The sequence below is a fragment of the Cryptomeria japonica genome, chromosome 3 (assembly GCF_030272615.1).
Source record: "Cryptomeria japonica chromosome 3, Sugi_1.0, whole genome shotgun sequence".
NCBI classification, from domain to species: Eukaryota; Viridiplantae; Streptophyta; class Pinopsida; order Cupressales; family Cupressaceae; genus Cryptomeria; species Cryptomeria japonica.
This window is the reverse complement of record NC_081407.1, coordinates 747,384,362-747,456,450: the sequence shown is the minus strand read 5'-3', so window position 1 is coordinate 747,456,450 and position 72,089 is coordinate 747,384,362. Positions and strand designations below refer to the sequence as shown.

The 72,089-nt window shown below is 35.3% G+C and overlaps 1 protein-coding gene across 1 annotated transcript; it reads right to left on the bottom strand.

Moving 5' to 3' along the window:
* Positions 1 to 31,406: 31,406 nt before the first annotated feature.
* Positions 31,407 to 32,208, bottom strand: LOC131042281 (uncharacterized). The gene has a single exon (XM_057975619.2). It carries the CDS (start codon positions 32,065 to 32,067, stop codon positions 31,675 to 31,677), a length of 393 nt encoding a protein of 130 aa, XP_057831602.1. The 5' UTR covers positions 32,068 to 32,208; the 3' UTR covers positions 31,407 to 31,674.
* Positions 32,209 to 72,089: the final 39,881 nt, after the last annotated feature.

The following is a 72,089-nucleotide window of genomic DNA, read 5'->3' as shown; positions in this document are numbered from 1 at the left end:
GTTCTGAAAGTCAATACAAGTTGGGACTTCTGGTGGATCTTCTAAAACCCTACGTTTAGATCACAAAGTTAAAGAGAGAGAGAATAAATCATAGAATAGGCAAGACCATTGGATTGGTTAGAAAAAGAGAAGAACAGAAGGATTAGGAATGATCAATGTGTCTCCCTATCCTTCATGTCTCCCATACGATAATGCATCTAAAATCATGACTAAAGAGGAGTTAAAAGATCTACTAATAGACACTATGAGATTTCAAGAGGAAATTAATAGACAAATCCTTGTAATATCAATGCAACCTGACTACATGGGGGATGGGATCTCGATCGATAGAAATTATTTGAGTGAGAAACAAAAGGTAGAAGAACAGAGTGTAGATGCTCAAGAAGATGTTGAGGAACAAGTGGAAGACAATATGGAAGAAGATGAATGGAAAATAGAATTGGAGGGTTTGGGTCTTGAGGACATTGAATAAGGAGAGGTGTGGGAAGATAGATGCCTAAGATAAACAAAATCTAGGATCAACAAACCTAATATAGGTGTCAAAGGGAAACATGGTCCTATGACAAACAAACACAAGCTACAGTTAGTAGGCAAAATAGTAGGACAAAGGAAACTCAGAGCTGGGAAGGACATCTTCCATCCCAAGGCATAATGAAGGTCATTATATAGAATTTTGAACACATCAATTACCCTGACAAATGGCACATGTTCAAGTGCCAAGTTAACCAATCAAAGGCAAACATCTTCCTCTTACAAGAAACCAAATGGAGTTGGGAGGAGGGGCTTAGAAGGACAGACAGATGGAAACAATGGAAATGTATGGTGAAAGAAGTTGAAGGGGCCTCAGGTGGATTGGGTATGCTCTGGAATCCATTAACCATGGAAGGAGAACTATTGGCAGATGACAACAACTGGCAACTAGTAAAACTTAGATGTCTTCCTAAAATATCCCTTTCTTTATAATAAATGTTTATGGCCCTACTTAAACAAGTGAGAAGAGAATGCTCTCAAGGAGACTCTCCTCAATTTTGGGAAGTTCCCCTTGCTCCAGGGGTCTAGTGGTTGATGATTTTAATGCTACTCTTAACAATGATGAAAATACTAGTGGGTTGGGCAAGACAACCATAGTCCAACATGACTTTCAGGAATTTGTGGACTTGAACTTCCTATTGGACATTCACACCAAAAATGACAACAGGACTTGGTCAAATAGAAGGAAAGGACTCACAAGTATTGTAGAAAGGTTAGACAGATTCTTTGTCTGGGGGGATTGGGGAGAAGAGATTAACTTTTAGGAAAAAATTATTCTACCTTGGTTTGGATCTTATCATTTCCCAGGCCAACTTTCACTTGGAAATGATTCCCCACCAATGGGCAGCCCATGTTCAAGTTTGAAAATATGTGGCTAAGAGACACAAGGTTACCGAGGATGTCACAACGCTATTCAAAATAAACAAAAAAAATGGGATACATCAAAATTAAACTAAAAGAATGGAAAAAAGTCCATTTTAAGAACATCTTTCAGGAAAAAAGCTAGAGTGGAACATGATTTGGAGATGCTCAATTCTCGTGTCATAGAAAATGGGATGGATGAGATGGTCTTCATAATAGAGAAAGAATTAAAAGAGGCATTGATAGAACTACAAAAAATGGAAGAGTACTAATGGAGGCAAAAGTCAAGAGAGATTTGGCTATAGGAGGAGGACAAAAACACAAAGTTTTTCCACCAAACAACAATCATGAACAGGAGTAGAAGAAGAATATCGGTAATCAAGAAGAGTAATAGGGACAAGACAAGCACTACTGAAGAGGTGAATGCAAAAGTGGTTAGGTTCTTCAAGGAGCTCCTTAATTCTAAATAGAAAACATACGGGGAAGAGAAGGACAAAGTATTGAGAGCCATTCCAAAACTCCTAAGAGAGGAACAAAATGTAGGATTATATCAAAGGATAACAAAGGAAGAAGTGAAAATTGCCACATTCTAGATGAACCCAGATAAAATTCCAGGGCCTAATGGATTCCCGACCAATTTCTTTCAAACATTTTGGGACATTGTGGAGGATGACTTATGTGTTGTAGTAGAGGAATCTAGGAGAAAGTGGATGATGTTAGGTCCACTCAATCATACTTTCCTAGCCCTGATTCCAAAAAGGAAGGACCCCCAAGACATGGGAGATTTTAGGCCGATTACTCTTTGTAACATTTCCTATAAGGTAGTATCTTAAGTCATTGCCAACCATCTCAAGAAGGTACTAAATGTGACCATATTAGAGGAACAAAGTGGTTTTGCCCCTAAAAGATCTATAGCTGAAGTTGTCGTAATTGCGCATGAGATAATTCATACAACAAGGAAGACCAGGGAGGCAGGAATGATACTAAATTGGATTTGCTCAAGGCTTATGATATGGTGGACAGAAGCTCTCTATTGGATGTTCCGAAAAAGTCTACTTTGCCTCCAAAAGAGGCCTCGAGCAGGGGGATCCTCTATCCCCCTTCCTCTTCATAATCAGGGTCGAAGTTCTAGGTAGAGGCATCAACAAACTCAGGGAAGATGGGATATGGAAAGGAATGCATGCAGCAAATGGAAAGGAAAATACCACACACCTCCAATTTGCAGATGACACCATCCTCTTCAGAGTGGCTAGTTGATCAGAAGCAAGAGTAATCAGAAATTTTCTGGAGAACTACTGTAAGGCATTAGGTCACAACATAAACTAGAGAAAGTTAGAGGTATTTTTTCTAAATACTTAGCCAACTCTACAAATTGATTTGGCAAGAATTATTCACCGAAAAGTTGTTAATTTTCTTGGCAAGTTTCTAGGCATGCCACTTTTTGCAGGTATTAATAAAGTATGCTATGGGAAAATTTGATCAATAGTTGTAAAAACAAACTTAACCTATGGAAAGGTAGGTGGTTGACAACAACTAGGAGATTACTTATGGTAAGGGCAAGATTAGCTACAATCCTAGTATACTCAATGACATGTTGGAAGATTCCTAGTGCAGTCCTAGATTCTCTAAACCAAATCTTAAGGAAGTTTTTCTAGAGTGGAACAGGAGATCAGAACAAATTTCCATTGATGGCATGGAACAAAGTCTGCACACCCAAGGAAGTAGGGGGGGAATTTGAAGCACCTGGACATAATGAATTAGGCCATGGGATCTAGACTTGTGTGGGATATACTCACAAAACCACATAAAAAATTGGTCAGATTACTTAGAAGGAAATACTTGGATTCAGATAGTTCTTATAGAATCTTGACAGTGGCAGACCTACCTAGGGGTTCTGCCTTCTGCAAATTCTTCTTGGATTGCAGAGAGATAATCACTAATCATGTCACATGGGAAGTCAAAAATGGAAACTGAGCTACCTATTTGTCTGACTCTTGAGGGGGATTCCCCACTTTAGACTCAGATCCAAATCTAGCACAAATCAAAGTAGAAACTAAGCAACAGTGGGGTGTCAGGCTATCAAGCTATGGTGAGGCATTGGTTTGTAGGTGCAACAAGAAATGACAATGGAAAGACCTTAGTGAGATCAATGCACCCCAAGAGCAGAAAGACAAGATAAAAGATTTGCTTAAACAAAGATATATCAATCCATGTGATGAGGATAATATAATTAGATGGTGTGCATCCTCCATAGGAGTATATTACAAAGTAAAGATGGGATATAACATTAAGGAAGCAATTTTGGCTAAGGAGGATTGGCCATGCAAGTTACTTTGGGGATCTTCATGCCTCCCTAAAGCCAGTGTATTTTCCTGGTTACCAATTCAGAGATGCATTCTCACACAAGATCGGTTGGTCCAGTTTGGTATCCAGGGACCGGGGTGATGTGTACTATGCAAAGATGATGAGGAAACAATAGATCATCTTCTTCTCACCTACCCATATGCAGTTAGGTGTTGGGACTCTGCCCAAGGCAAATTAAACTTTCAATGCCCAATACATGACTCTCTTGTAGGTTTTGAATGTGGCCGCAAGGGGGTGGAAGATCTATGTTCAACAAAATTTGGTAGCTCACTCCCTCTACAGTTGTATGGGAGTTGTACCAAGAAAGAAACCGCAAGATCTTTCAAGACAAGGAAATGCAATCAGATGATTAATCAAAAAAATCTCCCACTCGATAGTTGAATTCACCAATGAGTATGTTAGGGAAAAATCTCAAGGCCGCACAGTTTACACACATTGGGACAAATTGATGTAGAGGATGTTCAAGGGTCTTAAAGTCCCCTCAAACTATGGGTGTTAGTCATTTTACCCTAAGAAAATTAATAGAGCGGAGGTAATTTGGCAAGCTCCTCAGGAAGGTTGGGTTAAAATCAATTTCGATGGTGTGGCAAGGGGTAACCCTGGATCTATAGGGGTTGGTTGTGTGGAAAGGGATGCTTAAGGCAATATTTTGTCTATGAAGTCTGTTCTGCTAGGTAGATGCACAAATAATGAAGCTAAGTTCAGGGTAGCTGCACTGGGTTGGAATTAGGCCTGGAAAAGGGTTGGAAGCAAATACACTTAGAGGGTGATTCACTCATCATGATCAATGCGATAATAAATGGTCATGCACAGAATTGGAAATTGGTCCACTTGTTGCAACCAATCATAAAAATGTTGGAACAAGTGTCATCTTACAAAGTTAGCCACATATACCACAAAGGCAACCAACTAGCAGATGAGCTGGAAAAAGTTGTTGCCTTCCAAGTCATCCAAGATTGGGGCCCACATTGAGCTTGAACTTTGGAATGTCCTTACAAAAGTATAATTTGGCTGATTTTGTATGGGTTTCACACGAATGTGGACTAGAAAGGATAATCATTTCCTGATATGTGATTTGTAAGAATACTTCTCAGCATAGGTAGATTTAACTACTCACATAATGAATCAGATGCCACCACCCATAGCAAGAAATATGCAATTATTATTTTTAAGTACCTAGACCTTGAGAGTATCCAAAAACTTTTGGTGGTTTATAAAATATTGTTGTGAGAAGTATCAAAAATCGCAAAGTCGAATAGTTTGAATTTCTAAAGCAGGATGGAAACTCCACTTCCTTTTGTGAAGAGTGGCTCGAATGTGATGACAGAGATTGGGAAGAAAAGGCGAAGAGTGCGGTTCACCAGGTATGTGGTCCAGAATGCCTTGTCATTGTCGACTACAAGGCCATGCACAGTAGAGGCATGAGTGATGATGAGAACTGAGGTCTATGTCTTATTTTGTTTTGTGTCTGAAACAATACTTTGGTTAATAGTATGGTTTTTATAAATATCAAACTGAATGTAACAGTTTAGGGCTAGTATGTTTAATAACCATGTTAACTAGAAGTAGTCACTATGATATCCTCGAGCATTTTGTTCTTTGTCGGGGTATCTAAAGATATGTAGTAGACGAGTAGCTAGACTATTTTGATAGCTAAGGCCTGTGTGTTGGCCAAACAATTTTGTATTTACAGTAGTACTGATCGGTTTTTTTGCAACCATTCATGGCTGATGAAGGATGCATGAAACTCTTTTAAATTAATACAGGTTGTTGCCCCTCTGCAGTGATTTAATTAGCCAAAAAAAAATGTCAATTTAAAAAAATAAAAATTAAAACAGACATAAATTTCATTAATATTTCTATATTTGATCAGTTTACATTATTTTGAAATTCAATTTAGAAATGTCACTTTTATGTGGTTGAAGTTAAACAATTTTAGTTGTGTTAGCCACTTCCTTTATAAAAGTGTGACACAACATTTTTCTTTTACTCTAGGATACACTAAGAAGAGCTATACATTTGAGGACATGTGCCCTTATCCTTATGATAGATCTCTACCTATTATACCTTTCTAACAAAACTTTGGCATACCTAACTTATACAAGTATAAAGGGAAAGGTTATCAATGTGAGCATGAAAGAGAATTTTATTTATCTTGCATGGAGGTTTCTTATAATGACACTTAAGGAGTGTTCCACATAATACAATTTTGTAGTTTCACAATACCATGAGTTCCTCGTCAAGTATCATTACCTGAATTCCTAACTATATCTGTAGTGGTGAGAATGGTAGTGGAAATTCTATATTATCTTCTATATGGACATAATATTTAACCATATAAAGTATTTCACACCTTTAAAAAAAGAAGGATTCCTAAACAAAAGATAAATAATAATCACTCTAGGTTTGCCTAAGAATATTTAATTAAAACTAGTTTTTAAGTGCTAAATTTTTATAGCATTTATTTGTTAAGCTCCCAACCTAATAATAGATACTAAATACTATAAACTTTTCTTCATAAGTTAAAGACCCTTGCGAGTTCACTGAGAATTGCAATTCCTTCATGGTATATTTTATTGTAGATCCATATTTTGTAAGTCACATTGATGCATTTCCTTTGAATATAGATCATTGTTTTAGTATGGGAAAAACTTTTAGTTAATATGTGTTCATATTTTTAACCTTGGATGATCTTTGAGTATTTGAAATTTATATCAATTATTTTATTATAGTTTGTCATTCACAAAGCTTTATTTTGTGGAAAATACCAAATCAACTGATCATGTTTCATTGTGTATTCCATGAAATCCTAAATGTTGTTAAATCTCCTTTCTAGTTGCTATGTGCACTAGCCTTCTCTATCAATGATTGGATAAATCCTATGAGAGGCAATCAAAAAAAGAGAATTTTGTTGCAACATTGATTATATACCCATAGACCATCAATTCAAAGGATCGTTTCTTTTCAAGTAACTGACAAATTTGATGGATTATGATATCAATGTGTGTGTGTGTGTGTGTGTGTGTGTGTGTGTGTGTGTGTGTGTGTGTGTGTGTGTGTGTGTGTGTGAAAAGCTCCCACAACTCATTGAGATTGTCAAGGCCTATAAAATCCAAAGTTGTGCTATTGTCCATGGGAATCCTATTTATCAATTGTGGACCCTAGCCTTTAAGATATTATCTAAGGAAGGTACATTTTGTTGCAAGGTGTGCACCCTTGGTCTCCTTGTGTTGTGCAACATGGTGCTCAAGTTTGTGACATGGCTTAATCACCTAGATTGTAATTTAATTAAATCTTGTGATTGTATTGGGCATTAATAGGTCAATATTTTGGTACAATGACAATTGTGTTTCAGAGCCTAGGTCATGGGTTCAAACCCTTCACTTGCGATGGGGGGATTGTTGCTAGGTGTGTGTTCTTAGTGTCATTTTGTTGTGCAACATAGTGCCTGGGTTTATGACATGGCTTAACCACCTAACATGGATTCATTAAATCTCATAGTTGCATCAAGCATTAATAAATCAATATTTTGGTGCAATGACAACAATGTTTCTAACACATTCATTTCAAGTTGGAGTGTGATACATTGACTACTCAATCTAATGCTAAATTATTTCATAATGTAGTTTGTATTCTCTCATGGAATCACCTTGGATGTTGTCAATTTTGTGAATCATTATTACTTGATGGAGCTAATTAGTTAAAAGATGGGCCCCAAGTATTTGATTAGGCACTTCACAATGTAGGTTTGTTTAGTTTTATAAACAATTTGAAAGACATGTGGTCAACTAATGCACTAGGTGATACAATATTCTACACAACTCCATAATTTTTTTTGTGATCAATTATCAAGACCATGAGCTTGACATGAAATAGTTTCCTCATATAGATGTGTTAATTGTCAAGCATTTGTTTACAATTAGTCACTACATTCAACATGTGATTTAACCCATGGGAATTTGTAAGCATTCACATGAGCTAAATGATCACACAATTATAGTCAAGATACATGTAAGTGTCCAACTTCTCTCCAACTAAAGTCTTCAATAATAGGAATTCAAGAGTTGAGTAGAGAGAGTGTATATTGATCATCTATGTGTAGTTTTGCATTGATTCAATATGCCTATATGTTCTTAGTATTTAAGGATTTTCATTTCTAATGTTCTTTAAATTACTCTATAATTTGATATAAATAAGAGTTTTAAACTCATTTCTTGGTTAGATTCTACCAGCCATGCCCATGCTCATGTGAGCCCTATAAAAAAATTATCTTCTCATATGCTTTCTAATTAACTTTAATAGATTTCATGTACACTCTAATTCCTTGTGAGTAACCATATTATATATTAATTAATATAAGTTATGATTTTGTTGTCCTTTTTAATACTATTCAAGTAACTAGTCTTGTGGTACTTTGTAATTTCTATTGATAATTATTATAAACATTACTAAGGAGAGTGAAATGCTCGTATTAAAATAAATAGATTTTGTGTTATTTTGTTAGATTCTTAAAGTTCTTATATTTAGGTTTTCTTTTACTAGATTTTAAATAATGTAATTGAGGGGTACACATTTTTTATAAAAGACTCTCTCTAATCTAAATAAAGTTTATTAGTGAGGTTTAATTTTTTTTTTAACTCAAGGTTATCACCATGACCCAGCCCAATGCTCAGCCTGCCTTGCCTTGGTCTTACTTATGACGAGGTTTAATTGTTGGTAGGTATTCACCTATGCTAGTTAGATTGGTTGTAAGAGGTTTATTAAAATGATAAAACTTATATATGTCACATTTCTCTTTGAGGGATAATAATATACATATACTTTCTTGCATTTATTTTTGAGATTAATAAAATGCTTTTTGTCAAACAGATTAGGAAAGGTATTCAACCTAATTCAATTTAAATTGATGTTTGAACACTGGTATCAAATAATAGGTTTATGAAGATTCAAATAATAGGTATCAAATAATAGGTATTCAACATTATTAAGGGCATTGGAAAAGGAAGTTTTGTTATGGTTGGGAATTCATTATTCTTAAGTAAGCCGATGGAATGAAGAAGATTGGATATTTGTGGCTTGAGTTACCCTCTTATGATCAAGATCAGATTGAAGAAGTTCTAGTTGAATACTTGATCTTGAACAATATTTCTCTTGGTAATCTTGTAGACATCTTGATGGATGTTCTATGTCAATTTCTTAAAGATCGCTTGAAGCAACCTCTTGAGGCATCCGTTACAAAGGATGAAGATCAGGATGATATGGAAAATACGTGTTCATATTCTTAGAAGAGATTATTAGAATGAATTAAGGATATAAGAGATTGTGTTGCCACTAATACATTTGGGGTCAAATTCTGATGGAGGTTTCCGATGGACAAGGAGGATTGTGTGAAAATTTGATTTTTTTTTTTTAAAATGCCCGTGTTCATCAGAATTCGGACGATAATCCAATGACATTAGGTTTTTTTTGAAAAAGTGCCCATGTTCATCAGAATTTCGACGAATGCATGCATTACTTAAAAAAAAAGAAAAGACCAAAATCCCGCCTCTTTACAAAATCCCACCTATCTCATTCATCCCGCCTTTGTAGCGATCATTGGTGACAAACACGACCGCAATGGGGAATGGGGGAACGAAGTGCCAAGGGCTAGCACATAACCAGCGAGGATGTTTGCAAGGGAGCCCAAAATGGGTTGTGTAAACGGCGACGTCTGGGCCTCCGTCAACAACAATGAGAAAGATTTTTGGATGCGAGCACTCGAGGACTGGTATTTTTGCGGTGATAAATTTTCTTGAACTTGTGCTATAGTTGTATCAACAAAATTCCTTGCTAGTTAGGGTATTAGAACAGATTAATCAAGATAATTTTCAGTTCATTTTCGTTACATTAATATGGTCGGAAAATAAATCTACATCTTGACACAAGATTGTAATCTCCTCCCCCATCACCCCCATTTCTCCCCGTGTAATACAGAGAATCTAGATAGAGAATTATAGGCACAAAGTCAACTACTTCACTGATCACTCATTCAATCCATCCCTCTATTAATGATGAAACCATAACAGATTTAATTCCTAGATAATCTTGTTTATTCTTTGCACATTAGAATAATAATAAATTTAATAACTAGGTAGAGTTTTTTACAATTTTAATTATGTAATACTTTATCATTATATATCAATGAGTCATATGACCTCACACTTCATGATTAGTACATAATATCTCTAGTTAGAATATTAAGTAATATTTCACTAAATTTCTCACCTCAAAAATTTCTCCACCTTAATGATAGTTAATGTTAAGGATTGAATGAAACAAACTCTTGTTCATGGATCACCTTCTTAGCCTCCTATGGAAGTCATTCTTTGTGTGGTCTACCATGACCATAATCGGGGTCTTAATAAATGCATTAGATACTCTCTATTATCAATAAGAGAGTTATCATAATATAGTCATGGCGAGTGGTTACAAATTAGATTAGTGGGTCTACAGTTCCCACTTGGTTTGTACTTAGAAACATTATCATTTCTTAGTTGTATGGAAACTACAAATTCATGCATCTAGCCAACAATACAAAGTAGCTATTATATGATTCCACTAATGAGAAAAGCCTAGTCAATCTTATAGTTTGTGGAATTAGTCATGTCCCTCATATAGAATATCTATATATGGAGTATTATTGCCTATAGATTACCTATTATTTTTCTTAATAATGTGATTATTTCACATACATCATAAAAGTGCCCTTCTAATATGTTTGTGCATCAATCTTGAAACCATATTTTTATTAACTAACCAATGATAAGAATTATCTTAAACACGCCTCTATATTTGAATCCCACTAGCTTTGATAATCAACCATAATAACCTTAACAATGCATCGACGACAACAATGCCTAATAAATCATCAATTGTATTAGGTGAGTCTAGCCAAAGCCAACCCATCAAATCCACTAATATCCCTTGCATCCCAATCATAAAATTTTATGGTTGTTGGAACAAGCTTGGGAGATTTAGTTCTTCCTTTGCAAATCAAAATACCCTATTTTGGTTTCCCAAATATTTACTATATAACTTTGAAGATAAATTGGGAAGAGAATCCATCATATAGATATTTCTTTTCAACATCCTTAGAGGACATTGTTTTGTCTATCATTTATTATAATAGCTAATAGCCAATTTTTTTATAAGATAACAAGCAAAACCTCCTCTTCACAAACTATGTTTTCCTTAATAATCCAAGAACAAAAAAAGGAACCCACATAAAAATTACTTACTCCCTACCATTAAGGCAAAGGAACATCCAATTTAAAGATAGATGTATCAAAAGGAAAGAAATATCACCTCAAAATATGTCTTGAACTTATACATTGAATCTATACACACGAGAATCCCCTTAATAACTCTCTAACAACTTTCAATGCTAGAAGAATGAGTGTTTTCACAAGACTTTCATACTATGATATTTATATCAAGATTCACTTGCATAGTTTTAGAGTCAAGCTCACCCATTCTCATGTGTAGTTCTCATGAACCCCTCATAAGAATGGATCACTTAGTACTCATTTCATCAAAGTGATGCTCATAGTATTATTGAAAATTTGTATTATTGTTCCAAATTTTGTGGATATTTAGGAGACACAAATAAAATATAAATGTAATCATTCCATATTTTTGTAGGAGATATTGGAATGAGACTAATAAGAAGAGTAGTAAACATGAGTCACGATGAGCACTTTAGAATAAATCTAAACATTATAAGGAAGAGTAGCTTGGAAAAATAGAAGCATAATTTATTTTCTAGTATGCAAGATTATTACTTGGGAAAGAATCTTGAAAGAGGATTGAAAAGATTCCTTGAGCTAACATTGTCTCACTTATCCAAAATTATGAGGAAGGATTCATTAATGAAATGGTCATTAACAAGATGGAGAGAATAATAATTTAGCTTGGCCATGACACAAAGTCTTAGAATAGATGCCAACCTTGGTGAATGGAATGAAAATCCCAAACAATTAATGAGTGGTGAGACAAGTAGAGGCATCGATAAATTTTGTTTTGAATATATATAAAATAAAGAAAAAATGGGACTAAAACCAAGGGAAATGCACATGGAAAGGATATGATGAAAATCAAAATAAATAGTTTGAAGATAATATTAGTTACCTAAAGGATATTCCACTTGATTATTTGGTATATCATAACTATTTTGACAAATTTTGAAACCATTAGAGGTACCTTTTACTTCTATAGATGAGGCATTCATTCATGTTGATGAGGTAACCTCCATCCTGTTTCACTCTTCTTCCTTTGTGTACCTCTTTTATTCTTCCATTACCTCTTCGCTTACCTAAATTCAATCCAAAACATAGTGTATATAGCATCAAAAAAATTCCATATTTGATTAATATTATCCACAACATATCGAAAAGACAAATACCACACTTACTATGTCATCAACCGAAAATAATTTACTTACATATTCAAAGAGTTCAATAATGGAGTAACATCCATGCAGTGCTCTACACATGTCCTTGAAGGTTCAAGAAATACTTATCCTCTATTGGTCCAAACTTTAAATCACTTTCCATGCATGAAAATAATTGCAACCATACACAATTTCCCACCCAATAGATTCTCTCAAACTAGTTTACTATCTTAACATAGGGTCAAGGAAAAGCGGGCCAAAATAGGAATCCAAGTGTCTTAAAAGCCTTCAAGACCATAGTGGTGAGGATTGAATTTCTTTCTTTAGTGGTATCTTTCTGTAGATTAATTAGTTGGGGTAAATGTTTCAAATTTTGTGGATATTTAGGAGAAACAAATAAAATATAAATGTAATCATTCCATATTTTTGTAGGAGATATTTCAATGAGACTAATAAGAAGAGTAGTAACATGAGTCACAATGAGCACTTTAGAATAAATCTAAACATTATAAGGAAGAGTAGCTTGGAAAAATAGAAGTGTAATTTATTTTCCAATATGCAAGATTATTACTTGGGAAAGAATCTTGAAAGAGGATTGAAAAGATTCCTTGAGCTAACATTGTCTCACTTATACAAAATTATGAGGAAGGATTCATTAATGAAATGGTCATTAACAAGATGGAGAGAATAATAATTTAGCTTGGCCATGACACAAAGTCTTAGAATAGATGCCAACCTTGGTGAATGGAATGAAAATCCCAAACAATTAATGAGTGGTGAGACAAGTAGAGGCATCTATAAATTTTTTTTTGAATATATATAAAATAAAGAAAAAATGGGACTAAAACCAAGGGAAATGCACATGGAAAGGATATGATGAAAATCAAAATAAATAGTTTGAAGATAATATTAGTTACCTAAAGGATATTCCACTTGATTATTTGGTATATCATAACTATTTTGACAAATTTTGAAACCATTAGAGGTACCTTACTTTGGTATTCTTAATCTCCTGCCCATTTCTTAATTTAAAAGATGATATCTTTATTAAATATCTTTATTAACTTGATTTCTCCTTCAATTCTTGATGAATGCTTGATTGCACATTCACTTGGAATTGAATTGATTTTATAGTTAAGAGATCACTTGGATTGTAGGTAAACCCCTTCAAATGACAGGGTAGGCTTCCTTTTATACCTAATATATGTCTTGAAAGCATTTTATTGTGATGGCTTTAAATTAAAGTACTTTCTCTTCTATCTAGTATTGGTGGAGCGGAGGTTGCATTGCATCATCCTAGGATACATATTTCCGCAGATAGAACACAAGTTAAATGTATCCCAGGTCGATGCAAAGCAACCTCTACTCTAGAGATCACCAAAAAATAGAGAAAGAACTTTAATTTAATGCCATCAGGATAAAAGTCTTTAATCAAGACAGATAAAATTTGAGTTTGATTGTCATCATTTACTTTGCCAAATTCTTCACACGTAACTCCTGAATCAATTTCCTACTCACAAGAATTTTATTATGCTCAAATATAGGGAAACAGAAGGCTTCAAATAGTAAACTTGAACATGCAACTAAATCCATCGACTAACCAAAAGAACAAAATTAAGAAATGGTTTGATCATCTAAGAGATGTTGTAGACTTGCAACTCACCAACTAAGTTTTTGCAGGTAAGAATTTTTTTTGTTTTGGTTATGGTTGTGGTGTTTATAGGGAGACATTTACAAATTTATATCTATTTTCACTATTTAATGGTTTATGGGTTTGTAATGGTAATTTAATGTTCTTTCATTTTTTTGTATATATTCTTTATAATAGCCTATTATATTGATTTGTTATATTATGCATTATGGTGTGGGTCAGACGGCTTTGCCGTCGGTGCATGAAAGCATTGAACGAGTTCTACTTTTAAAAATTAGATGAAACATTTTTAATTTATTTGATTCAGTGTTATTAGCAAAAAATGATTATCAATGATGTTTCCTTTCTCCAAGAATTGTCTAGGACCTTTCTATTAGATAATATGTAACATCGAATGACTAAATCTTTTCATTACAAATGCTTATTTTATTTAATTATTATCTAAGCATGAATTAAAATTTATATCCATACGGAAGAAGAACATACAAGTTCAAGAGTCATGTGCAAGCAAATTTCCTAAAAGAAAGCAAGTAGGCATTATCTTGAATGACATGGAAACAAGCTCATCAGCTACCTAGAAGAGAGCAATTGGACAATGGCAGAGGAAAGTGTTTAAGGGTGATAAATAGATAGATAGTATGCAATACAAACAAACAATGTCTGGAGTGTCTGATGTGACGTCTCTAATTTATGTCCAGAGGGTCTAACTGGTTTTGGAGTTCCTGCGAAACCTATTGGGCCACGCTTGGAGGAAATCAATGTGTTCATGCAAGGAGCACCTTTTTTCTATTATGAGAATGATACTTTTGCACCTAGGGATATTTGGAAGTCAATTTCCAAAAATTTCTATAGTGTGGAACAAGAGTTGGCAGACTCGAAGTATAATTGTCAGCTTTCAGAAGACCAAGAGGTTATGTACACAATCTCCCAATAGAAGAGCGATTTCAAGAATTACCTCTCCCCCCCATGACTATTCAAGAAGAAATTCCTCAAACAGAGGACTATTGGCCTCCATGGGATCAAAGAAAAAAATTAAAGCATAGACTCTAGACGATGTGGTGGTGTCCTCCGTGAAGATCTCTACACTATAATTGAAAATTCACGAGGGAAACTGCAAGATAGTGAACAGAAATACAATCTTGAAAAGTGGGAAGAATGGATCTTGGTTTGGGTGGGGCCAAGTCAGGTGGCTCCTCTAGAGGTTGACGAGATAGAAATCATATTAGGATTTGAAAAAGATCACACTCGTGGAACTTCATGTGCGAGTGATCGATTGCGGTGTTTGGGTAATGCATTCCAAATAGATACAGTTGCATGCCATCAAGACATTACCCATTTGGAATGCAACTGTATCTATTTGGAATGCATTACCCAAACACCGCAATCGATCACTTGCACACGAAGTTCCACGAGTGTGATCTTTTTCAAATCCTAATATGATTTCTATCTTGTGAATCTCTAGAGGAGCCACCTAACTTGGCCCCACCCAAACCAAGATCCATTCTTCCCACTTTTCAAGATTGTATTTCTCTTCACTATCTTGTAGTTTCCCTTGTGAATTTTCAATTATAGTGTAGAGTTCTTCATGGAGGACACCACCACATCATCTAGAGTCTATGCTTTAATTTTTTTCTTTGATCCCATGGAGGCCAGTAGTCCTTTGTTTGAGGAAGTGCTTCCTGAATAGTCATGGGGGGGAGAGGTAATTCTTGTGGTCACTCTTCTATTGGGAGATTGTGTACATAACCTCTTGGTCTTCTGAAAGCTGACAATTATACTTTGAGTCCACCAACTCTTGTTCCACACTATAGAAATTTTTGGATATTGACTTCCAAATATCCCTAGGTGCAAAAGTATCATTCTCATAATAGAAAAAAGGTGCTCCTTGCATGAACACATTGATTTCCTCCAAGCGTGGCCCAATAGGTTTCGCAGGAACTCCAAAACCAGTTAGACCCTCCAGACATAAATTAGAGACATCACATTAGACACTTTAGACATTGTTTGTTTGTATTGCATACTATCTATCTATTTATCACCCTTAAACACTTTCCTCTGCCATTCTCCAATTGCTCTCTTCTAGGCAACTGATGAGCTTGTTTCCATGTCATTCAAGATAATGCATGCTTGCTTTCTTTTAGGAAATTTGCATGCAAGAGACTCTTCAACTTGTATGTTCTACTTCCGTACAGATATAAATTTTAATTCATGCTGAGATAATACTTAAATTAAATAAGCAATTGTTAACAAAAAATTTAGTCATTCGATGTTACATATTATCTGACGGAAAGGTCCTAGACAATTCTTGGAGAAAGGAAACATCATTGATAATCATTTTTTGCAAATAGCACTGAATCAAATAAATTAAAAATGTTTCATGTAATTTTTAAAAGTAGAACTTGTTCAATGCTTTCATGCACCAACGGCAAAGCCGTTCGACCCACATCATCTCTTGTCATCGGATTTTCGATGACCACTAATGAAACACCTAACAACAATGTTGTGCATCCAATGACACTCCTCTATTAGAATTTTATACTTCGGTGTCAGAATTCCGACGATAGCCCAAAATGGTGATGGTATTTGTTCGCGGAATGAGCATGCATGGTGGCCGTCGAAAAGGTTGGGGTAATGTCGAAATTGCGATGACCATGTGGATAGTCGGAACTTCCGACACAAAGCTTTTGACGGCCATTTTTGTCGGTAGTGTGATGAAATGTGGTCGGAAATCCAACGATTGGCTGTCGAAATCTTGACCCAAATGTACTAGTGTGCAGAAGCGGACAAAGTGTATAAATATTGTCTTGAATGGCCTACAACTATTGAACATTTCAAAACCAAGATTGACTCTATTGAATCTAAATTGAATTCCATGGGTAAATAATTTGATACTCTCAATGATAAAGATGGTGTACAAAGAAAGAAAATTAATTCTTTGCAGTCAGAACTTATATTTTATCAGAGGTAGAAAGAAGATGTGGTGAATATTTTCTTAAAGGGACAAGAGATTTTTGAGGTTAGGTTAGAACATATTTTCGGTCTCCTTATTGAAGATGAGAAGTATGTACATAACAATACTATTCCCAGTTCCTTATCTGAAGTTATTGATGTGTTAGTTGAGAATGACAATTTGAGTTTGAGTCTCAAATTGGCAGTGAATTCCTGGAAGACTTTTCTTCTGGAACTGAAAGAGCAGTATAAGAGAATTTTTCAAAAGCGTAAGTGAAGTATTTTTCTTAGTCATTCGTTACCCTTTGTCCTTGATGTCAAAGGGGGACAATTTTGGAGAATTGTGGAGAACTTTGGAATTTTAAGAATTTTGAAGTATGGAGAAATAAGGAAGCATTTTATAAGGGGGAGTTATGGCAATTTTTTTGATGTAAGTGTTTTTCCATTAATGACAAAGGGGGAGATTATTAGAAATGCATATCTTAGTTGTCATTGATGTCAAAACCAGTGGTTTGGATATGTTCCAAAATAGTGGAAGATAGGTATGTATGGTGTAGAACAGTGGAAGATAGGTATGTATGATGCAAAACAGTGGACAATAGGTATGATGTAGATTACAGATCCCAACTATTGTTGATGTATTGTAGACATATTTACTGCTTCGGAAATATGTATTTTTAGTATGAAGATATGTTTATCTTGATATGAGAGATTTGGTGTTGGTTGTGGTAATTGGTTTTGTGCTCCAGTCATTCATGTAGTTGACTTATTTTAGAGGTGTATTCTTCTACATTTGTGTCTTGATATAGATATGATAGTGAATTTTTTTCTATGCTTATTGTCATGACTTGAGATCGTTGTATCCATGGTTTTGGTGCTTAAGATGTTGTGCTCTAGAAATGTATTAAGTTATGTAGTGTTTCTTTGATTTCCTCTAATTTTTTGATATCTGATGATGATCATTTTAGTGACTTGTGGTTCATGTCATTAACCTCATAATTTTGAGTTGGATCATGATCATTGTGCTTCGGTATCATGTTATTGTGGAAATTTGAGGATATACTCTTTCTGGGTCAAGTTGACCTCGAAAGATTATGTTGTTAATTTGCTTTGATGATTGTAGTGTCTGATTTGACCATTGAAATATCATTTGGGAAAATGTTATTGAGGCCAACCTGATGTATATTCCTATTCACACACACACACACACACACACACACACACACACACACACACACACACACACACACACACACATACATGATCACATGATGCTTGATGTATGAGATAGATGAATGGTGATGAAGTAAGTGAAGAATGAGAAGGAAAGTAAGTTGATGTTGAATGAGTACATAGGAGAAGGATGGATTTAGTGGAGTATGTTTGGAGTAGGTAGATAGAAAAGTGTGTTGCAAATTTTCTTAACTATATCTACTGCAAGTAGTTGATGTTTTGTCCAAGCTTAATTGGAACTGATCCCATGCATATGCAAATGCAATTTTCTTAGTTCATTTCTTTATTTTCCTAGTTGTGATCCTTTTTGGTAGTGAGCCTTTGAGTAGTGAGCCCCTCAATAGTGAGCCTCTTTTATAATCTCATATAACTAGTTATATTATCTTGAGAGTTAACCCTCTCTGTGGTTCTTCCCATTTGGGTTTTTCATGTATAGAATTTGGTGTCTATTTTATGGCTATGTATGTTGTGCATTTCACTTCTATTGCATTTTTCATTTCATGCTAAGGATACTAAGATCAAGATAAGCTTTGGATTATTGAAAGTGAGTTTGAATTTGGGAATACTGATTCACCGCCCCCTCTCAACATTCTGGTCCATTCAACAAGATTTTCAATGTGAATATAATTTCCTAGGTACATGAAAACTTGATTAATAGTATGGTTTTTAAATTCTTTAACTTGAATATATTAAACTTACCTTGGGTAGTAGGAAACTTGGGATTTGAATCTTTCAAATTAGTCTATAGCCCATTAAAAATGAGTGACTCCTACATCATTAATTTTCAATCAATGTTATTGGAAACTATTGAGTTCTCATTATCAAACAATAGATTCTAAATTTTAAAAATATTTAACAAATTTTAAGGAAAAAAACAAATGCTTCTATAGGGTTTTGTATTTAATTTTCATGTAGAGAAAAACTTAAAATATACACCTTTATATCTCCTATTTAACACCTTATACTAACTACCTTGCAAGTTTAAATAAAAAAAGAATAAGAATTGAACTTATGGCCTTTTCAAACACAATTACTTCAAGCCATCAGTTACCAAAAAGTATAAATTCATGCTTGAGACTAACATTGCCAAATTTCATAATCATTTTTTCATAGAGAATTGAAATAAATAATTTTGAAAAATATTTTGACATCCTTAAATTGCAGAACTTTTTTATTATTATTTTTATGCTATTCAATATATTTTCAATGACTGGGCAACTAAAACAAATTAAATATGAAATATATTTCAATGCCTAATACCAATCAGCATATTCTAGAGCCATTTCAAAATTATTTGATGCCTACAATACCTTTCCTTAGGAATTTAATGTTTTTTAGAAAAATTAATAGTAGTAAAATGTCATTGACAAAATTTCAATGCTAGATTATATTTATTAATGGCTGAAATGAGTTTAGCAATACATTCCCATGATTAGCATAATAAATAGTAATATCTCCTGGAAGACCTTAATGCCACTTTCAAAAACACCATGGAAATCCTCTTCATCACATCCTTTGTACTTATTGAAAGATTTTTGCATCGAACAATTTAACTCCATATATTTGCAACACCACAGGGGTCATCATCATCTTTACTGTCTTCAACTACACCAAATCTTCCCTTAGCCTCTATAGGCGGTTCTGGATCATCAAGGGAAATAATCTCTTTTCTTTTTTAGTTTTCATCTTCTTCATCAATTCTAGAGAAGACACATCAAATCTTTTCTTTGAACTTCTATTGTTGGAGGGGTTGTCCTTAGGAGCACTAATAATGCTAGGAACCGAACTAGAGAACAACTTCTTCTGAAGGTTTATGAAATGATCTTCTTACATGTCAGATCTTTATTAGCCAAACAAGCTAGATATCTATAAAAAAAATTTCCAATAGAGATATTTGATCTCCACACTACATACTCCTTCAAAGGTAAAGATATTGTGAAATAAAACATTAAGCACATAATCAAAGAACCAAACCAAAATGATTATCCTTGATCTTTTGTCATGTTAATATATTTTGCTAATTGTGTCCGTAACAACTCACACAAATCAAATTTTTTCCCTTCTTTCACCATTTGATGAGAAATATACACAACAATAGCTGAAGTAGATCCTTCTTTGTTTCTGAAATAGATTTTGTAAGAAATTCCATATGCAACATACCTCACAACAAGTTTGATGATAGTATCAATTATTAATGCCTGTTGATCATTTATGACGTCAGTAAGGGTTTCAACATCTTTGTTCTCGATTGATCTCTTCACCAAAATGGGTCTATTATCACACTGACCAAAAACAACAAGCATTGCTTATCTCAAAATTTGATAAGGCTTATCCAACACTATACGATCATCCTCAATACAATTCAAAAGAAATTTAATCATGTCCTCATCTACAAACCATGAAACTTTGCTCCAAACATCCAAACCCTTACTCCCTAAATCTCTGATTTTCTTCAATTATTCACTCGACAAAGAACTTCCCAAACTTGTGATTTTATCATGATTATATTCCTCTAATTGCAAATTTTGATTTTTTTGAATAACCTTACTACTAGATCTCTTGCCACTATCATTCAAAAAAAAGATGTAAAAAGTACCTTCTACGCAAAATTTTCTGTAAATCTCCTTCTTCTCTCCAGTTTATTTTCTCTTCAAATTCTTCAATGCATGATGCAAAATGACCAAAAGATTATATTTTTAACTTGTTCGATGTGTCAAGTGTTTCACTATAAAAAACTATCTTATCATAGTGACGTCAACCAAACTTTGTACTTCTACTTACGTAATCTACTAGAGCATATACCAACAACAACACCATCATGCACAAGCGCCACATGCATCTCTTTCATGAGAGGGGGGAAAAATATATCTATCTTTGAAACTTCCCCTAAACCAAAGCTACCAAATCAATTTATGGAGGAAGAAGCACCAACACTAGACTCAGGTGCAACAGAATTAGATGTTCCTTTATTTCTCCATACCATAGAATTCTTCTTCTTAAATTCATTTGATTTCACCAGAGCATTCTATTGGCCATTTGGTGGAATTTATTATGTGTTGCATTGATGTTTTGTCATTGATGCCAACACTAGTTGTTTGGATGCTTTATCGACACCCTTCTGGTCCTGATAGGTTGAGTGGTTTCTAGTTGATTTGGTTATGGAATTGGCTTAATCATGATACTCATGTTCATATTCAGTAAGTTGGTTTTGGTCTGATGATTGGATGCTATCCTGTTTGCTTAGAAGCTTGGTTTCTGGTTTCAGTGACAGTTTCACCAGCAAAGCTTTTGTTGAAGATCTTTGATGAATTGCATAAGTGGTGTTGGTACAGCTTCTAGTGGAGTTTTAGGATGTTGATGGTGATTATATTTGAGAATTGGTGGATGAAGATCATTGTTGTAGCATGTGGACCTATACAGGGTCCCAGTTGATCTAGGTTATGGATCGGCTTTAAGGTAACATGTAGATTGGACCTCTCAATGTGTTTCTAGGATATCTTGTGTGTTGGATATTATTTGTTTGGTCTAAGGTCGACATGGTTTGTAATTATGTAATTGGTTTATTATCTGGTGGCCGACCTAATTGTTTGTGGTTGAGGGTTTATATATATAGATGTAAGATCTCATTGTAGGTCATATGGTAGAGTTATAGGAATGGGAAAGGTATGTAATCTACGAACAATGTAATATCATTCAAGTAGAGGATTTGGTCGATCATTGGAGATCGAATTGGGTTTATGTAAGAGGATTCAATCCTCCCATATTGATCTTAACTCGAACTGTACTCAGACATAGGAGACGCTATCTTTTGGATTTCAACAATTCTCCAGATTGTAGTCTGGATTTCTATGTAGTCAGTGAGGCTTCTTTTGTGATTAGAAGTGCGCTCTAGGCTGTTGGCCTTCCTGCAAGTGCAGGCCCCTCAATTGTAATTCCCATACTTACTACAAAAGTACTATTCGACTGTGGGTAGGCTTCCCACCATGGTTTTTCCCTTTACCGGGTTTTCCACATATAAATCTTGGTGTCATGTGGATGGTATTTATTCTGTAATTATTGTTTATGCTTAATTGGTTTAATTTCTATTCCAGTATTGATGTTTTGGGTTCTAGTATTAAAGTTTTAATCGCTAATGGTTCCGATAATTTGAGACAACTGATTCACCCCCCCCCTCTCAATTGTCTTCCAGTAATTTGAACTATCTAATAATTGGTATCAGAGCTTTGGTCCTCTCTCCAAAAAGCTTAACCGCTTGAGGAAGATCCTATGGTGACTAATAGTTTAGCTTCATCCAGTTCTTCTGGAGCTATCTTTTGGAGGGATATTCTGAGGCTTGAAGGAACAAATTACATAGTATGGAAGATTCAGACGGAGAATCATCTGAGATGTCTTGGCAAGGAGATTTGGGAGATCACACAGAATGGTGTCACACCTTATAATCTAGGATCTGGCAATCCTCCTTCAGAAAACCTAGATAAGGAGCTTGAGAACAATTGTAGAGCAAGAGAATCCCTCTTGTGTGCACTTTCTATTCAACAAATAATGGGATTAACTGACAAATCATCTAGAAAGGCTATATGGGATAACTTGGAGACTTTTAATGAAGGTGACCCTACAGTGAATATTGCTAAACTTGATGGTTACTGGGTGAGATATGAAAACTTGAAGATGGCAGAAGATGAAAGGATTACTGCAATCATGGAAAGGGTAAATGAGATTGTTATGGGAATTCAATGTTTTGGTGGAACTCTGAGCGAAGATGAAATTATTTCTAAAGTTCTAAGAGCCCTACCATCGGCTTACAAAATGAAGGCTACTACTATTAATGAGTTGAGAAAAATGGCTAATACATCTGTCAACAAAGATACTTTGGTTGGGAAACTATTTTCTTTTGAGCTTGAAGAATTTGGACCTTCTGGAGCTGTGAAGTCTGAACCTGCTTTTCTTGCATCTACATCTGCAACTGGTAAGCAAGATTGGAAAGCTTTATATGCAAAGGACTTGCAAGATATGAAGAGAGAAGATGATGAGTTTGAGAAACTTGAAGCACTATTTTCTAGAAGAGTACCTAAAGGACTGGTAGGAAGTAAGTATCAAGGAAAAGAACCTTTTAAATGTTTTGCATGTAATAAGATTAGTCATTTTGCATCTAGATGTCCTAAAAGGAATTCAAGATTTGAAGAAAGAGTTAAAAGATCATTTAAGCCTAACCCTGGATATCAAAACAAGTATAAGTACAGGAAAAACATAGACAAATCATGCTACATAGTGGATGAGGAAGGCATTACTGATTCTAATGATGAACTGGTAGAAGACTCTACTAGTGGTTCTGGCAATGGGAAGGAATGGGTGTTCCTAGCTATCAAGGAAGATGATCCGACACTGGAAGAGAATGTACCTGAAGAGAAGGCACTTTCTACTAAAATTGAAGACAAGGATGAATGGTTAATTGATAGTGGTTTTTCACATCATATGACTGGAGATAAAGGGAAGTTTCTATCTTTGCAAGAATTTGATGGTGGTCTAGCTAGATTTGGAGATGACAAAGCATGTATGATCAAAGGAAAAAGAACTTTAGCATTGGATGGTAAGAACAATACTAGCAATGTATATTATGTTGAAGGTTTAAGGCATAATCTTTTGAGTGTAGGACAATTAGTGGATAAGGGATTTCAACTATAGTTCAAGGATGAAAAATGCAAAATCATTAACAGATCTGGATTGGAGATTGCAACCGGTACACAGATAGAAGGTAATATATTTCATTTGAACTCCAGTGAGAAAACATGTTTGATTACATAGATTGATGAGAGCTGGCTATGGCATAAAAGGTTGTGTCATGTGAATTTTGATTGCATTGTAAAGATCAGTTCAACTAAGGCAGTTAGGGATATACCTCAGATTATGAATCCCTATAATCCAGTATGTAAAGAATGTCAAATGGGTAAATAAGTTAGAACCTCTTTTAGGAGTATACAAGATAAATCAAATGATGTTCTTGATTTTATTCATACTAATTTTGTGTGGCCCTATTAGAGTTAAAAGTTTTCAAGGTGATAGATATTTCATGCTAATCATTGATGATTATTCTAGAATGATATGGGTTACTTTTCTAAAAGAAAAATTTGAGGCACTTGAAAAGTTTAAAATCTTTAAGGCTACAGTGGAAAGTGAAATAGGATTGAAGATTAAATGTTTGAGGTCAGATCATGGTAGAGAATTCACATCCAGTGAGTTTAATAACTTTTGTGAGAAGCATGGTATAAGAAGACAATTTTCTACTCCCCAAACACCTCAATAGAATGGAGTTGTGGAAAGGAAGAACAAAACTATCTTGGATGCTGCTAGAACAGTGATGATGGAAGATAGTCTACCTCACATCTACTAGAGAGAAGTAGTGAGCACATCAGTTTATACATTCAAAAGTGTTCATATCAAAGAAGAAACCGGTAAGACACATTATGAATTATGGTTTGGCAATACACTTATAGTTAAGTATTTCAAAAATTTTGGTAGTAAATGTTATATCAAGAGAGATGATATCATTGACAAATTTGATCCTAGATGTGATGAAGGTATATTTCTTGGTTATTCTAATCAAAGCAAGGTATATAGATGTCATAACAAGAGATTGTAGAGAATTGTGGAGAGTGCTAATTTTAAAGTAGATGAGTTGAACAGAAATCAAATCAGAGTTTATGAGAAGGAATCAACAATGGAAATTATTATATCTGAACCAGTAGCACCTTTACTAGAATGGAGTGTTTAACCAGTTACTCCAGTGGTATTAGAGAATTCTATAGTAACTGAAGAATAGGGAAGAGGAACAGAGAGTTAGAGGACTCCTAGGTATGTGAGATTGAATCATTCAGAAGATCAGATCATTGGGGATAAGAGCAATGGAATGATGACAAGAAGAAGACTATCAACTAATGAGGTATGTTTAATTTCACAAGTTGAACTAGTATCAGTAATTGAGGCATGTAAAGATGAATATTGGTTGAAAGCTATGGAAGAAGAATTATATAAGAATTATATCAGATTGAGAAAAATAATACATGGACTTTGGTTCCTCAGCCTAAAAATAAAAATGATATTGGAACTAAATGGGTTTTCAGGAATAAATTCAATGAGGATGGTCAAGTTATAAGGAATAATGCTAGATTGGTTCGTAAAGGATATTCTCAAAAGGAAGGAATATATTATGGAGAGACTTTTGCACCTATAGCTAGGATTAAAGCTGTAAGATTATTTCTTGCCTATGCTACTTATAAAAACTACAAGGTTTATCAGATGGATGTTAAATGTGCATTTTTGAATGGGGATCTTGATGAGGAAGTTTATATTGAGCAACCTGATGGTTTTTCACTATCAGATGATACAAACATGGTTTGCAGGTTAAGGAAAGCTTTATATGGATTGAAATAAGCACCCAGAGCTTGGTATGCAAGGTTGGATAAATATCTTTTGAAGGTTGGTTTTACTAAGGGTAGTGCTGACAGTAATTTATATTATAAGATCACTGATGATGATATACTGATTAATGAAGTATTTGTTGATGACATTATTTTTGGAGGTGAAGATAAGTTGTGCATAGAATTTTCTAAGAATATGGAGAAAGAATTTGAGATGTCTATGATTGGAGAGATGAAATTTTTCTTAGGTTTGCAGATTACTCAAACTGACAAAGGTATTTTTATCTATCAAACTAAGTATGCTAAGGAATTGTTGAAGAAATTTGGTATGGGAGATTCTAAACCGGTAAGTACTCCCATGGTTACAAGTGAGAAATTGACAAGAAAAGATGTTTCTACACAGATAAATCCTATAAGATACAAATCTATGATTGGAGGTCTACTTTATTTGACTTAGACTAGGCCTGACATTATGAATGTTGTTTGTATTATTTCAAGATTTCAGAGTGGTCCTAGAGAAAATCATGAGATTGCGGTGAAAAGGATTTTTAGATACTTGCAAGGTACATCAAAATATGGTTTGTGGTACCCTAAGGATGATGACTTTACTTTATGTGCATATACAGATGCTAATTGGGCTTGAGATGTTGATGACCAAAAAAGTACTTCCGATGGAGCTTTTTTTCTTGGAAAGAAGTTGGTTTCATGGATCAACAAGAAACAGTCATGTACTTCTTTATCTACTACTGAAGCTGAGTATGTTGTTGCCGCTACTAACTGTACACAATTTTTATGGATGAAGAAAATATTGAAGGATATAAAGGTGGATTGTGATGCACCGGTAGTTATTCACTATGATAACTTTGTTGCTATTGATATATCAAAGAATCCGGTATTTCATTCTAAGACAAAGCACATATCTATCAAATACAACTTTTTGAAGGAAAAGGTGGAAGCAAATGAAGTTAGACTGGTTTATGTGAACACTAAAGAGAAGATTGCAAATATTTTCACTAAACCTTTGCCTAAGGAATTATTTGAGTACCTGAGAGACAGATTGGGAGTTTCTGCCCCTTTGGTAGAGACTTGATTGATGTGGTTTGGCATCAGTCCGATATGCATTATCAAAGATACTATTCATTCTAGCACTAATGTGGGGATGCTACTGCTCAGGGGGAGTAGTCATCTTTCTGATTCAGTGGTTTATGTTTTTGCTTTGATATTTTTGTCAGATTTCCAACATTGATGTCAAAGGGGGAGTGATATTGATGTGAAAAAACAAAGGAAGTGAAAAAGAAAAAGAAAGGGGGAGAGATATTAGTAAGAAAAGGGGAGAGATATTGATAGGGAGAAATTCAGAGCTTTACAAAGATATTATTCAAAGGGGGAGTTTGGTCTTTTTTTCAGAATTTCATTGCTATATCTTTGAGCAGGAGATTGTTGGATGTCTTCCATTGGGGGAGACTTGTTTGGCATTTTTTGGTACTTAGATGTTTTTCACATCTAGTGTTGTCATCAATGCCAAAGGGGGATATTGTTGGCCATTTGGTGGAATTGATTATGTGTTCCATTGATGTTTTGTCATTGATGCCAATACTAGCTATTTGGATGCTTTACCGGCACCCTTCCGGTCCCAGTAGGTTTAGTGTTTTCTAGTTGATTTGGATCCGACATGATCCGGTATGCTCCAGTATGATTTGATTATGGAATTGGCTTAATCATGATACTCATGTTCATATTCAATAAGTTGGTTTCGGTCTGATGATCGGATGCTATCCTATTTTCTTAGAAGCTTGGTTTCTGGTCTTAGTGAGGGTTTCACCGGTAGAGCTTTTGATGAAGATCTTTGATGAATTGCATAAGTGGTGTTGGCACAACTTCTAGTGGAGTTTTAGGATGTTGATGGTGATTATGTTTGAGACTTGGCGGATGGAGATCATTGTTGTAGCATGTGGACCTATACTAGGTCCTGGTTGATCTAGGCTATAGACCAACTTTAATGTAATGTGTGGATTGGACCTCTCGATGTGTTTCCAGGATATCTTATGTTTTGGATATTATTTGTTTGGTCTAAGGCTGACATGGTTTGTAACTATGTAATTGGTTTATTATCTGGTGGCCGACCTAATTGGTTATGGTCGAGGGTTTATATATATAGATGTAATATCTCATTGTAGATCATATGGTAGAGTTATAGGAATGGGAAAGGTATGTAATGTATGAATAATGTAATATCATTCAGGTAGAGGATTTGGTTGATCATTGGAGATAGAATTGGGTTTATTTAAGAGGATTTAGTCCTCTGGTATTGAGCTTAACCAGAACTATACTCAAGCATAGGAGATGCTATCTTTTGCAATTCAACACTTCCCCGGATAGTAATCTAGATTTCTATGTAGTCAGTGAGGCTCCTTTTGTGATGAGTAGTGCGCTCTAGGTTGTTGGCCTTCCCGCAAGTGTAGACCCCTTAATTGTAATTCACATACTTACTACAGAAGTATTACCTAACTGTGGTAGGCTTCCCACCGTGGTTATTCCCTTTATCAGGTTTTACACGTATAAATCTTGGTCTCAAGTGGATGGTATTTGTTTTGTGATTATTGTTTATCCTTAATTGGTTTAACTGCTATTCCTGTATTAATGTTTTGGGTTCCAGTATTAAAGTTTTAATTGCTAATGGTTCCGGTAATCTATGACAGCTGATTCACCCCCCTCTCTCAGTTGTCTTCCAGTTATTTGAACTATCTAACACATTCACATTCTTGCATTTGTTAGCAAAATGTCCATACTTGTTGCAATTGTAGCACTTCACATTCCTCTATCCTTAATTAATCAAATTTGAACTAGATCTACACTAATTAGCTCTATGACCAAATTTATAGCATATGTGACAATAACCTTTAAAGAGTTTATTCATAAGTGATCCATTTAATCCATTCACAAAGGGTCTATAAATTCTATTCATGACTTGATTAGTGCAATTATTAGCCTTGTGTCGAAAACTTCCACATGTGAAGCATTGAATATTCTAATTTACATTGCGCCTACAATCTATAGTTTATATCCAAAACAATTGCATTGAAAAAAATAGACATTAAATGATGAGTACCTTTGAGCATTAGGTTGTCGAACTGGAGGTATATTTATAGCAGGTCCAGGATTCTAGACTTTGTTTGAATCTTTAGGTTTCTTCTCACTTCCATCTTTTCCTTGCCTTTGCTTGTGACATTCGATATTCACCAAAAATTCTTAATCCTTCCTTATCCTTATGACTTTTCTACATGATTAACAATTTATCCAATAATGCACTACTTTCATTGACTTTTGTTTCAGCTTCAATAGCTCTTGTTCCAATTTTCCACATGCTTCTGACTTCTGATTGATTGTATCATTGAAGATTTCTTCCACTTTCCTATTTTCTTCAATCTGTAGCTTTAGATTCACAATGGTCTCATTTGCTTGCTTCAATTCCTTGTTAACTTCTCAATATCTTGCTTTGAAATTTTGAAATTGATCTCTTAGCTTTTTTACACATTCATTTCTACCTTAACATTCTCTTTCAAGTCTTCATTTTTAGATTCCACACTCTCAAGATCTTCAAGGGTTGTCTTCAATATTTCATGTCCAAATACTATTCTCCATCCATATCCATAAGAGCCATATATTCAAATCAAGATCTCACTCAAGGGATTAAGCTAGCAACTAGGGACCAATCTCTGACACCAATTGTTGAACAAATCAAAATACTAAGAGGGAGGGTGAATTAGTATTCTCAAATTCAAACTCACTTGATAATCTAAAATTTATCTTGATCTTAGATATCCTTAGCAAGAAATGAAATATGCAATAGAAGTGAAATGCACAACATAATAGCCATAAAATAGACATTAGATTTTATATGTGGAAAACCCAAATGGGAAAAACCATGGAGAGGGTTAACTCTTAAGATAATATAGCTAGTTATATGGGATTACAAAAGAGGCTCACTTTCAGAGGGCTCACTGCCCAGATTACAATGGCTCACAACTAGAAAATAAAGAAGTGAACTGAGAAAATTGCATCTGCGTATGCATGGGATCAGTTTTTGTTAAACTCGGACAACACTCCAACTTCTTGCAGTAGATCCAGTTAAGAAACTTTGCAACACACTTCACTATCTTCCTGCTACAAACATACTACACTAAATCTATCCTTCTCCTTTACTCATTCAACATCAACTTTATTATCTTCTCACTCTTCACTACTTCATTGCAATTCATGTATCTCATACATCAAGCATCATGTGATCATGTTTATATATATGTGTGTCAATAGGAATATACATCAAGTTGACCTCAATAACATTTTCCCAAATGATATTTCAACGATCAAATCACATGCTACAATCATTGGAGTAAAACAACAACATAATCTTTCAAGGTTAGCCTGACCAGAAAAGAGCATATCCTCAAATCTCCACAATAACATGCTACCAAAGCACAATGATCACGATCTAACTTAGAATTATGAGGTTAAAGACATGAACCATGAGTCATTAAAAAGATCATCATCAAATATTGAAAGACCAAAGAAAACTAGAGCATATAGAGCTGCCCAACACTGCATAACCGAATACATTTGTGAAGCACGACTTTCAGAGCACCAAAACTATGAATGTAACAATATCAAGTGATGACAATAAGCATATCAAAAATTGCACAACCATATCTATATCAAGACACAAATGTGGAGGACTACACCTCTAAAATAAGTCGACTGCATGAATGACTGGAGCACAAAACCAATTGCCACAACCAACACCAAATCTCTCATATCAAGATAAATGTATCTTCATACTAACAACACATATTTTTGTAGTAAATATGTCTGCAATACATCAGCAACAACTGGGATATGTAATCTGCATCATAACTATCTTCCATTGTTCTGCAACATATTTGGATGAATCCAGATCAACGGGTTTGACCTCAACGATAACTAAGATATTTATTTCTAACAAATCCTCCTCTTTGTTATATTTTGTAGAGAACCTCATTAGACTTATATGACAAAAATCCTAAAGGCAAGAAGACTTCTACATATGAAATTATTTACTTTGTCTGAAGAAGATGGCTAGGATATAGGAGAACACGTCTTAAAACTTATTCCTCTAAAAATACTACAAATACTATAGAGAGTTTTAGATAATTTGAGGACTTAATAGTTGTCATTGTTAAGAAAGGGCTTCTAGTTTGTTGAGATGCTTCAAGTTTTTGATATGATTACATATACTACTTTTGATAAACTCATTGAATTGTTTATTCAACATGATACATCTCTCTACCTAAGAAAATAAGAAAATAAAAGAAGCTTATGCATCTCAATCCAAACCTAACACATCTTATCTCATTACACAATATTATAGATTGAATAGAAATTTAATGGGAAGTATATTTTATAATTGAGTAGAGAATACTATCAAACTTACAATAGTAATACTTGTTATATAGCCATCATTTTCCTAATTATACACATTATTGAATAAGAAGTCAAATTAATAAAAGAGGCAAAAAAAATAGATAAAAAATAAAGCATCTTTAAACTAACATCACACGTATTTTTTGTTTCAATGAATTTTAAATCACTTATAAGAATGGCTTATATGTTCATTACAAGAATATATTATCATGAATTTTAAGTACCATCTATATATTTATAAATGTAAATTCATATTCAATTATACCAATATCTATTATTATTATTCTTAATGTAAAACCAGTTTGATGAGCTCCATTCACTATTCCTTCTGTAAATGCAAATTTACACCAAATTGTTTGAATTTTAAATGTAAATCAACGTCAAACAAGGGTTTATTGTTCAACAAAACATTCACAATGTGCTAAGATAGTACAGACTATTTTTGTAAGAATTACGCCTTTTTTTTTAATTTATCTTTAGAAACCCTTCTGACAGTTTGTATTCTGGTTCCGAAAACTTAAACAGGAGAACAAAACATTTCACTACATTAATCATTTTATTCAGAAAAGGCTTATGTACTTTCCAATCAGCGGATGCTGAGTAAGTTCTGGTAAACCCATTGCACATAAACAAATTACAGACAGCAAAATCACCAGAAAATGTCCCACACTGAAAAACAATGAGAGAATCTCAAATAAAAGGAAATAAAAAACAAGGGACGGTCTCTGATGTAATTACGACAGCGCTTCAGTGAAAAATATAGATAACCCTAATGCCAAACCCTTTCAAGCACTGAAGACAAAGAAAACAAAAGATGTGACTGTGATAACCAGAGCCACAGCCTGTAAAGATGGGCGGGCAACAATAAATGGAGAAGTTATAGTAGCAGATGATCCAGAGGTTGTTCTCCCTGCAGACGTGGGTGTCCCTCCTGTTGTTGGAGATTTTGTTGCAGGTGTAGATGAGGAAGATGTATGCGGAGATGAGCTCGATCCCGCCATTGAAACATTTGAGCATTTAAGCCCCTTAACATCTTGGCACACAGTGATGTTATCCTTACTGTTGTTGCATATTTCTCCTGTGGGATTATCAACAGCTTGAGAAAAATCTGCAGAGAAAGCTACCATTAAGAAAACAGTAACAAACTTCACTGAAGCAGAAGCTGTCATGGTTGCCATCGTTACGTTTGCAAATCAAACAGAGGAAGCCTCCCAATTTTAGGTTAATAATTAAAGATAAGGAAAAGCAATGCACCACAAGTGTCATTTTCTTGTATTATTGACTAACAGGATAGGAGTCCTGTGATTAAACGCTTCTTCCTTCATTATTTCAGATTACCTGTGCCCGTCGAGAAAGCTTTTATGGTCATCGTTTTTCTTACTGTTTAGATGGTGTATACACTTTCTCATATGCGACAGATTAAATGTTCTTAGCTGTTTCTTAAGGATTTTAAGTGTCGATTTTGATATGTCTAATGTTTCAGATCAAGTTTTATGATTTATCATGATTTTCTTTTTTGTCATGTTTTCTTTCCTTCACGATGAATAATAAAGTTAGATTCGAAAAAAACTGGGCATTAAAAATCTACATGGCTAAGAACATTATAGACACTCATTATTACAATTAAATGTTATCAACAATCAAACAATTAAATAAATATTTGAATAATTTAATTTTAATTTTAGAAATTAAATGCAAAGAAATAGATGTACATAGTTAGTTGTGAGATTTATGATGGAGAATATAATTTAATTTTGTCACATTTTGTTAGAATTAGAGGAATCATGTTTTTGGTTTAAAATTTGTTTCAAGATCTATATAATATTTAGATTCAACTAAATTGAATTTAGTCTTTGAGGATTGATTCTATCTTCTACAATATTGATGCGATGTGCAAAACTGATTTCAAACCCATAGAAATGATATTGTTGACCTTGGATGCTAAAATCCTTTAACTCTTCAAATTCTTATCTCTTCTAATTTGCAAGGATTGAAAATATTTAGAAATGCCATAGAAAATTCCCAAATTGTGAGGATTTAAATACTCCTTATTGAAGCCCTTGATTTACTATCTATATAACCTTAGGTGCATGTTGGTAGACAATAATCAAGCATGTAGATGTCTTATATGAGTGATGCACACTAAGTTCATTTTAGTGCTCCAAACAAAGTGTTTCAAGAAGTATTATTTTCTTTAAAGCACTATGGATTTGCAAATGGATAATTGACTTTTTAGTTGTGAATTGATTCACATTGAAGGCTTTCAATTGAGCCATAATAATTAATTGTATGTATACAAAATTAAGATTAAGCGTAAATGGGAGTAGGATAAGATGAAATATATAAAATTATGTATACAAAGGGATGGAGAAGGGATTGAAGAATGAGTCAAACATTACAAAAGAGTCTTCCATTTGTCAATATGTAATTGTACTAGCACTTGCACGAAAAAGAGGTACAATGGTTACACTGAAAGTAAGATACACATTAAATAATATATTAGAGGGTACAAATCGAAGGAATGTTGATCATCATTTATAGCACGTCGGAGCAAACATAAATCAACTATTGAATTAGGCCTGAGGGTTGGGGATAGGGTTAGGGTTAGGTTTAGGGTTCAGATTATGATCATAGTTAGGATTGCAGATAGAACCATAACCTCAATTACATCTTAAACCTAATATAGAACACATTAAATCTAACCATAATACTACCCTTAAACCTAATACTAGAATAGAACCCTATCTTAACCCCAAGACTCTTAGAATCATAATCATGTACTTCAATCCTAACACTAACTCTAACCCTAATTGAGCCTTAATAGTAACCATGGATCTAACCTAAGATTTATCTTATAATGGAAGCCTTAATTTTAACCAATCATTAACTCTAACTTTAAGACAACCTTAACTCTAAACATTATTTAATATTTACATTCGATTAAGGAATGTAATTCGATTCATAAAAAGATATCTACATATTACAATCAAATAATTTTATAAATTTTCTAGTCATTTTGTATTACAAAATAACTTTTAATCACCTAAATTTCTCACTTTTAATTTTTTAATAATTCTTTTTAATTTTTTAATTAATAAATATACAACCAATAGATATTTTATATTTAATTATTTTATTCTATATAAAAATTCATACATGTATAATTTTAAATTTTAATTTCAAATATTATTAACATAACCTTACTTGTTTATAATTAATAAATTTTATTGATCAAATAAGACATTCAATACTTAAAATCTTACTAATTCTAAAAATTGAAAATCATAAATTTATTTTTTATCACTCATAAATTTCAATATAACATTTTTTTTATAATTAATGGGCTTTAGGAATCTTACCATTTGTATTAAAATATTGAAAAACTTTAGTATAATAAATTATTATAGTCTTAATATTATTTTATTTTAACTTTATTAACCAGTATTAAAAAAATTGCTTATATTGAGAAAATTAGAGCATTATATATTTACAAAATTTAAAATAGTGGTACATTATATATTATTTATTTTAAATAGAAAAAGTTTAGATATTTTTATAATAATTTTAAACTAAAAAGAATTATTTTAATATTATATTATAATGATGAATTTAAATTTAAATAACACTAACTCTAACCCAAATTGAGTCCAAATACTAACCCTAACCTAAGCTTCATCTTAGAATGGAAAACTTTATTTGAACCAACCCCTAATCCTAACCTTAAGCTAACTTTAACCCTAACCCTGACTATATTTAAAGATGTTACATATTATTTAATTTTGGTATATATTATTTAAAATTTACATTTAATTGACGATTGTGATTTAATTTGTAAAAGATGGTAATCTACATTTTACAATAAAATAAATTTTCTAAGCAATTTTTTTTGCAAAATAATTTAAAAATAATTTATATTTTTTAAAATGTTAAAAATTTTCATTATTTTTTAATTTGGTAATATTATTAAATATAACATATAAATATAAATTTCCTAAAATGGCAACACATAATATAAGAATGAAAAATATCTTACAAAATATAATTAAATTTAAAATTTAAAAATCAGAGACAAATTTCATTACAATAGAATTACAACTATCATTAATATTTGTTTTCTTAGAACTACTAGTAAGACCATTTGAATATTAACATTATAAAATATATATACCAATCATATATTACATTTGAATAATATTATTATATTATCGTTATGATTATGATATTATTTAACTTGATTTGAGAAACAATCTTTCAAATACTACATGGGCATTGGAAAGCTCATACTAATTATGCTAGTTTATAGTTTTTTCCTTTGATAAATTTGAACAAGTGTTATATATATATATATATATATAGAGAGAGAGAGAGAGAGATATCGATATATATATATATATATATATATATATATATATATATATATATATATATATATATATATATATATATATATATATTGATAGATAATCTAATTGCCATTGATCTCACATCAATTTTAAGAGATGAGTTTAAAATTTAATTATAAAATCAATTCCTATAAATTTTTAGTTTTATACCTTATTCTTTTACATATATATAAAAAATAAATTAGATGTCATACTTATGACCATTGTTGATATATTTTATAATTAAAAGGTCCCATATTGTTAGTATAATAGTATGTTTAAATTTTTTATTTGTCTTCTTTTTCATAGCTATAATTCTATTTAATCAAAAAACATGAACACTTCTAAATCTTCAATGAAAAATCCCACTGGATCATTTTTTACTTTCTTATATACAAAAAAATCATTTTGAAGCTTCTATTACAACATGCCTACACCAAATTTAAAAATAAATACCACTAATTTATTTAATTGATTTTAATTTTAAAACAATGTATCGATTATTACTATTTAAATCACATAGATTTTCCATTAAAAATATAATATATCACCAAACAGGATATATCCACCCCACAAACTCTCGCATTTATAAATAGATATCTTGGATAACTACTTTTAAATGAACCTTGCATATAAGACAAATAATAATTTTATCACAATTGAGCAAATCTTCCCTGGTGACATGAGCTTCCTCTAGTGAAATTAGTGGTGGAGGAGTTGAAATCATCACACAAAAAAGACTCTATTCGTTATTGACAAATCAAAGCTTATGAACGCATATTGAGAACTATATACCTTTACCAGTAACCAGAAAAACTTTTAGGTGTGAGAATTGTAGAATCCAGTGGGAGTTTCCCATCATATATAGCCTATTGGTTAATTAAGGCATTCCATCGAAATGGTTCTAAAACTATTTGTCAATTGGTATGAACATGTTAATTTTACAATTACATTTTGTCCTCATTTTGAGATGAATGTGATTCCTAAATAAACATATAATTCAAAGTACATGAACTTGTAAAAAAATGAATATAAAATAAATATTTATAAATCTATAAAAGATATTGGGTCCATGTTAAGTGATGGACCCAACAAGATATGCCCACATGTTCTTCCATCCTTAGCATGTGTACTCACTAGGAAGCTATAAGACAAAGAAAAGGTGTGCAATGATCAGTTGTAGCAAACAAAATAAGAACAAATACAAGCTAATTTTAGTATCTCAATAAATATTTTGACTATTCTCCCTTTCCACAATTGATAGCAATTCATCACCAGTACAATAATATGTCTAACATATATTTGCATAATTACCTCCATCATCATAAATAATCATATTGTTTACTAATTTTATTATGATCAATTTCATAATTTAAATGATGATAATATATTTAATTAACATTCTACTCATTTTACTTTAGCAATTTGAATTAACCTCAAGAAAGAAATCATAAAATTTCAATCCATCATTTATTTATTCTAGTTAATTTATTTAGAATAATTTTTTATTAATGAGAATTACCATTCAACTAGATATTAAATGCATATAACTCATCACTTTAACTCACTTGAGGTTCATCTTTATTAGATTAGAGTTACCTTATTAATTCATTGTTATATATTATTGGCTATCAATCCTCTTCAACTGCTGCTTTGTAAACTCTTCTAAAATCTTAATCCACCCATGAGTATTATCCTCACCAAGAGACACAAAATGCATTCATACTTTCATTAGATTAAAGTTAGGTACAAATTCATTCCTTGTCTCATATTCATTTATAAATTCACTCATTATACACTATCTCTTGTAAATAATTTTAATTGTCAAAAATCACATCTAATCCTTAACTGGGCTAAATAATTACCAATCTAAATTTGATAATGTAAACTAAACCACATCAAATTTTCAAGATAAATTTGGAAAGTTATAAGATCTACAATATAATCATGTGAATTTGGCAACATCATTAGAATGTGAATCATATAATAAAATACAAAGCTAATGGTATTCCATATAGAAAATATGGAAATATATGTGTGTGTGTGTGTGTGTGTGTGTGTGTGTATGTGTGTGTGTGTGTGTGTGTGTGTGTGTGTGTGTGTGTACATATATATATGTGTGTGTGTGTGTATACATATATATGTCTGTGTGTGTATACATATATATATATATATGTGTGTGTGTGTATAGATATATGTATATACATATATGTATATATATACATATATCTATATATATATACATATATCTATACATACATATACATACATATACATACATATATATATATATATATATATATATATATATATATATATATATATATATATATATATATATATATATATGTATATATATATATATATATATATATATATATATATATGTATACACACACACACACACACATATATATATATATACATATACATATATATATACATATATATATATATATACATATATATGTATACATATATGTATATGTATATGTATATGTATATGTATATATATGTATGTATATATATATATATATATATATATATATATATATATATATATATATATATATATATATATATATCTACATATATATACATATATGTATATATACATATGTATATATATATATACATATGTATATATATACATACATACATATATATATATATATATATATATATACATACATATATATATAATATTTTTTAACAACAACACAAACATGTTTAGAATGATGTTTAAACAAATAAAGAGAAAAATATAAACCCACAAGCTTAACCAACATGTTCAATGATATATCATACTAATACAAGATTGCACAACCCATCAACTGATTTGCCTAGCTAACAACAATGAACACATTGAGGAGTTGAAATATTCACACATAAGGTTGGGCATTACACAATGTCACATTTTTTCATCATGTAGTTTGTATGCTCCAATAGAATCACCTTGGATGGTGTCAATATTATTTGATGAAGCAAATTAGTTATGGGATGGGCACCAAGTCTTAGATTAGGTACTTTCATGGTAGGTTAGTTTACTCAACTAATGCACTAGATGACCCAATGGTCTGCACAACTCCATAATTTTTGTATGATCAACGGTCAAGGCCATGAGCTCAACATGAAGTAGGTTTACACATCCTTACATAGATGTCCAATCATCAATAAACATTTATTTTTAATTAGTCAATGCATCCTATAGACGTATAAAAATGACCATATTCCTAAATGAATATTTTATGTTCATTCCTCTATTTAGTTAAATCTAATTTAATTAAATTACTCACATTCCTCTATTTAATTAAGTAAATTATTCAATTTATTTAGTTAAATTCACTAGAACCTTTTACATCATTTAAATTGAATAAATCATTTTATTTAATTAAACCCTTTTCTCTCTACTTATAATTAAATTTATATTTAATTAATAGTTCACCCCAAATTGAATAAATCTAATTTATTCAATTTCCCAAATTACAACCAAATTGAAATAACGTAATTTATTTTAATAAATCCTATTATTCCTCACCCACTTGAATTTTCCTACATCTCCCACTTGCATCCTAAACCCTATTCCTAATTTCTTCTAGAATCCATCTAATCCTAATCAATTAACCTAAATCCATCCATTATCCCTTTTCCCTAAATTTGAGGAGGTCACTTCTCAAATTGGAGTAAAGTCTTCAAAAGGCATTAAAACCTTTATCCATTCAACAAGATAACTTGTTGAAAACCCCCAAATTTGGAAGGACTCTTACAAATTTATCCCCAAAGTCTTCAAACCATTAATGGTTAACTAACCCTTAGTGGCAAGGTTAGAGACTTTGTGACTAACTTAACCTCCATATAACCCAAGGGTCTCATCAAGCATTTATTGCTTTGACCATGGTTATTCCTTTAATCTTTGCACAAGAGTTTACCTCTTGGGTAAAAGCTTTATCCAATGGATAACCCTAACCTAACCTTAACCCTTGCCTCCTAAGGTAACCTTCATGTCTTCTCAAGCATTTAATGCTTCTTACCTCTCCTCTCAACCAACCTTATGTTGACAATTGTCACCATTTCATTGGTAAAAATTGTAAACATGGATTGACAACTTTCAAACTTGACCCTTGATTAACTCATCCAATCTTGACCATCCATTGCCCTATTTTCCCTATAAATAGAGCTCTCATTCCTCCATTTTGAGGATCCATGCAAGCTTTTAGTATCTCATTTATGCTCAATTTTATCAATACATTTAGCTCTCTTTGTAATAGGAATTAATATAACAAACATCTTAGATTATTTTCTTTATCATTAGCTTAACTCATAAACTAGTATATCATGTTAGGATAGTATTTTTACTAATCTTGTCATCTTATAATCTAGTTTATTGCATTTGTAGAATCATGCATAGATAGGATGCATTTCATCATAAAACAATCTTAAGCATCCCTCGTTCTTGCATTTGTCATCCCTAAGCCACTTTGCTCAGTGATCTGAGAGCAAAGGCATTGGCTTGAGGGACCTTGTGAGATAGAGAACCATGGAACCAACCTTGGGAAGTTGAGTCATTCTTCATGACTCCATAATTTGCACCAAGAAGTCCCATTGGTGTGTGAACAAGCCTCTTTGAGACCACATTTTCACATTTTAAATTTCATTGACCCGCTTTTCCCGCACACATTTCTGGCGCCCACCATGGGGCACTACCCCATTAATCAAATTGGTTTTTAAAAATAAACTCTTTTGCAAGTACGCAGGAAATAGGAATTAGCGCATAGGGAACATCCCTTAGCACATTTGGTGGGCTTTTTAGCGCATCAAGCGCACTGTTTGGCGCATGGGGTCTATTCTCTAGCACGTGTAGTCTTTACCTTAGCGCATCATCCCCACTAATTCTTTCATGTAGGTCTCAGCATGGGAGGAAAATAGAGTAGCGCATCTAAAACACAGTTTAGTGCATCGGGTCTGTCCGATAGCGCATTCAGATTGTCTCATAGCACGTACAGTTTGTTCTATAGCACATCACAGATAGAGGCAAAACTAAAAACTATAACCGAATGAGAAATTAGACTTGCTAAGTCCACAAAGACCCACAAGTTTTCTAACAATTTCACTTGGTATTTTGCAAGGTTTTAACAAATTTCTTGTAGATGGGAGCTTAATTTTAGGATCATTAAATAGTTTAAGTTTTTGTTAACTTAGTTAAGTTAGTTAAGATATAAAACTTCTTTTAATTCTAGTTAAAATTGAACTCACTTTCATTTGGGCTTTAAAAAGAACCAAAAAACAATTTTTCCTCGCTTTTCTAGGAGAGAAAATTTCCAAATTGGGTTTTAAAAAGAACAAATCAAATTTCTTTCAAGCTTTGCAAAAAAATGGATTAAAAAGAACTTCACCATCCTTTGGTGTATAAAAGGATCCATTTTAGGCTTTAGCAAAGTAAAGAATCACACAAAGTCCCAAAAGGTCTTTTACAACTAAAGAGTGAAAATCTTCCCCTTTCGATCGATTTCTTTTGTTGACGAAAATCACATTCATTTTGTTGACCAAGTTCTTTCTTTTTAGATCAGAAAATCACTTCCTTGAAGGGTTAAAAATAACACCATGTCTTCATGGAGTGACATCTCCATATAGGATTAGCAAATCATTTATTTGAAAGGCTAAAAAGAATTTGTGCTTTGTCTCGAAAGTGGAAGGTATATGCTCTCCCCTTAATTGGGTGATCAAAAAGCCAAACCACTCTTAAAATTTTCTTTAATTCAAGCAATAAATCCTTTAGCAGGCCTGCCTTCCCGAGGGGTTGAAAAACTCTTAAAGTCATTTTTGGCCGGTGTGAAGGGAGTGACCTAAGTGGGGAATGGCTTTGACGCCAAGTATTCCAACCCACTATAATCAAAAGTGGAAGGTGACGAAAATCCCTTTCAATGGTTGCATGCAGCGATTAGCCTTCCCCCAGTATCCTTGAGATATGTAAAGCCTTTGTTCTAAAGGTTGGGAAGCCTTTTGAGGGAATTTATCACTGACGGTCAAACAGGAAGCCTGAACCTTAGTATAGAAACTTTGAGCCAAGTCAATGACCAGACATTTGCAATATCATAATGCAAGGGTGGGGAAGAATTTGCACCCAAGATCGCTCACCATATATCTCCCAAGATAACTACTCAATTATGAAGCAATTCACTTTGGGTTAATTTTTGGCAAAAGGAAAAAAAATGGGCACCCCCTAGGGGGTGACACAGCTGTTTGAGCTAACGGAGTATCGAGACTAGTGGGCTATGATATTGTTTATGACCCATGAATAAAGAGTCTGATTGAAGTACATGTTGTATCTAAACTTGTCAAAACATTGAGGATTTGAACACATCCTCGCAGAACATACACTTATTGTTTAGATTAAGCAAAATGGTTGTCTCTTTGGTGTCATGCTTTCATTTGTTACTTCAGAAAATCATCTATTAGTACTAAAAACTCAAAACAAAATTCCAAAAATCATAGAAAAACAACCAAGTCAAGGCAGTTTAGCGCATAAGACAAACATCTGAGCGCTTAGGGACCATCTTTTAGCTCATTAAACCTACTCCTTAGCACATTAAGTCTTAACAGAAGCGCTTCACCAAAATCTAAAAATCAACAGTTTTACATTGGTGCCTTTTGAAAATAGTTTAGCGCGTTGGAGCATCAGCTTAGCGCATGGAAACCAAACTTTAACGCATAGGGTTTAACCAATAGTGCATGGGCGGCTCATATTGGCGCACGATCTTTTGAACCAAAAATGAAGCAAAATTAAATAATATAAACTAGTTAGCGCATAACAGGGGGCAGCATAGCACGTGGAGTCTTTTCGCTAGCACGTTGAGAACTTTCTGTAGCGCATTACATCTCTGTTTTAGCACATAGTCAAAACCAGAAAAACAAGGGGCAAAACAAAGGTCAATTTTGAAAATTTTGAAAACAAATTTTGGAAGCTTTCCTTCATCATTCTGAATGTCATCAAGTAGAAAAACCAAAACTGAGTATCAAAAGCTGTTTCTAAAAGAAAATTTCCGTCAAACAAAGTTGTCTGAAATTTGAAACTAGTCGTAGGATAAACATATCTCTCCTATCAAAATCAGGAAACATCATCACAAGTGACAAACAGGTCCTTTAAATCAAATGGATTTCTATCTCAAAACACACTTGTTTTAAAACTCCAAGTTGTCAAATCAAGTTTCCATATTAGGAAGCTCGTATTCCATATCATTTGACATGCTTTGTCGTGAGGGGGCATCTAAACCTTCATTTTGATAAAGTAAAACTTGAGTTTCCAAAATAAGCTAAACTAAATCCAAAACAAATCAAAGGAAACCATTGATCACTTGTGCATGACTAATCCTCATATTCTTAGAAGAAAGAGTATTTATCATAACACTAAGTTGAAGAAACAACAACCCAGTTCTTCGAAACTTGATAAAAGAAATAATTTTTTATATCACCAACTCTTCAAATCTCATCGAACATTCCTTCGTCATATATGATTATATCTTCAAGATAGAACCAATGAATTTCACAAGGAACCTTTGAGGAGTAGAGAATTCTATCAAAAGTTAGCATTTAGCCAACAAATAAATCGAGGAGAAAAGATCAACCCTACATTCTTTCTCGAAGAGTGCATCACTTATAACATACCCTGATTTGAACCACCAACCCCTGAACAATACATCGAAGAGGAGTTCATCCCCTTTGTCACTGAAAGTTTTTACTAGATGCTCACTGTTACTCGCTCTCAACAAAACAAACAAAGTGAAATACAACCAGAATCAAGCATGAATCGAAGATTATCAAATCCTTTTGACGGTCTGCACCTAGAGGACATTGAAATTACTGAGGAAATCCTTCAAGAGTGTCAAGAAAGTGCTTCATTTCAAAGGCTTGTGGAAAGGCTCATGGAAAATGACAAAGAAAAATATCTGCTCATGCTCACAAGCAAAGGAGTTAAACTTCCTAAAAATTTGGACACTGACATTTTTAGAATAGAATCTCAACATTATGACTATCAAGAACAACAAAGAGAGGAAGAAGCCCGTGATCCTGAACAAAACATACATGAGCAACATCTACCAGAACAAAACTTGCCCGAGTAAGACATCTCTGAATCGAATATACCGTTCCACACACCATTTCAATTGAGAACTAATACAATGGAAGAACCCTTCCCTTGGCAAAATAATGCACCTTTGATTTCTCTAACTCAACAAATGCAAATGTTACAGAGACAAATGCAAGACATGCAACAAGGGACAACAGTACGGTACTCCTTAACGGAAATTTGTCCTTATCCATTTGACAGACAACTAAACATGGTGCCTTTTCCCCCAAACTCAGACATTCCAAAATTTGACAAATATGATGGAAAAAGCGATCCCTATGATCATGTTCAAGAATTTTGTACAATGAGTCTTGAATTTTCTCATAATGATACCTATTTGATGAGGTTATTCCCAAGAAGCTTGGGAGGACAAATAATGGAATGGTTATCCAAAATCACACCTCCCGTCAGATCATTCGATGAACTAGTCAACAAATTCATAACTCAATATTCCTATAACATTCAACATGCTATCACCATGTTAGGTGTTTGTAACACCAAACAGAAAAACAATGAAACATTCATGGTATTCCTTCAACGTTGGCAGCGTATGGTTTCAAGATATCCTCGAGATGTGCCTGAAAAGGAAAAGATGAAGATTTTCATCGACAACTTGAATAGTGAGATGAGTTACAGACTCAAACTCCAATGCATACCATCTTTTGCTAAATTGATTGAGAATGGCATCCAAGTAGAAGAGGCATGTGTCAAGAAAGGAAAATTAAAATTCTTCAAAGAAGGAACAAACTCATCTAATTACAACAACCAAAATAATAACAACTTAGACAAATCCAAATTTTGGACAAGAAACAAAAACATTGGAAATGAAGGGGGCAATGAATCAAATGATCCAAAATCAAAGTAGCCCATACTCACATTATCAGGTAATCCTCAAGCTACAAAAAATCCCAAAGGTGCTAACCTAGGCACTAGCACTTATGCACCGAATACCAATCAAGATCAACCCAACACCAACAACACCAATAACACCCAAAAAAATAACACCAATCGAGGACCTAATCCAAATTCACGGGGTAATGCAAACAACTTTCCAAAATGCATTTACACACCATTGGGGCAATCACTGGAGTTAGCATTCAGAGAACTCCTAGCAAATAAAATTACCTCTTTACTAGCAATCAGCAACCTTGAACCACAAATCAAACCACCTTGGTGGAATGACTCACACTTTTATGATTTTCATCGCAACAAAGGTCATCAAACAAATGATTGCATGAGGCTGAAAAACATTGTTCAAGATATAATTGATAGAGGTCATTTAACTGTTGATGGTCTCAAGACAAATGGTGACCATGGGGCTTTTAAGAATCCTCTTCCAAACTACAACAAGGATGGAGCTTCAACCTCAAATGATGCACGTGGAGCTCGTATCAATCACATTTACAATAACACCATCAATCATATATCAGCTACAGACAATCAAGTAAACGTCATCACAATCAGAGATAAGCGTGATCATGAATCTGTCAACGTAACAACCAGAGCTCAAAAATATGTCTTGAAGGGACATATGTCAACAACAAACACCATACCCAAAATTCAATATGATCTAGTCAGTCAACTGTGAAAAACTCCTGCTCAAATATCTATACTAGAGTTGCTAAAACTTTCGCCAAAACACAAAGACATATTGGAACAAGTGTTATTAGAAACAAATGTACCTCAAGATCTGGATGCTGACAAATTCCAAGCCATGGCCGCTCATATGATAGGGCCTCATAACCTCACTTTTTCTGAGCATGATAATATCTCATTGAGCCATCCACACAATACTCCTCTCCACATTGAAGTCTTGGTTTGCAAGCATCGAGTCAAAAGAGTATAAATAGATGGAGGAGCTGGACTCAATATCTGTACCTTAAAACTTATCTGTGCATTAGGCTTCTCTAAGGAGTTTGTTGATCCATGCAAAAGGATCACTATCAAAGCATATGATGATGAAGAGAGATCATCCAGAGGAACAGTAATGTTGCCAATACAATTAGGACCGATACAAAAGGATACTATGTGCCAGGTCTTAGATATAGAGCTCACATACAATATCTTACTAGGTCGACCTTGGATACATGAAATGCAAGCAGTACCTTCTACTTATCATTAGTGTGTTAAGTTTCCCTACAATGGGTAGGAAATTTCTATATTAGCATATCACAATCCTTTTCAACATTGTAATGTTGTGGGGGCAGCCCAAGACATCTTGGTTCCACATAATAGAGAAAAACAAAGTAACTCAGCACCAGATCTTCAGCAAGAAAAGTCTACATCACTATCTATGGATTTCAAACAGAAGATGAAAATCAAAGAGCAAGGCATGGGAGAATACTCCTTGGAGCCTTTATGTTTAGCCAACTTACCAATATCCCCTAAATCTCATGGATTACCTACAACATCAATATTTCAAGTAACACAGCCCATCACCAAGTTTGATGGCACATTTATCCAACTAGGCACTCTAGCACATGAATCCGAGGAAAAGGACATCCTTAGTTGGCTATACAAGGATGAAGAAGAAGACGGAGCAACTACTATAGCGATCGCTATACCTACACACTTGTATGGAAAAGGCTACTTGATCATGCAACAAATGGGATACAAGGGCAAAGGACCTATTGGAAAACGTCAGGAAGGTGTCACAGAACGATTAGATCCTTTGGCACAATTCAATAAAGACAAAAAGGGATTGGGCTTTGAGCTGACTCTACTACCAAGGAGGGCACCATGCAAATATCAAAAACAGCAGTGGAGAGCAAAGAAGAAGTACAAGGAAGACTCCTGGCAAGAGGCACTATTTGAGTCAGCAAAGACAATACGTAAGGAACGTGAAAAACACGAACAAAAACAACATCCCGAGAAGCCCATCAAACAAACAAAGGAAGCCTCCACTATAGAAGCACATCATATTCAAGAAACAATATTCAAAAAGGAGGAATCACCTCCTGATAACATCATTCCTCCCTGAGGAGAGACAGTATATGAACAAATGCAAAGAGTGGAAGCAGGATCTGACACAGAATTAGAGAAAACTATCAAACTAGTATCAATCATCAAAGACCTGTTCTCACCCTACAACATACCAGTCCACAACACTGTCAGAATTTGGGATACTACCTTTGAAACTGATTCCAATGAATATGAATGGGGCAGCTGTTCTTGTAAAGCGGAAAATCGCGATCGAACCCTAGTTGTTCTCCCCTCTTCCAACTCCGAGGAGAGAGGAGGGAGGTTCGCTAGGATTCGATGGTTTTCACTTAGGGGAGAGACTTTACATTCAAAAGAGGGGTTGAAACCCACAAGATCCAATCCCATGCAATGCGAGATTGGATGCTAAATGTGTTTCAAGGGTTAAGACAGCAAGGCTACCCTCTTTCGTAAAGAATGTTGATAGGAGAATTAAGCTAAGCATGCATAGAAAGTGATAAAGATTCGCTTATAAACTGAGATAGGAATACAGTATGAAGCTGCGGACATGAAATTAGTAGTAAAATGTCGATACGGCGCTGTCCTGCAAATTTGAGCAAAAGTTGTTGGGACGATGGCGCCCGGCGCCACGGTCCTCCGAAAAATCCGCGAAACGAAGGGGGATCTGTTCGTCTCTGCACAAGGATTCCAGATCTTCAATTTCAGCCGCGTACCTGCAACCTACACATAGAAAAGCGAAGACGATTGGGGGGTTAGGGATTAGGGGTTTGCCTTTAGGTCAAACCCCGGTTTTGGAATTAACCAAGAAATGAGCAAGTGTTGTAAATGTAAATGTATGTAAAACAAGTACTAATACCTTGTTCTAAGGATGTTTGTATCCTTATGTGGGAAGGTTTAGATGTTGTATGTTGTATGTTGTAGCATGTAGTATGTGATCTCCTCTTCAATGGTTGAATCCTTGTCTTGAATGCAACACTTAGCCTTGAATGGAGACTTGGAATGAATGCTTGAATGTTTGAATGCTTGAATGCTTGAGTATAATTTCCACGCTTTGTACACATCATATCCTCCTCCTCATATCCAAATGAGAGAGAAAAATGTAGTTTATATACTTGTCAATTAGGGCTGATAGACTGATTTTCCCGACCTTAGGCCGACCAGGAAAGTTAATTTCCAATTTGCAAACAAAAAGACCCAAGACCCCTTAGGAGACCGGGCCCAAAATAGGACCCAGGGACCAGGGCGCTGGGCGCCATGGTCCTGGGGACCAGGGCGCTGGGCGCCATGGTCCTGGGGACCAGGGCGCTGGGCGCCATGGTCCTGGGGACCAGGGCGCTGGGCACCCTGGTCCTGAAGGACCAGGGCGCTGGGCGCTCTGGTCACCTCCCGGGACAGCAGGGTGCAAGGAGGTTCAGGCCAAGGTGCTTGAAAAATGTAGTTTTCAGTGTCGTGAGCAAGTTTCAGGGTCTCCATTCAGGTTGCGTGTTACGTTGCCATCGTGAAGACCGAAATGCAGTCGAAATTGCAAGTGTCGCAATTTTAGGACGCTACATTTAGCCCCCACTTTAGCGGGAGTATGTATGCTCATACTTCCGGTAAAGTACAAGGAAACAACATTGAAAGACTTTCACCACGTCAAGGAGGCAAGATACACCAAGCCCCCAGTGGACTAAGGATCTTACGACTTCGATTGACAAAGTAAAAGGGAAGATCACGTGGGAGAACCATGACTATCAGTAGTAAGGCTCCCTCACTATGAGTCATGCAAGAAAGATATCAAAAATTTTCAAGGCAAGGCTAAATTTGCCAAGAAATTTTCAAGTATCTTGAAAAGATATGGACGGGATGTATGCCCCCCTACATTAAAGCGATCGCACACGCCTCACCAGGGGTGACTGTTTTAACGTAGTGATACACATAAGAAATGAGAAAGGAAAGGAGCACGTTATCGCAAGGATTTAGCCCCCAATTGTGAGATAAGCCCAAGGATAATAGACACAAAACACAAAGCACAAGGTGACTTCGCTTTCCTCGGGGTCAGTATGCTGTATGATAATTCATGTATATATATCATATGTATGTATGCATAATTGTTCTTCATTCCCCAATCAAGGAAGGTCACCTAGAAGAAGGGAACACATGTGTCTTTTGTGTCAACATGAGAGAGATCGAGAGATCTCAATGCTTTGCATCGTCCTCAAGTAGACAACACTAAGGACAACAAATAGAAGAATGAGAGTAACATATAGAAGAAGTAACAAAAGAGAGGGGGAGAGAATCTGCTATGCTAATGTAACTAGTCTAGCATGTCATCTACCCCCCAATCTTGCTGATCAATGTTTCGGGAAGGCAGGGAACACGCTAGAGGAGGAACATCCAACACAGCAGATGGAGCTATCACAAGATCCAAACAAGGGCTATGTTCATGTTCCGAGCCACATTGTTCTTGTCTAGGAGCTAGGATAAGTGCTTTAGAAAATTCATTAGATAAATGGTTATCAATATCAACAAGTTCATATTCACTATCAGAAGCAAGAGGAGTAACATTTTCATCATGAATAACATTTCCATCTATATCATCATTAAGATTTATAAAAATAGGATCTTTAACTCGCACCGGATCAAGACCATCATGCATCTTATGTTTAGGAGATTTAGGCTCAACATCCAGCTGAGGAGAAAATGGAATAATGCTTGTTGAAGGTGTTTTTGGAGATTGCAAAGTTTGAGAAGCAGCTGCCTGAGCTCTAAGACGACGCTTTCGTCGGCGTTCACGTGCAGAATGATTTCGTCTAGTCTTAGTAGGAAGTGGAGAAGACTGAGGAGGAGGAATGTTCTCATCCTTAGCACTTGGGTGTTTAGGTTGTGGTCTCTTAGGCTGGATAATAGGAGAAGAAGAAGGTCTCTTCTCTCTATAAAAAGAAGGAGGAGGAACTGCTCCATACAAAGGAGGAATATTTGGTTTAGGGAGAAGACCAAGTCCATCATGACGAGGAGGTATAGGTCCACTCTTAGGAAGTTTATTAGGTATAGACATAGTCACATCCATAGGGATGTGTTGAGAATCTTCTTGAGGAAAGACATTAGTTTTATCTTTCAAAGGAAGAACTTCCTTCTCAAGAATGATAGGAATATCAAGTTTAGGTGCTCTAGGTTCACTTAGAGATAGGATCATATCTGTTTTCCACTTTTGATAAGATTTGAAAAGATGATCACTTCGCGGAGGAAGAGATTGGAATTGTTTAGGCCAAAAGTAATCAATAGGAACATTAGAGGTTCTTTCAGCTGGTTTAAAGAGACTATGATTGACAGTAACAACTTCACCATTATGGGGAAATTTCAAACACTTGTGGATAGGAGAAGCAATAGCTTTCATGGAAGATAGCCAAGGATAGCCAAGCTTCACACGAAATTGTTCGGAAGATGGAATAATAGCAAAATTCACATCAAGAGATTTGTTATGGACCTCAATAGGCAATGTAATAGAACCAATTGCAGGAGAAGAAAATGCATCAAATAGTTTTACAATCACATCTGTTTTGTCATATATCACTTGATTCAATTGCAGAGTAAAAAGAAATTCTTCAGTAATAACATTAATCATGCACGAAGGATCAATAAGCACTCCACGGCAAGGTGTATTCTTAACTTTTGCAACTATGTATAAAGGACCATCAGGTGCCCTAATGGTTTCACTGGAATCAAATGTGATGGAAGGTTCTTTAGGGATTTCTTGCTGCTCTACAAAGTTAATCACATTCGAAGTCATAGACACAAGACCATCAGATGAAAGAGAGGAATCATTAGTCTCAATTGCATTAGAGGTATGAGAAGGTAATGGATCAGTAAAAATCTGAAGATTTTGGTTAGGAGGAGCTACAGATGTGTTGCCTTTATCATTCACTCCAGAAACAGAGATAGTATTATTATCAATCAAATCTTGAATTTTACCCTTTAAAGAAAAACATTTTTCAGTATCATGACCAGGCTGACGATGAAAATGACAAAAAACTTTATTATCAAAATAAGGTGAAGTAATCTTTGCAGGATCAATTTGTCTTATAGGAGGAAGAGTAAGCACATTTTGTTCCAATAACTTATTCATAATACTATGCAATGATTCATTCAAAGGAGTATACTTTCTTTCTTTCTTGAAAAATTTAGAAATAGGAGGCACACCTGATGCTGCATTCACATTGTTGTTGATGATGTTTTCATTGAATTTGATGGAATCTCTATTCGGTTTAAACTTCCCAAATGGTTGTTGACTGCTATCACCCTTATCACTCGGAGCCATAGGATGTGATTGTTCCATTTGACTCACAGTCAGTTGATAATTGTGAAGAGTTGCACACAACTGTTGGAAAGAAGTAAACTCAGAAAACAGAAGTTTGTCTCGAATATCTTTTTGTAAATTAGAAATAAAGATTCTTTGAATATCATTGTCAGGCACTGGAAAAGAAATTTGAGCATACAAATGCTTATATCTACCAATGAAATCAGTCACTTTTTCTTTAACACCTTGTTTACAGTGCATTAAATCAATCAAAGTAACCTTAGGACTTATATTGTTTTGAAATTGTTGAATGAAAGCATTTGCAAATTGTTCGAAAGAAGTAATAGAATAAGAAGGCAATGAGCAATACCATTGTAGGGCTTTGTCTCTTAATGTTTTGGTGAATAGTTTTGCAAGCAACCTTTGGTCATAAGCAAAATCGGTACATATTGTTTGAAAAGTCTTAACATGTGTTAGAGGATCTCCTTTACCATTATAAAGTTCCAAATGCGGGATTTCAACATGTTTAGGAGGGATAGCTCGAACAATGTCAAGAGAAAGTGGGCTCGCAACATCAAATGTGGGCACACTAAACTTAGATTGATTCATAGAGGCAATTTGTTGCTGTAAAGAAGAGACAGTTTGTGCAAGATTGTTAATGGTCGCTTCAGTCGAAGAGTTCATATTGGATGTGTTAGATTGAGATGGAGGTGTTATGTTATTGAAAGAAGGTAAAGAGTAAGGTGGTGGGACTCTATGATAATTAGTCATAGGAGATGATTGGACAGGAGGAACACTACAAGGAGGGATGGAATGGTTAAATGAATTGCCCCCTTGCGTCATGTTCATTTGTGGAGATATAATAGGGACACTCATTGAAGGAATGAATGAAGAAGTCGGATTGAATGAAGGAAGAGGGTTAATTGAAGAAGAAGGGTTGCCCCCATGACTAGTAATCACGGGAGGAATGTCTTGTATAGAAGTAGCCATGATGTTTGATGTAAAGGTAGGTATACTAGCAATAGGAGTTGTCAAAGGAATAGAATGATTGACTTGAGTAGGAGGTTGTGTATAACCTAAGGTTTCGGCACAACTTTTTATAGGCATCACATTCGAATCCACAATGTGTGCAATACCACGCAAAATATCAATTCCATTCTTATCACTTTGAAGCATACGTTTTAGACCCTCAATTAAAGGAAGAGCTTGACTATCAGGGTATTCTTGAGACATCCATTGTCGAAAATCGTCAAATTTGTTATCCAATTTCGAAAGTTGTTCTTCAGAAACCTCATGGAGAGCTTCTTCATCATTAGGAGGATTAGAGGAATTACCCATGTCCTCGTTAAAAAGGCTATTCAAATTAGGTTCCATCTCCTCAGTAGTTAAACCTTGGAAAGACTTAATTCTACGGCTTCGTCTAACGGGAATAGTGTAAGAGAGAGAAGATTTTGAATTTAGAGGTAGCAATTTTCAGTAAAATCAGCCAATCTTCTGGATTTAAGCTGTTAAATGCAATCACAACAGTCTCCCGAAATTTCGAAAAAAATGTCTGGGACCGTGGCGCCCGGAGTGCAACACGGTCCTTGCAACTTTTTTCGAAATTTGCAGGGATGAAAGGTATGATGATTTTAGAGCTAATCTGAAAAAATTGAGTGATTTTACGATCTGTAGATAGGCCAAATTAAAGTTGTAATCTCAAAATTGAACCCTATCAAGATTGTTGAAAAATGCAAAAATTTGAATTTTGAAAAAGAGAGGGAAACTGAAATTTTGAATTTTGTGATTTTAGAGGGAATATCCAGAGCAATGCAAATTTTGAAATTTGAAAATTGACTCAATTTCACGCAAAATTCAATTTTGAAAGCGGAAATCAAAGTTGTTGTAATTAAGCACTTAATTTCAAGAGTCACAAAATGCAAGAATTTGAATAAAGCACTAAAAATTTTAATGAATGATAACACACTTTTCAGATTTAGGACAGTAAGAACACAATTTTGACACAAAATTTCAATTTCAATGATTTTTAAATGTTTAGAAGCCTTAATCCAAGCAATCACAAGACCAACTTTGACTGTAATTTTGAAGGTGTTATAATTGATAAAATCAGCCAAAATTCTGAATTTTAGCAGAAAAACACAGTAAGATCTCGCTCCCGAAATTTCGGAAAAAATGTCGGGGACGATGGCGCTCGGCGCCACGGTCCTCGCAACTTTTTTCCAAATTTTCAGGGATGAAAGATATTGTGATTTTATTGCGGAATCCAAAGTTACAGCTGATTTGGAGATGTTTTGATCAGTGAAATTGTCGGACAAAGGTTGAATCAAGAGGGTTTCAAAAATTAGGGTTTTGACACTTAACCACTTAATTTTCAGAATTAAAGCACAAATATGAATTGAAAATTTGTAATAGAAGGGCAGATCTGAAACAGGCATTAACATTTAGACATTTCGCAAGTTCAATTACTAAAAAGAAAATTTAGGGTTTTTATGCAATCACCTCTAAAATTTTGCAAAAGATCAAACATGGAAATGTAATCAATTTTTTCAGATCTAAGCATGAAAAATCAGAAAGGATGTTCATGTCGGGTTCACCAAAATGTAAAGCGGAAAATCGCGATCGAACCCTAGTTGTTCTCCCCTCTTCCAACTCCGAGGAGAGAGGAGGGAGGTTCGCTAGGATTCGATGGTTTTCACTTAGAGGAGAGACTTTACATTCAAAAGAGGGGTTGAAACCCACAAGATCCAATCCCACGCAATGTGAGATTGGATGCTAAATGTGTTTCAAGGGTTAAGACAGCAAGGCTACCCTCTTTCGTAAAGAATGTTGATAGGAGAATTAAGCTAAGCATGCATAGAAAGTGATAAAGATTCGCTTATAAACTGAGATAGGAATACAGTATGAAGCTGCGGACCTGGAATTAGTAGTAAAATGTCGATACGGCGTTGTCCTGCAAATTTGAGCAAAAGTTGTCGGGACGATGGCGCCCGGCGCCACGGTCCTCTGAAAAATCCGTGAAACGAAGGGGGATCTGTTCGTCTCTGCACAAGGATTCCAGATCTTCAATTTCAGCCGCGTACCTGCAACCTACACATAGAAAAGCGAAGACGATTGGGGGGTTAGGGATTAGGGGTTTGCCTTTAGGTCAAACCCCAATTTTGGAATTAACCAAGAAATGAGCAAGTGCTGTAAATGTAAATGTATGTAAAACAAGTACTAATACCTTGTTCTAAGGATGTTTGTATCCTTATGTGTGAAGGTTTAGATGTTGTATGTTGTATGTTGTAGCATGTAGTATGTGATCTCCTCTTCAATGGTTGAATCCTTGTCTTGAATGCAACACTTAGCCTTGAATGGAGACTTGGAATGAATGTTTGAATGTTTGAATGCTTGAATGCTTGAGTATAATTTCCATGCTTTGTACACATCATATCCTCCTCCTCATATCCAAATGAGAGAGAAAAATGTAGTTTATATACTTGTCAATTAGGGCTGATAGACTGATTTTCCTGACCTTAGGCCGACCAGGAAAGTTAATTTCCAATTTGCAAACAAAAAGACCCGAGACCCCTTAGGAGACCGGGCCCAAAATAGGACCCAGGGACTAGGGCGCTGGGTGCCATGGTCCTGGGGACCAGGGCGCTGGGCGCCCTGGTCTTGAAGGACCAGGGCGTTGGGCGCTCTGGTCCCACCTCCCGGGACAGCAGGGTGCAAGGAGGTTCAGGCCAAGGTGCTTGAAAAATGCAGTTTTCAGTGTCGTGAGCAAGTTTCAGGGTCTCCATTCAGGTTGCCTGTTGCGTCGCCATCGTGAAGACCGAAATGCAGTCGAAATTGCAAGTGTCACAATTTTAGGACGCTACAGTTCTAATGTTACTAAAGATATTTGTGCAAATGATAGTCATACACCCATCTCTCAAGAAGAATGCAGCACAGAATCTAGACCGCTTGAATTTGGTCCACAAAATATCTATGACGCTAAGGAAAACGAGTAGCAACATTACAAGTAATTCTATATGGAAGATGATACTGTATGTGGGAAAAGTGGGTTGTTAGAATTTAAAATGTGAAAAATACCTTAGCATTAGAAACTTTGAGCTGAGTCAGTATCCAAACATTTGTAACATCATAGTGCAAGGGTGGGGAAGAATCTGCCCACAAGATTACTCACCATATATCTCCCAAGATAACTACTCAACTGTGAAGCAATTCACTTTGGGTTAACTTCTGGCAAAAGGCAAAAAAACGGGCGCCCTCTAGGGGGTGACACGGCTGTTTGAGCTGACGGAGTATCGAGACTAGTGAGCTATGATGTTGCTTATGACCCTTGAATAAAGAGTCTTTCTGAAGTGTTTATCTTGTATCCAACCTGTTAAAACATTGGGGATTCGAAAACATCCTCGACAGAACATACACTTTATGTTAGATTAAGTAAAATGATTATACTTTGTGTGCCGTGTTTACATTTTGTATTTTAGAAAATCATCCATCCTACTTGATAATTCTCTCAACAAAGATCAAAAACATCACAAAAGCAACAAGAGGAAAAATCCAGGCAGTTTAGCGCGTGAGAACAACATATTAGCGCGTCAAACAGTTACTTTAGCGCATCTGAAGAACAAATTATACGTCTACAGATACCATCAAAGACCTCGACAAAATTCATAACTTCTTTAACACCCAGACCAACCACGATGATACCTCCATACTGACACTTACAGCAGTTGAACTTGATCCACCAAACGACTCCTTACCACTTGTCTTTCCTGACCTCATAGACTGGGATAAACTTGAAACTCATGATATACCAATTTTCCCAAATGATGAATCCATTATACATTACTTGTGTACCGTTAACCCAGAAATAGGCTCTACCAGTAAACAAAGTAACGACATCTACAATCTAGGGAGTGCCAAGTCTCTTAGTCGCAAAAATGAAATCAATAAAGGATCTACTATTGAAAACCAGTCAATGGCAACAATGGATCACAAAAAAGAAAAAATAAAGGATGCATCTGAGGGTGAAAACCTTTTTTAAGGCACCTAGAGATGGGAGACTTGACACTCTTCCTGAGCATTATCATGAGCGATCACCCATATTGATTGAGCCCACTCAATCAATCAACATTGTTACTACAGAAGCAGCCAAAAATATACACCTAGCAGAATCTTTGATGGTAGAAGAAAGATCAGAGTTTATCAAAATTTTCAAAGAAAAGCAAATCAACTTTGCTTGGTCATATGCAGATATGCCCAAGATTGACCCACAATTAATCATGCACCACTTGTCCATTACTCCAGGACCTAAGCTAGTCAAGCAAAAACTGTGAAAGATGAATCCACATGTGGCACTCATGGTCAAAGCTGAGCTAAAGAAATTATTAGATGTCAAATTCATTTGACCTATTAACTATCATGAATGGATTTCCAACATTGTACTAGTATCAAAACTAGATGGTAGTATCAGAATATGCACTGATTTTAGAAATATCAACAATGCCTATCCCAAGGATGACTTTCCTTTACCCAATATCGACATAATTATAGACCTCACAGCAGGCCATGCAATGCTATCACTAATGGACGGTTTTTCAAGCTATAATCAAATCAAGATAGCCCCAGAAGATCAAGATAGAACAACATTTACCTGTCCTTGGGGAACGTACTATTGGAATGCCATGCCTTTCAACTTAAAGAATGCAAGAGCAACTTATCAACGAGCAATGACAACAATCTTTCATGACATGATGCATACCTTCATGGAAGACTATGTGGATGATTTACTAGCTAAATCCTTCACCAGAGCTAAACATCTAAGCATCTTAGAAAATATTTTTGACAGATTAGAGAAATTCCAAGTCAGGCTCAACCCTAAGAAGTGTGTCTTCGGGGTTACATCGGGCAAGTTGCTAGGCTACATAGTTTCAGCTAAAGGTATTGAAGTAGATCCAGCAAAGGTACAAGCCATCATGGAGATGCCACCGCCTAAGAATATCAACCAACTCAGATCTCTACAAGGATGACTCCAGTCAATCAGGTGATTCATCACTCAATTAGTAGATAAAAGTCTCCCGTTTAATCATTTGCTACATAAAAATGTACCGTTCAGATGAGAAGTCGAATGCACAGAATCCTTCTATCAAATCAAGCAATATCTAATGAACCCACTAGTTCTAGTACCACCAATAGCAGGTAAGCCACTCATTCTCTACATCTCAACAATAGATATATCACTAGGGGCATTGTTAGCACAAGAAGATCAACAAGGCAAGGAGCGAGCTATATACTACATCAGCAGGACATTGAATGGATATGAATTAAACTATACATTCATTGAGAAGGCTTGTCTAATAGTGGTATTTGCCTCTCAAAAGTTTCGACATTACATGCTAGCGCATACAATTAAGCTGGCTGTAAAAATTGATCCTCTCAAATATCTACTCAGCAAGGCAGCTCTTACAAGCAGATTGGCTAAATGGGTCATGATTCTCAGTGAATTTGATATCCGCTACACAGAACGATGAGCTATCAAAGGACAAGCAATTGCAGATCAACTAGCTGAAGCACCACTACTTGGAAAACAAACTATGGAGATCGAATTTCTGGACAGGGACGTTCTTTCTATCTCCACCAAACAATGGACCCTATACTTTGATGGATCCTATGCTCAACATGGCTCAAGTGCTGGAATTTTGTTTATCACTCCTAAAGGACACACTATACCAAGATCATATAGGCTTATGTTTCCATGCACAAATAATGTGGCTGAATATGAGGCATTGGTTATAGGCATCAAAATGGTCATATAATGGAGAATCACAGAGTTAAAAGTCTACGGAGATTCACAACTAGTCATTAATCAAATCAACAATGACTATCAGACAAAGGATGACAAAATGCTACCATACAAGCGAATGGTGGATGATTTCAAACAATATTTTGTACACATCACCTTCGAACAAATACCAAGGTTGAATAACAAAACAGTCGATGCAATGGCTACTATCGCTTCATCACTGCAAATTCCAGAGCAACAGAGTCGTTACGAGTTTCTGGTAGAGCAACTATTCTCCCTAGCCTATGACCACTCTGATTCCCATGTTATCTATGCCTTGACCAGTTCGGATTCTCCATTATATGGACTAATATATGATTATCTTAAGAACAATATCCTACCCATTGACCTATCCCAAAACCAAAAACGCAACTTTATCCGCCAAGCCACCCGTTATACTCTTACTACCGATACTTTGTACCGTCGAGGTCTAGATGGTACTCTTCTTTGTTGCCTTGATCATAATGAATCTAACTTCTCTTTACACAAGCTTCATGAAGGTATCTGTGGCACACATTCAAGTGGTACTACTCTTGCTAAAAAGCTTCTAAGAATGGGATATTACTAGCCAACAATGGAAAAAGACTCTTATCACTTTGAAAAGAAGTGTCCTAAATGCCAAATCCATGGCAATCTTATCCATGCACCAGCACAGGAACTACAGTCGTTCACAACATCCTAGCCCTTTTGTCAGTGGAGACTAGACTTGGTTGGAAAAATTCATCCTTCATCTTCAAATGGACACAAGTTCATTATAACTGCAATAGAATACTTTACCAAATGGATTGAAGCAGTCCCCATGACCACAGTGACTGGGAAACAAATTGCCTCTTTTATCCTTAATTATCTTATCTGTAGATATGGCATTCCAAGTTCCATCATCACAGATAATGGATGACATTTCAAAAACCAAGACATACGAGAACTATGTGAAAAATTCAAAATCCAACATCATTTTTCTACACCTTACTACGCATAGGGGAATGGTCAGGCAGAAGCATCCAACAAAACAATATTGAAAATCCTAAAGAAAACAGTGAATGATGCAGGCAAAGATTGGCATATACAACTTAATCTAGCGCTTTGGGCATACAGAACTAGCATCCACACACCTACAGGAGCTATGCCATATTCATTGGTATATGGATCAGAAGCTATTTTACCCTTGGAGGTAGAAATTCCATCTCTCAGAGTCTCTCTGAAAGGCTTAATCCCAGATGATGAGTATCAAGTTAACCGACTGCAAGAGCTCAAACTACTAGATGAAAGACGCCAATGTGCCTACACTCATCTCAAATCATATCAACAATGCATGTGCAGGAGCTACAACCACAAGGTTATTCCCTGAATTTTTAAAATTGGTGACCTAGTACTCAAAGAAAATCCTAGAAATCAGCCAGATCGGGAAAAGAAAGGGAAATTTGAACCTAACTGGTTAGGTCCCTATGTCATCATATCAGCCTATGGATCAAGCACCTATCAGCTAGCAACTTCAAAGGGAGATGTTCTTGACGAACCCACTAATAGTATCCATCTAAAGAAATACTACACTTGAGTAGTCTAATGCACGGAAAAATCAAAAACAATATCAAAAAATCAAGAAAAAGCAAATAAAAAGGTACAATAAAAGCAATTGGTGAAAACCTGGCAATAGGCACTATTGTGAGAGGACAACTCCTCTATCTATATCCATACCATTATATCCACAGTAATACACTATCAGTCGTCACCTGACATTTTTATCAAAATACCCATCCAGGGCATACTTAGCATAGTCACTATCCTAGTTTATCCGCATATCCTTTCACTGCATCTTGCCATGGCTTGGTAATCACTGTACATATCCACATCAAGAGGCACACTTGACTAGGAGCAATATTAAACAAAACTTACAGCACATTCAAGCCGTCAAAAACTAATCACAAACTCAGAACATCACATCCAGCAAACAAAACTCACACAATCGCAAAAACACACATTGATCACTTAACGGGATTCATGAAATATGATGGATGATTTTATGAAGTATCAAATGTTGCATCTTGCATAAAGTTTTGACTCTTTTTGCACTTGAACTTTTTGAATTATTGGATCCTCTAAGTTTTCTCAAACAAATGCTTCAAGCTAGACAAAGTCGTGGGGACTCCAATATTTTGTTAGTTTTCTGTCTATGAGGTGATCATTTGTATTGTGTGGATACTTGTCTCAAGACTTGATTCATAGCATATCATGAAGACACGATTCAACATCACATATACAAATGGTTTAATCTTGTCTGTTTATATGCAATCTACACTCAGGTCATCCTAGTTCAATTATACCTTGACGCTTGTGCTATCTTGCAAAATCAAAAATCATGTAAATTTTTCTCAAGTCATTATGGTTCAATTATACCATTATACTTGTATAAATTTTCAACATATCCCAAAACCAATCAATGCTCAATGATGATACATATAAAGAAAGCAAACAACATGTGGCTATATAGGGATGACAAAGGCAGAATGAGGATGCTCGAATCAATTAGTTGCATATCATTTTACAATTAGTTGCATATCATTTTACAATTAGTTGCATATCATATCATACATCTCATTTTTAAGATACATCTCACAACATCATGCATTATCACATCCTATTCATCAAATATCACATCACATGCATCTATCTAAGCATCGCATCATCATAAAATAAGCTAAAAGCATATAGAAAGCATAATCCATAGCACATCACATGAGGATCAAAGAAAATGGTCTCATATATATATATCTCAAAAAATTATCAATGTACAAAATATGTCATGTCTGTGCCAAATACAACACAATGATCAAAATACAATAGAGACAATGTCTCTCAGGTATGACTATCTCCTAAGGGAGACGGTCTCCCTGTCAATGTCCCAGCACCTGGATCTCCAGGTGGATCTTGTCTAGAGGGCCCTGTCACACCTCTGCTCTCCGTCCTCGACCTAGTCTCTCGGGATCGACTAGATCTTGACTGTGTAAAACTCTACACTCGGCGCTCCCTAGGCACCGCATCCTCATAATGTCTCTTATAATACTCTACCTCCTTGGCTCTCAAAGCTAGCTCTCTCAAGGTGTCTCTCATCACGCCACCTGTTGCCGCTCTCTGCAAACTTGTTGCAAGCTCTTATGCTCGACCCCGTCGCTCTATCTCTGTATCACGCTCCATGGTCAGCTGAATAATCTGACGCTGATGCGCCAACAACCATGTCTACAAATGTTGCATTGACAACTGTAGTGATCTAATTTGCACATCCTCCACATGTGTCGAAATCTGCATTTGCAGGGGTACCCCCTATCCCTCTACCTGTCCTCGGTGCTGGTGGAGGTAAAACATTAGACCTCCTCCTCTGGGCTGGTCATTTGAAATCATCATGCACTCCCATTGCTGCTATCACCTCCCCAACCCACTCCTCCCCTCCAGCTCTGATAGCCAAACCTCCTCTCCCTCTATCCACTGCCAACCACCGCCCTACCCTCTCACCCCGAACCCCTCTGACACCACCATCTCCATCTCTCTCTCCTCTCCTCCCCTAATCAAGTCTCCCTCGATCCAATCTCCTCCTCCCCCCTTGCCAACCTTGATCACCTCCTCTATCACCACCTCCTCCATCATCACCCCCACCTTCACCACCTCCCTCACCTATCTCCTCACCAACCTCTCCTCGCTAATCATCCTCATCATCATCAAAGGTGGGAAACATCTCTGCTGGATCGGATATACGGGCCACTGCATGCACTACGAAGAGTGCTGCAAACTCGTCAGTCATCCCTGCATCCACTATCTTAGGGGCATAATCCCAAATCTGGCCGACTAAATGAAAGAACTCCTCCACTGCCACCGTGCTATCAATCATAGGTCCCCAATCTAGAATGTCCTATCTCCGTTGAGCATACAAGCATGCTCCCTATGGAATACCCTATTGTCGACCATACTGTCGCAACGCCTGGCTATGCAAAAACCTCTCTATAAAAAAGGGTGTCCGCCCTATCAAATACCTAGACATGAAAACATGGGGCATCTTTATCCCGTCCTCTGCCCATACCTCACAACCTATATATGGTTGCCAGATGACCGTATCAATGTCATCCAACACTCTCCTCCAATGCTCTAGTTTTCCCAGCTTACGCTTGACAACTATCCCCCAATATCCATATGCATACGCACACCTAGTAGGCCTATCTTTGTCCGCCAATGGCCTAGCTATGGGAATATGCTCCCACACACATACCTATAGCAGTGTCACTCCAGCTGATAAACTACTATAACCCAAATAGACCACCTGATGCAAATCCCTGTATAAGTGGGCTAGCATAGCCGACCCCCATGCAAATCGGCAACCCTTTGTCACCATGTCCTCCAAGACCAACCCCCATACTACTGCCAGTCCCTTCAACCTACGGTCGGGACATAAGAAACCACCTATGAAACCTACCAGCACGGATGGTAGAGGAGTGTAATCCAAATCAACAAACTTCTACCATGGGATCTCATACTCGCAAATCACGTCATCCTGAAAAACCCGACAAAGAGCCTTTGTGCCACCCTCCTCTATCTGCTCATAAGGTAGCAGTGCACCTACCACAGGAATCTCTAGAATCTGGTAACAATTCTCAGGTGTCACTATAATCTCGCCTGTTGCCAAATGAAAGGTGTTTGTATCACTGTGCCACCTCTTAGCCAATGCTGTCAATAAACCCTGGTTTACAATAAACTGAGGCATCTCTAATAATGAGGACAAGCCACACCTCTCAATAATATCCCTGTTAGCCTATGTCAATCGTGGTATCAATGACCATGGTCTTAGAAATCACTCTCACGACTGCACCACTCCAAGACGCTCCTGTCAAAAAGAAAAACAAGTCCAATATCAGTTTCCTCATCAAAAACAGTCATATCAAAATCAAATTCATATCAAAACTTGAAACTTTGAAAATCTAATCAAGTTCCACATCATATCAATCCATTTTCATATTCACAATCATATCAACTTGTAACACAACTCAAGTTTCATATCAACTTGTAACACAACTCAAGTTCCACAATCATATAAACTTGTAACACAGCTCAAGTTCCACAATCATTGCAGCTTGAAAAACAACTCAAGTTAAACACATCTATATCAACTTGAAACAATTCATATCAAATCAAGTTCATATCAAAAACATCCATCTCAAAAACCACATCATATCGAATCAACATCAGATCACATATCAACTTGAAACATTGCAAATCAAATCAAGTTATATCAGAACTCATATTGGACAACTTATCAAAACAATGACAGCAGACACACAGACTAACAATTTGCACCTATCCTGGTAGAACTAGCATCAACCTACCAATTTTCTTCATCCAAAAATCACACTATACCAAAAAAATTTCCCTATGCATTAAACAATCTTGTCTACGTGCTAAACTGCTTATCATGCGCTAACCTGTTCTCTCTAAGCGCTACCCAATCCACCCTATGTGCTAGTCAGCATCTACACGCTATCCCTTTTCCTCAACACGCCACCTAACCTACCCCAAGTGCTAAACTATCCTATGCGCTATTCTATCCTACTCTCATGCTACATATCTAACCCTATGCACTAGGTCACACCTATGCGCTATCTAGACCTACCCATGCGACCCCCTAGAAACCCTATGCACTAGGTATCTCCTATGCACTACCCATTTTACCCTCAACGCTATCTTATGACCCCAGTGCACTAAACTAATCCTACACGCTACCCTAATTTACAGTTGTGCTACCCTAAACTTTTCAGACGCTACCCTATTTCATTGAACCTGACGCACTACAAAACCTATCATATGCACTACACTTTGACCTCGACGCGCTAAAACATAAAATCCACATGGTAAAATTCAAAAACAAGATCAAAAATGACAAAATAAAAATCCAAAAGAGGTCAAAAAGGTTGACTTACCGGTGGTCCATATGCGGCAGGCCTCTGATACCTCCGAACGCACTCAAATTGATGAGAAGAATACGGAACAGGCGTCTTGAATTTTCTCCAAATATCACTCTCTCCAAAGTCAACAAGCACAAATGAGACAAAAAGGAATCACTTTTTCCCTTTTATAGGGTAAATCAAAATTAGGGTTACATGGAGGAACGCGTAAATTGCTCGTGGTGTCTCATACAACCCTGCCAAACATCATTATTGACAAATGAATCAATTTATCACATTCAACATAGACAAAAATTTAAAAATGCCATTAAATTTATTAAAATTTTCAAAATTTTTGATTCATCTCCTGAGGGGGCATTATCAACATCGTTCATCAAATTTGGGGCACGACATAAACATCTCAACATAAAAATTGATCATAATTAAATCATGATGACACATCATTTTCTTTGAATCAACATGTGCACACATGTCACTTCAAAGAGGGGCAAAATGTAGACATATAAAAATGACCATATTCCTAAATGAATATTTTATGATCATTCCTCTATTTAGTTAAATCTAATTTAGTTAAATTACTCACATTCCTCTATTTAATTAAGTAAATTATTCAATTTATTTAGTTAAATTCACTAGAACCTTTTACATCATTTAAATTGAATAAATCATTTTATTTAATTAAACCCTTTTCTCTTTACTTATTATTAAATTTACATTTAATTAATAGTTCACCCCAAATTGAATAAATCTAATTTATTCAATTTCCCAAATTACAACCAAATTGAAATAAAGTAATTTATTTTAATAAATCCTATTATTCCTCACCCACTTGCATCCTAAACCCTATTCCTAATTTCTTCTAGAATCCATCTAATCCTAATCAATTAACCTAAATCCATCCATTATCCCTTTTCCTTAAATTTGAGGAGGTCACTTCTCAAATTTGTAGTAAAGTCCTCAAAAGGCACTAAAGCCTTTATCCATTCAACAAGCTAACTTGTTGAAAACCCCCAAATTTGGAAGTACTCTTACAAATTTGTCCCCAAAGTCTTCAAACCATTAATGGTTAACTAACCCTTAGTGGCATGGTTAGTGACTTTTTGACTAACTTAACCTCCATATAACCCAAGGGTCTCATCAAGCATTTATTGCTTTGACCATGGTCATTCCTTTAACCTTGCACAAGAGTTTACCTCTTGAGTAAAAGCTTTATCCAATGGATAACCCTAACCTAACCTTAACCCTTACCTCCTAAGGTAACCTTCATGTCTTCTCAAGCATTTAATGCTTCTTACCTCTCCTCTCAACCAGCCTTATGTTGACAATTGTCACCATTTCATTGGTAAAAATTGTAAACATGGATTGACAACTTTTAAACTTGACCCTTGATTAACTCATCCAATCTTTACCATCCATTGCCCTATTTTCCCTATAAATAGAACTCTCATTCCTCCATTTTGAGGATCCATGCAAGCTTTTAGTATCTCATTTATGCTCAATTTTATCAATACATTTAGCTCTCTTTGTAATAGGAATTAATCTAACAAACATCTTAGATTATTTTCTTTATCATTAGCTTAACTCATAAACTAGTATATCATGTTAGGGTAGTATTTTTACTAATCTTGTCATCTTATAATCTAGTTTATTGCATTTGTAGAATCATGCATAGATAGGATGCATTTCATCATAAAACAATCTTAAGCATCCCTCGTTCTTTCATTTGTCATCCCTAAGCCACTTTGCTGAGTGATCTAAGAGCAAAGGCATTGGCTTGAGGGACCTTGGGAAGTTGAGTCATTCTTCATGACTCCATAACTTGCACCAAGAAGTCCCATGGGTGTGTGAACAAGCCTCTTTGAGAGCACATTTTCACATTTTAAGTTTCATTGAACTTCTTTTCCCACACACACATCCAACATGTGATTTAACCCAAGGTTGATCCCACAATGTGATGGTTAGTTGTTGCATTGTTAATGGTGCCACCAAGGTTCAAATCCACTCTGGATTGGTTGAGAACCATACCCACATTAATCCTAGTTGACAGGTGTTAAGGCATGTGCCAAGTCACCTCATGGGCACTCACAGGTCTTGGTTGTTGTTGTTGTGTTAATGTCGGGAATGAGGTCCCTCACTTGTGGCCTCACTGTTGGCATTTGCATGAAGATTGCATTAATGAAGATTTTTGTCATTGATGTCAATTGTAACTAGTAATGGAGTTGTATTGCAACTGATAGTTGAGAAAGTGAAGGAAACCAATATCACTATAGAAGCAGTGAGATCAACCAGTAACCCTACCTATTGATATGTCAAACCCTAACCGATGGAGCTTGGTGAATCGGTTGTGTTGATCTTTGATCAAATGGTGACCGGTGATGATTATGTCATGTATGCATGTTGCACGTGATGAGTTTCAAAGTTGTTTTGGTGCTTAGAGATAATGGTTTTATCTTGGGAGTGAGTGAATACATTGCATGAAGAGAAAACTATGTGATGAGTTACAGGATTCGATGAAGCGATGGTCAAGGAGCGGTCGAGGTTGTCTTATACAATGTGCAATGATTTCTATGTAATCCAACGGTCATGTTTCAACCAATTTTTTTGTAATCTCTATGAGATCTTAGGTTTGTGATGTGTAAATACCTATTGTTTTTCTTATAAGGTCGATGAGTTGTTTTGTTGTAGCATTGCCCATTCTGGTTAAGTGTTAGTGTGATTAATTGTCGAACCAGAAGGAGTATATGCGGGATGTTTGAAGACAAATAGGGGAATGAAAAGGATTTGATCAAGTAGATTAGATCTATTTACCAGATCAACAAAACCCTGTTGTTCTCTAATAATTACAACTGTTAAATCCCTTAACCAGGTAAGCTTTAACAGGCTTAGTGATTTCTAAATCCTCTAACCAGGTGATCCATTAGCTTGGATTTCAAATCCTCTATCGAGGTTACTCCTAACAGGGCATTATAGTCAATCCCTTAACTTGGTGGTCCCTAACAGGATTTGTTCCTAACAGGACATTTTTGTAAAGCTTTAACAGGCTTAGCTCCTAATAGGACAAACTTCAGAAGAGTTCAGAATACTTGTGGGTATTCATCCCCGCCGTGGTTTTCTCCATTTGGGTTTCCATGTCAAAAATCATTATGTCAAGTGGTGAATGGTTTTTCGGTTATATTTTTGATATGGTTAACTTGCTTAACTGTTAAATCCATTTAGATATGTTAAGATGACCAACAGTAATCTGAAATGTGCTTTTACTATTGTTAGTAAAGTGGTTCGATGTTTTGGTTAAATGGTTTGAGGTTTTTCATATTTGTGACACTGATAGTTTTTTATGTCAGTCAACCAGTATACTTGAAAGTGTAGTTACAGTTTGTAGTTTAGTATTTGAACTAGTTAGTTCTGAGATTGTTTTTGAGTGTGGTGAAATTTTAGTCATTTTTCTATCTACTGATTCACCCCCAGCCTCTAATTAGTTGTTTGGATCCTTATTGATTCATCACATCATCAATTGGTATCAGATCATTTTAGGTCCTCTAGTGTCTAAGCCTAGCAGCTTGAGGTAAAGATCTAGGAGAACATGATGAAGAAAGAAGGTTTGAAGTTCAATAGGCAAAATTACAGAATCTGGAGTGATAGGATGAAGATCTATATCAAGAGTATAGGAAGTCAATACTGGGAACATGTTGTTACCAAATATACCTTACCTAGTGGGATTTTGTCTGATGATCAAAAGAAGGAGAAATAAGAGAATAATCAAGCATTGGATGCCATTATCAGTTCCTTGTCTGATTCAAATTATGTTGATGTCTATGGTCTGGAGACTACTTATGATGTGTGGAAGAAACTTGAGGATATCTATAGTGGTGATGAGCATGTGAAGATTGCCAAAGAAGAGAGTATGAGAGGTAAATTTAATGACATGCAGATGGTTGAAGGTGAGAATATTCAATAGTATGGTCAAAGGATCAAGGAGATAGTCGGTGAGATCAAAAGTGTTGGTGGTAAAGTGGAAGATACCACGGTGGTTAGTAAGGTGTTGATAACCCTTATACCGGTCTACGCTATCTAAGTTGCAGCCATTCAGGAGCTAAAGTCTATTGATAAAACTAAGGTAACTCTTGACTCCATCATTGGTAAACTTACTGCATTTGAATTAAATGGTTATGATGGTAGTGCTCAGAAATCAAAATCTACATTTAGAGCTTTAGTTTCTAATCCACCTATGAGGAAAAGCAGAGATGTTAGTCACAGTTATGAGTCCAGATCTAGCAGAGAAGTTGATGATGAAGATAGTCTGATCAAGCTTGAAGCATTGTTGGGAAAGCGATTACCTAGAGGTACCAATAAATATAGAGGTAAATTACCTTTGAAGTGTTTTGCATGTAGTTGGATTGGAGATATTGCAGCTAACTATCCAAATGGAGACAATGAGAATAAGCAGGAGAAGTATAAGAAGTACAAAGGCAAAGGAAAAAGAGATTGCCTCATTGCATTAATGATGGAATCAATGATGAGGAATCTGAGGGAGATACAAATGAAGACATTGTCTTTGTTTCCATTAAAGAGGAGACATCTAATCAAAAGGCATTATTTTCTCACATGGATAGTTCTAATGATTGGATTATAGATAGTGGTTGTTCACACTACATATCCGATGACCAGAGTAATTTTTTTACTTTGAAGGAATTTGATGGAGGTGTTGTGAGATTTGGGAATGACTCACCTTGCATGTTAAAAGGAAAGGGAACCATTTCTATTAATGGAAAGAGCAACACAGATGATGTCTATTGGGTTGAAGGATTAAAGCACAATATTTTGAGTGTATCTCAACTCAATGACAGAGGTTACCCATTGGAATTCAAGAATGGAATGTGCAAAATCTATGGGAGAAAAGGTGAACTGATTGCAACCAGCAAGTAGACAAAGGTAACTTGTTTCACCTAAATCCTAAAGTCAACATCTGTTTAACTGCTAAAGTAGATGATAGTTGGCTTTGGCATAGGAGATTTTGCCATGTAAACTTTGATAACATTGTCAATCAGTAAGAGGTTTGCCTCGGTTGGACAAACCAATGAATGCTCTGTGTAAGGAATGTTAGTTAGGGAAGATGACATCCTCAACTTTTAAGAGAAATTATTTCTCAGTAGAACATTTGTTAGATTTGATTCATACAGACCTTTGTGGACCAATAAAGACTAGAAGTATTCAAGGTGATAGGTATTTTATGATTTTCACTAATGATTGCTCAAGAATGATGTGGGTCACACTCTTGAAGGACAAAACATAAGCCTTTAGTAAGTTTAAGGCATTCAGGGACTTAGCTAAAAAGGAAAGTGGTAAGAAGATAAAGTGCTTAAGAACTGATCAAGGTGGTGAATTTACTTCAGAGGAATTCACTAGATATTGTGAAGACAATGGAATTAAGAGGTAGCTTTCTACACCTAGAACACCACTACAGAATGGTATTACGGAGAGGAACAACCGGTCAGTTGTTGAAGCTACTAGAACTATGCTAATACAAGGAGGTGTAGCAAAAACTTTTTGGAGAGAAGCTGTCAGCATAACTATTTACACTATGAACCAGATATTGGTTAAAGAGGTAAGGATAAAACTCCTTATGAATACTGGTATGGTAGGTCACCTAATGTTAGTTATTTTAAGATTTTTGGCAGTAAATGTTTTATCAAGAGACGTGACTATGTTGGTAAGTTTGGTGCTAAGAGTGATGAAGGCATATTTCTTGGTTACTCCACCAAGAGTAAGGCCTATAAATGTTACAACAACCAAACAAAGAGAATCATTGAAAGTGTTGATGTCTAAGTGGATGAGTATCCTAAAGTTATAGGAGAAACCAGTGAGGAGAAGAAGGAAGATGAACCTTACATTCTAATTTTGGAACCAGAACCAATGAAACCAAAAGTTGGTGAAATGAATGTTGCAGTACCAGTTCAACCTGAACAGGTAGATTCTACAAAAGATGAAGATAGTGAGGAAGAAGAACCTAAAGATAATCATCATGTTATTCCAAGGTATGTGAGACTCAATCATAATCCTGACCAGATTATTGGAGATAAAGATGCTAGTGTGTTAACCAGAAGAATAATAAGAGAGAATTCTTGTATAATCTCAACTACTGAGCCTAGAATAGTGAAGGAAGCCTTTGAAGTTGATCACTGGATCAAGGCTATGGAAGAAGAGCTTGACCAGATTTAAAAGAACAATACATGGACCCTAGTACCCAGACCGGTGAACAAAAATGTAATTGGTACTAAATGGGTATTCAGAAATAAACTGAATGAAGATAGAGTAGTAGTTAGAAACAAAACCAGATTGGTATGCAAAGGTTATGCACGGGAAGAAGGAGAAGACTATGACGAGACATTTGCACTAGTTGCTAGATTGGAAGGTGTTAGAACTCTACTTGCATTTGTAACATATAGGGGATTCAAAGTATATCAGATGGATGTGAAGTCAGCATTTCTATATGAAATACTGGAAGAGGAAGTCTACATTTAACAACTAGATGGTTATGCTATGACAAATGCAAAGGATATGGTGTGTAAACTACACAAGGCACTATATAGTTTGAAGCAAGCACCAAGAGCATGGTATGAAAGACTACATTCACACTTGGTGAAGATAGGTTTACAAAGAACTAGTGAAGACAACAATATATATCTCAAGACTGAAGGAGATAAGAGACTGGTTAGTGAAGTGTTTGTGGATGATATTATTTTTGGAGGTAATGATGACATGAGTGATGACTTTGCACATGAGATGAAAAGTGAATTTGAGATATCTCTAGTAGGAGGGATAAAATTCTTTATTGGTTTGCAAATTCAACAGATGAAGAATGGTATCTTATCGCACAATCCAAATATGTGAAAGAGGTATTGAAGACATTTGGAATGGGAGATTGTAAACCAGTTGGGACACCAATGGTTACAAGCTGTAAAATGTCTAAGGAGGATGTTGTTGCATCCATTGATGAAAAGGAGTATAGGTCTATGATAGGGAAACTACATTATGTTGTTCACAGTAGACTAGATATTGTTCATGCAGTTGGATTAGTTGTCAGATTTCAAAAGAAGTCGAAGGAAACACACATGGTAGCTACTAAAAGGATATTCTAATATTTGAAAGGTACTATTGGTTATGGATTGTGGTATCCATATGCGGGCAACTTTGGTTTGAAAGTCTATATAGATGCAGACTGGGTAGGAAATGTTGATTGCAGGAAGAGCACAACCGGAGGTGCGTTCTTTCTTGGAGGAAGGATTGTATCTTGGAGAAGCAAGAGGCAAAGCTATATATAACAGTCTACTTCTAAAGCTAAATGTTACGCCATATATGAATTGTACCTAGGCAATTTGGATGAAACACATTCTAGAAGGATTCAAGTTGAATATCACAGAACTGGTAAAGATTTTATGTGATAACACTAGTGCAATAAATATTTCAAAGAACCTAGTGTTGCATGCTAGAAACAAGCATATTGAGCTGAAATGTCATTTCTTGAGAGAGAAAGTGCAGAGTAAAGATGTGTTACTGGAGCATGTATCTACTAAGGAACAACTAGCATATATCTTTACAAAACCTTTTCCTAATACTACTTTTGAGTATCTTAGAAGTCAGCTAGGGGTTGTGCCCCTACATGAGGTCAATTGAGAAGATGTGGAAGACATCAGTCCCAGAGCTAATTGAAGAATCTTGAAGCAGGATTGGTGTAGAGTGGAGCTACTCCATAGGGGGAGCAGCTTGGTGCAGAACAGTGAAGTATGACTCTGAATGTTCTAATTTCACTTTGGAATTGATTTCAAAGGGGGAGAAGAACTGTATGATTTATGGGGTATATGATTGATAGGGAGATGAAGTGTAGGCAGTTACCAGCTGAAGACATGGAAACTCAGTTGAAGGAGAGTACATAGTAAAATGTAAATCAGGATTCCTATACATGTGTATTTGCATTACTCTCAATCATCACAATCAAAGGGCATTGATATTAGTAATGCCATCAATGCCAAAGGGGGTGATTGTTTGCATTTGCATGAGGATTGCATTAATGAAGTCTAAGTTTTGTCATTGATGTCAATTGTAACCGGTAATGGAGTTGTATTGCAACTGATAGTTGAGAAAGTGAAGGAAACCGATATCACTATAGAAGCAGTGAGATCAACCAGTAACCCTGCTTGTTGATATGCCAAACCCTAACTGATAGAGTTTGGTGAAGTGGTTGTGTTGATCTATGATCAAATGGTGATCGGTGATGATTATGCTACGTATGCATGTTGCACGTGATGAGTTTCAAATTTGTTTTGGTGCATAGACATAACGGTTTTATCTTGGCAATGAGAAAGTACATTGCATGAAGAGGAAATTGCATGATGAGTTACCAGATTCAATGAAGCAGTTATCAAGGAGTGCTTGAGGTTGTCTTGTATAATGTGCAATGATTGCTATGTAATCCAACAGTCATTTTTTAGTTGATTTGTGCTATATAATCTCAGGTTTTTGATGTGTTACTGACCTATTGTTTTGCTTATAAGGTCGATGAGTTGTTTTGTTGTAGTGTTGGAAATTTTGGTTAAGTGTCAATGTGATTGATTGCTGAACTAGAAGGAGTGTTTGCATGATGTTTGAAGGTAGATATGAGCATGAAAAGGATTTGATCAAGCAGAGTAGTGCTATTTACCAGATCAGCAA

What these genes read in the sequence shown, in the direction of transcription:
- LOC131042281 (XM_057975619.2), bottom strand. Translation starts at nt 32,067, where the DNA reads ATGGCAACCATGACAGCTTCTGCTTCAGTGAAGTTTGTTACTGTTTTC.